At 36.1% G+C, this 72,089-nt stretch overlaps 5 protein-coding genes, 1 long non-coding RNA gene and 2 other non-coding genes across 9 annotated transcripts; 5 read left to right on the top strand and 3 right to left on the bottom strand.

The window, feature by feature from the left end:
* Positions 1-13,470: 13,470 nt before the first annotated feature.
* LOC145104825 (heat shock 70 kDa protein 1-like) lies at positions 13,471-15,846 on the top strand. The gene is made up of 2 exons (XM_079041997.1): positions 13,471-13,690; positions 14,153-15,846. Exons 1-2 carry the CDS (start codon positions 13,471-13,473, stop codon positions 15,757-15,759), a joined length of 1,827 nt encoding a protein of 608 aa, XP_078898123.1. The 3' UTR covers positions 15,760-15,846.
* Positions 15,847-34,789: 18,943 nt separating this feature from the next.
* On the top strand, positions 34,790-35,963 carry LOC145106686 (nudix hydrolase 11-like). Its single transcript, XM_079043627.1, has 4 exons — positions 34,790-35,141; positions 35,219-35,361; positions 35,430-35,549; positions 35,638-35,963. Exons 1-4 carry the CDS (start codon positions 34,910-34,912, stop codon positions 35,845-35,847), a joined length of 705 nt encoding a protein of 234 aa, XP_078899753.1. The 5' UTR covers positions 34,790-34,909; the 3' UTR covers positions 35,848-35,963.
* A 2,370-nt stretch (positions 35,964-38,333) lies between these two features.
* Positions 38,334-39,716, top strand: LOC145109939 (nudix hydrolase 11-like). Its single transcript, XM_079047042.1, has 4 exons — positions 38,334-38,684; positions 38,762-38,904; positions 39,118-39,237; positions 39,374-39,716. Exons 1-4 carry the CDS (start codon positions 38,453-38,455, stop codon positions 39,590-39,592), a joined length of 714 nt encoding a protein of 237 aa, XP_078903168.1. The 5' UTR covers positions 38,334-38,452; the 3' UTR covers positions 39,593-39,716.
* A 1,092-nt stretch (positions 39,717-40,808) lies between these two features.
* On the bottom strand, positions 40,809-41,022 carry LOC145110564 (small nucleolar RNA U3). The gene has a single exon (XR_013709941.1). It is a non-coding gene; the product is annotated as a small nucleolar RNA U3 (small nucleolar RNA).
* Positions 41,023-48,316: 7,294 nt separating this feature from the next.
* On the top strand, positions 48,317-50,169 carry LOC145109938 (uncharacterized). Its single transcript, XR_013709347.1, has 3 exons — positions 48,317-48,516; positions 49,304-49,384; positions 49,983-50,169. It is a non-coding gene; the product is annotated as an uncharacterized LOC145109938 (long non-coding RNA).
* Positions 50,170-56,150: 5,981 nt separating this feature from the next.
* Positions 56,151-57,576, top strand: LOC145106681 (nudix hydrolase 11-like). 2 transcript variants are annotated; one of them, XM_079043625.1, is made up of 4 exons: positions 56,151-56,452; positions 56,532-56,674; positions 56,882-56,998; positions 57,133-57,576. In XM_079043625.1, exons 1-4 carry the CDS (start codon positions 56,230-56,232, stop codon positions 57,379-57,381), a joined length of 732 nt encoding a protein of 243 aa, XP_078899751.1. In that variant the 5' UTR covers positions 56,151-56,229; the 3' UTR covers positions 57,382-57,576. The 2 variants fall into 2 exon arrangements, with proteins under 2 accessions (XP_078899751.1, XP_078899750.1); XM_079043624.1 differs by having other exon boundaries at positions 56,153-56,452; positions 56,879-56,998.
* Positions 57,577-58,302: 726 nt separating this feature from the next.
* On the bottom strand, positions 58,303-58,516 carry LOC145110563 (small nucleolar RNA U3). Its single transcript, XR_013709940.1, has one exon. It is a non-coding gene; the product is annotated as a small nucleolar RNA U3 (small nucleolar RNA).
* Positions 58,517-59,455: 939 nt separating this feature from the next.
* Positions 59,456-61,849, bottom strand: LOC145106680 (magnesium-chelatase subunit ChlI, chloroplastic-like). Its single transcript, XM_079043623.1, has 3 exons — positions 61,609-61,849; positions 60,914-61,026; positions 59,456-60,636 (listed from the first exon to the last, which is right to left on the bottom strand). Exons 1-3 carry the CDS (start codon positions 61,715-61,717, stop codon positions 59,587-59,589), a joined length of 1,272 nt encoding a protein of 423 aa, XP_078899749.1. The 5' UTR covers positions 61,718-61,849; the 3' UTR covers positions 59,456-59,586.
* Positions 61,850-72,089: the final 10,240 nt, after the last annotated feature.

Genomic DNA, 72,089 nt, shown 5'->3' with positions numbered 1-72,089 from the left:
TGGAACTTTTCCAAGTAATTGCCCCTCTATTTAGGATAAAGACTCAGCCTGACTGAGAGCGGAAATTATCCCTATCAGTCTGGAAGCTAGCATCGCTATATCCTTCCACTCTCAAGTCATCACTGCCTCCGAGAGTAAGGACCCAATCCTTAGTCCTCCGCAGATACTTGAGAATGTTCTTTACCGTTGTCCAGTGTGCCTTGCCAGGGTTCCCTTGATATCTACTGACCATGCTCAAAACAAAGGCCACATCAGGGCGAGTACAAGTCATAGCATACATGATCGAGCCCACAGCGGAAGCATATGGTATATGACTCATTTCAGCTATCTCAACCTCTGTACTCGGACTCTGAGTCTTACTCAGCTTGGCATTACTCTGGATTGGTAATTCTCCTTTCTTGGATTCTTGCATGCTGAACCTCTTCAGCACCTTATCCAAGTAAGTACTTTGACTAAGTCCAATTAGTCTCTTACTCCTATCTCTCAATATCCTTATCCCTAGGATATAGGCAGCTTCTCCAAGGTCCTTCATAGCGAAACACTTCCCAAGCCAGGACTTAACCTCCTGCAAGGTTGGGACGTCGTTTCCTATGAGAAGTATGTCATCCACATACAACACCAAGAAGCTAACTATGCTCCCACTAGCCCTGATATATACACAAGACTCATCCTCACTCCTAGAAAAGCCAAACTCTTTGACTTTCTCATCAAAGCAAAGATTCCATCTGCGAGATGCTTGTTTCAATCCATAAATGGATTTATCAAGCTTACACACTATATTAGGGTATCTTGTATCAACAAAACCCTCTGGTTGAGCCATGTAAACATCCTCAGCCAACTTTCCATTAAGGAAAGCGGTTTTGACATCCATTTGCCATATTTCATAATCATGAAATGTAGCTATGGCTAACAATACTCTAATAGACTTAATCTTAGCTACTGGTGAGAAGGTCTCATCATAGTCAACTCCCGGAGTTTGAGTAAAGCCCTTCGCAACCAGTCGCGCTTTGTAAGTATGTACCTTCCCATCCATGTCGGTCTTCTTCTTGAAGATCCATTTGCACCCAACTGTCTTACGACCTGGTACATTGTCAACCAAGTTCCAAACTTGATTGTCATACATGGACTGAATCTCGCTGTCCATAGCCTCCTTCCATTTAGCAGACTCAGGGCCTGCCATGGCTTCCCTGTAATTATTAGATTCATCCAAATCTATTAGTGTACTATCAGTAATAAATGTATCACCTTCAGTGGTGATGTGATAACCATAATAAAAATCAGGTGTGTTCCTCACCCTAGTGGAACGTCTTGGAGGTACAGACTCATCTATCGGATCAACAGGAGTGTCCTCCTCAGGTTGGTCGATAGCATTTGAGGTTCCTTCACCACTTGACTCTTGAAGCTCTTCAAGGTCAATTTGCCTCCCACTGTCCCCTTGGCTTATGAATTCTCTCTCACGAAAGACTCCTCTTCTTGCTACAAAGACCACATTATCACTGGGTCTGTAGAAGAGGTAACCAAAGGATCTCTGTGGGTAGCCGATGAAAATACACCTCTCACTTCGAGGTTCAAGCTTATCATGAGTCTCACGCCTCACGAAAGCTTCACAACCCCAAATCTTGATGTGGTCCAAATTGGGAACTTTCCCAGTCCACATCTCGTGAGATGTTTTGGCAACCTTTTTAGTAGGGACTAGATTAAGGATATGGGCGGCAGTCTCTAAGGCATACCCCCAGAAAGAGATTGGTAACGAAGCTCGACTCATCATGGAACGAACCATATCCAGCAAGGTTCGATTGCGCCTTTCAGCTACACCATTCAACTGTGGTGTTCTGGGAGGTGTCAATTGTGAGACAATCCCACATTCCTTAAGATAGTCAAGGAACTCAATGCTAAGATACTCTCCTCCCCGATCGGAACGGAGCATCTTGATGTTCCTGCCCAATTGATTCTCCACTTCCTGCTTAAACTCTTTGAACTTTTCAAAGGTTTCTGACTTATGCTTGATTAAGTAAATATATCCTTATCTACTGTAATCATCAGTAAAAGTCACATAATAGCGATTAGCATCCCTTGTAGCAACTCTGAAGGGCCCACACACATCCGTGTGTACAAGGTCCAACAAACCTTCACCCTTATCACAAGTACTTGTGAAGGGTGACTTTGTCATTTTTCCAAGTAAACAAGACTCGCAACTATCATCTGACTTCAGGTCAAATGATTCCAAGACTCCAGCCTTTTGGAGTTGGCCTATGCGCTTCTTGTTAACATGTCCAAGACGACAATGCCACAAGGATGCTTTATCCAAGCTATCTGAAGAATCAATATACAACACATTATTTCCTAGATTGTCTACAACATTCACAGCTTCATATACACCATCACAAGGTAATGCTTTAAAGTAAAATACATCATTGTAATAAACATTAATAGCACCATTTTTATTATCAAATGAAAATGAAAAACCTTGTTTGTACAAGCCATGAAAAGAAATAATATTTCTCGCCATTTCGGGTGAGTAACAACACTTATTCAAATCTAACATTAACCCATTATTAAGCAATAAAGAATAAACTCCTATCTTGGTAACAGGTGATGCTTTCCTGTTGCTCATGACTAAGTTTATCTTCCCGTGCTCCACTTGCTCACTTCTTCTTAGTGCCTGCAAATCAGTACAAATGTGAATACCACAACCTGTATTAAGCACCCAAGAATTAGCATTAGATGAGTTATTAGACAATATTGTGTAAATACCTGCATGGGTGGGTTTAACCTTCCCATCCTTTACATCTTGCTGATATTTAGGGCAGCTTCGCTTGAAGTGTCCCTTATCCTGGCAATAGAAGCACTGTGCTTCCTTTGGATTTGAAGAAGGAGTAATGGGACCTTTCTTTGTCCCACTTGAAGAGGAACCATCAAGAGTCTTACCCTTGGTACCCTTCGAAGGGCTTTTCCTCTTCTTACCCTTTCCCTGCCCAATAGCCAGAACAGGGGTTGTTGAAGGAGTAGAAGTAGCAACCGCTTTACCCTTAAGGCCATTCTCAGCTGTCCTTAAGAGTCCTTGAAGTTTGTGGTGGTTGTCGAGGCCAACAAAAATAAATAACCCTAAATCTTTTACACTAAAATAGTGTATAGTGGTAAAGGGGTCGATCCACGGAGATTGGTTCAATTTATAACTCTATGGAAAATCTTTTTGCAACAGTACTTCTAAAATGACAATAAAATAAAAATGGGGGTTTTGATATTTTTGAAATACTTAAACTAAAACTAGAATTAAACTAGAACTTAAATGAATAATTTGGCAAAAATAAGAATTTGATGTGAAATCAATAAGAGAAAGATGGTTGACTTAAGGTTTCCTCACTTTGACTTTTGATGAACATATCATTAGAATCCAATGGTGCAATACTTGATTTAAATCCTTAATTTGGCTATAGTAATCCAAGAAGCTTGAGATTACCTAGACTTTTCTTAGTTGTTAAAATGGTTAGAGAAGCTCATAACAATTTCCTTAGTCAAAGTCACAATTTCCATTAAGCATGTAATTAGTGAAAGTCAACTAGCATTAAGAACCAAAAAGTCACCAAATCCAAGAGGGGTCAAATGCTTTCACCACCATGTTGGAGGAAATGTTTTTATGATTGTGCGAAGCAAAAACAACACAAAAATCATTTGTTGCTTGCTAATTTGAAGATCCTTTACTTAATCAAGAAATTAGCCAACTAATCACCACAAACACATTTAAACTCATGAACTAAAACATGCAAGTAGTGATAAGATGTTAAAACACAAAACATTCCCATAAAGATTTAAGAACATGTTCATGGATTCTTCAACATTCAACAAAAGTTCAAAGGATTCAACAAAATTCAACCAAGATTAGTTTAGCCAAGCATGGCTAAACTCAAAGAAATAAAGTTAGAGAAGATTGTACCAAACATTTAGCAAGAATTAAGAGATGAAATGGTGAAGTTCTTGAGGGTTCTTGGCCTTCAAAATGCTCCCAAACTCCAGAGAGAAAGCATCCAAATCGGATCTCAAAGATTAGGCTGAAGAGGCACACCAACCTTCCCAATATAGAGCTCTAGACAAAATCCCGAATTTGCCCTTGTCAGGATTCCATGCGGGCCGCGGGGAATCTTACGCGGGCCGCGTGACTATGTCGGAGTTTTTGGGCTTCTTCAAGTTTTGGGCCCCCACAGCTATTCAATTGGCCCAGTTCGAGTCCGATCAGCTTCTAGCCCATTTTTCTTCAAGTTCTCTTCAATTTGAGCCCAATTTGACTTTTCCAAATCCTCCAAAGCTCTTGTAATCGCCCGATCATCAGCCTCCGCACACCTCCCGCGCCTTGCAAATTTAAAGTTCAAATCTTCCAAGCCTTCAAGCAATTGACAAGCCCACTCCATGAATCACCTCCATAGCCATCAAGCATGAAATCCCCATTTCCCTTCAAGCCCAATTGCCTCCCAAGAGTCCCGCTCCGCTAGTCTTCAAAAAATCTGCAATAATGCTCAAGAAACTAGAAAATACCCGAAATGGTCATAAAAATAACAAAAAGGAAAATATGCATGGAAATTAACTAAAATGCGAATGAAATGTGCTAAAAAAACTATAAAAAGAAGTAAATAAAATGGAGCTATCAGTTTGCTAAGTGTGACTTCCTCCTTGTTCATATGATAAGTCATACGAAACTGATCATAACTTGGAGGTAAGGAATGGAGAATGATGTCAATCGCCATTTCCTCAGGAAAGTCAACATTTAGCTTCAGCAACCAGTCAACGAACCTTTGCATCTTCTGCAAGTGACCGGTGATGGGTTCACCATCCTTCATCCTTGCGGTTATCATGGAGGAGATGATTTCATACCTCTCCTGACGCGCGCTCTGATGGTACCTTTCCATCAGATCCAGGTGCATCTCATAGGGGTAGAAATCTTCATACGATTTTTGAAGTTCAGGAGTCATGGTGGCCATCATGATGCATGCTACTTTAGTAGCATCCTTTTCATGTGCAACAAACTCCGCAAACTCTTCAGGAGTAGCAGTGGCTTCATTCACAACCTTAAGCTCCCTATCGAGGACATATTCTTTGTCCTCATAGCGGGTAATCATTCTGATGTTTCTGATCCACTCATTGAAATTGGATCCATCAAAGATGACCTTACCACACAAGTTCATAAGGGAAAAGGAGCCTGTTGGGTTTGAGCCAGAAGCATTGTTGGAAGACATCTGAAAGGAAAGAAAGACAAGTTTCATTAGATTAGGAATCCTTAATAATTCACCCAAATGAAATATTAAGGCTAGGATCCAACAAACTATTTATAGTTGGAAGAGGGATGCCGTAATCCATACTATAAAATATTTGAAGGTAGGTAAATGACGATTTACCAATTTCCACCATAAGAACGAAATATTTTATTATTAGGTTTTATTGGTTTTGAAACTCCTAGATCTTTTGAGATACATTGAACTTTTCAATGGCATGTTTGAATCTCGATTGTGCCCTCTCAAGTTTGTGACTGGGATGTCGAGGATCACAAACAAGGTGTGAATAACCATACAAATTGACTTGGTACCCTCAACAATATTACCTAATCGATGTGCCGGTTAACCACACACGCTCCATCGATCTATAATAAAGTCAAGTTACCCTTTGCCACTCTTACTAGTCCATGTTAGTGTGCCGGTTAACCACACACGCTCCACTAACGACTTGGTAAGGTACAAAGTGTAATTTTATGGGCTAGCACCAATTTCACATTTTCCTAAAGTAACTAAGATTGGGAATTTATAATGTATAGTTACTTTATAATTCATTATACTTTTAACGAGTATTTAAAGTCGTATCCTACCCGTTCGGCTAACGACCCTCCACCAATCAAGGAAGCGGTGGGTGAGAGTGGACACCCATTAAGTCACCATTTTATAGGCAACAACCTTATACCCCCCCTTATAGACCGGCTTCGTGAATGAGGCCTACTAACGGTAAGAATGACATATTCTTATACATATCTATATAATAAAATTATAATAATAGTATAAGTGTTGATTTTTAAACTTTTTAAAAATCTAAGGTTTAATTTGGAATTAAAGTATTAAAGTGTAAGACTTTTCAAATTCCAAAACTTGAGGGCAAGATTTGAAACTATTCCAAGTCTCTTCAATTTGTAACTTATGAGTTTTAATGGTTCATAAAAATGAAGACTCTTCATTTTATGAAACCTCTTTAGTTCTTTAATCACAATTTAAAGAAGTGACTTTTGGTTATCCATAACTTGAGGACAAGTTATGGACACCATCATTGCCATTAAGATCATGAATTAAACACACATGGAGGTTACACATAATTCCTATGATCTTCTAAACTCATATGAACACAAATTCATGTCAAGCAATTTCAAGAAAATCATATAAACATATACAATACTTGAAAATTGATAAAAGTCATGTAAAATGGGTTAACATAATCATTATCATTTTGAAAAACAGATTTTACAAGTCCAAAATAGATTGGGATAATGATCTTAATCCATTTCCAGCAACAAAACTCGAAAAAACTGCCCAGCACGCTCCTACTCGCCGAGTGCATTATTCTACTCGTCGAGTAGGATGAATTTGTTCATGGACTCGGCGAGTCCTCCCCATGGACTCGGCGAGTCCAGTCGTCAGAGTGCAGAATTTTCGATTTTTAAGCAGTTTTGCAACAAGTATACAGAAAACAATCCTAGGCTCTGAGACCACTGATGGGTTTTTGAGCATTCTAACACTTCCTAAGTGTACATGCAACCCTAATAACCTTGAATCTATGTTTTCTCTATATACATGCAAATTTCTTTTTCAAGGTTATTTCCTAACTAGCATGGTATGGGGATTACATAGAACATAAAACTAGTAGAAATACATACCTTGTTGTTGCTTGGATTCCTTCAAGACTTTGTGAGCCTAGCACCCCAAATGTTGTGCCTCAAATGCTTCACACAACACCACAAGACTTGGAATAACTTGAGAGAATACTTCTAGCACTCAAAATCGGTTATGCCCTCTCTAGTAACACTAGGTCATCTAGGTCATCTAGTTCCACTAGTTCACCATTTTGCTAGCCATAGGGTTCCTTTTATAGTGTTGTCACAATTAGGGTTTACACATGAATGCCCTTAATTGTCATGACCCTTGATTTCTCATGACCCATGGGTTTGTAACTCCCATAGACTATCCATGGAGCTCCATATGGTTATAACCAAACCCATAAACCATGGATCATTAATCCACCATAAAAGAATTGATGATTGTCATAATCAACCCTATATATTTAATTAGTCTCACTTTGATCACCAAATTAATCCTAGATTAATACTTGATCAATACTAATTAAATAATACTATTATTAATATATTAGAACTTATAATATATTAATAATCATAAGTGCCTTATTCTCTCATTTAGTCTATCCAAGTATTGCAATGTCATGCAACCCAAATGGACCATGCCGGGTCGGGTCAAGTACATACCAAATAAAGTTATGGACTTAGACACTATATCCAACAATTACTTATTAGGTTTTAATTAGATTTGAAATTCCTAGATTCTTTTGAGATTCATTGAACTTTCAATGGCATGTTTAAATCTCAATTGTGCCCTCTCAAGTTTGTGACTGGGATGCCGAGGATCACAAACAAGGTGTGAATAACCATGCAAATATACTTGGTACTCTTAATGTTACAAATCACCTAATCAATGTGCCGGTTAACCATACACGCTCCATTGATCCATGATTAACATTAAGCTACCATTTGTCACTCTTTATTGGTCCCATATTAGTGTGCCGGTTAACCACACACGCTCCACTAACGACTTAATAAAGTGCAATCTGTAATTTCATGGATTAGCACATTTTCACATTTTTCCTAAAGTAACTAAGATTGGGAATTTAATAGTTTGTTTAGTTACTTTATAATTTCATTATACTTTTAACGAGAATTAATGTCCTATCCTACCCGTTCGGCTAACGACCCTCCACCAGTCAAGGAAGCGGAGGGTGAGAATGGACACCCATTAAACTGCCATTTTATAGGCAATAACCTTATACCCCCCTTATAGACTGGTTTCGTGAATGAGGCCCACTAACGGTAAGATTGACTTTTCTTACATATATATATATATATATATATATATATATATATATATATATATATATATATATATATATATATATATATATATATATATAAGTATTAACATTTAATATTATAATAGTATAAGGGTAGAATTTTAATGTTTTAAAACTCTAGGGTTTTGGAATTAATTGTCATATTAATGTGAATTTACAAATTTCAAAACTTGAGGGCAACTTTTGAAACTTTTCAAGACTTCTCATATTCATAACTTATGAACCATTATGAGTTTAATGTTCATGAATGTGTCTTTTCATATAACTTGAGGACAAGTTACAATAACACACAATATGAACAATTATATCAAGTTTTTGGATCAAACACAATTATTATATAACTTTTATATTGATCTAAACTAACTCATAATAAGACAATTCATATCAAATACTACATATAATAACTTTATTATCTAAACATTTGACAATTGCCTTTTAAATGGACGAAGGTTATCATTACCAATTCAGAAAATACAATTTTTATGATTACAAAACAGTTTGTGGTGATGATTCTATCCATTTCTGGCCAAGAACTCGAGTTTTCTGCACACAGGGGCATCAACTCGTCGAGTTCCATGATTGGACTCGTCGAGTTGACTCATTTCTGAGTGGACGCGTCGAGTCTGTTCATGGACTCTGCGAGTTCATCTGTCAGAATGCAGAAAAGTTGATTTTCCAGCTTTGAAAAACAAATTTGCATCAAATATAACATAAAGAAATCCTAGGCTCTGATACCACCGTTGGGTTTTGAGCACTATAACACTTCCTAAGTGCACATGCAACCCTAAATGCTTTGGATATAAGTTTTCTCTAATTATACATGCATTTCTTTTTCCAAAGCATTCACCCTAGACAGCATACAATTGTAGCTACATACATAATCAAAACATAGTTTGGATACATACCTTTTGAGTAGGGTAGAGTTCTTGACCTTTGAAAGCTTTAGCACCTCATGTGTGATGCCTCTAATGGTTCACAAACACCAATATGCAAAAGGTGGTCTTAAGAGAATATGTTACTTGTTTCCATGAAGGTGCAACCGATTTTGAGCATGGAGGAGGCTTTTTATACTTGTGGTAAGTGCTAGGGTTACACTTGGTAAACCGTAATAACCCATGACTTTCCACATTCCTATGATTCATGGGTTTAACCTCCATGGACTATCCATGGGTTATGTCATTGGTTTAGCCCACTTACATTATCATGGATCAATTAGCCCACACAATAAGTATGATTGATTTGCATAATCAATCCCTCTATATTTAATTAGTTTCTTTTGACCACAAAATTAATTCCAAATTAATTTTTGGACAATACTAATTAAATAATCATATTAATATATTATACTTCTAATATATTAATTAATCGTAATAACCTTATTCTCATAAAACCATCCTATCAAATTGCACTGGTGAAGGCAACCCAAAATGACCATGCTACAATCGGGTCAAGTACATACCAGATATAGTTATGGGCTTAGACACTAAATCCAACACTAGACACCTAATCCAACAAGATCATGAACTAGAATTTGAGTTAATGATGAATCTAGACTAATAATTAGTGACAATAAATATTAGACTAAAACTTAGTAATAATAATACACATAGATATGAACTATTTAGTATAAATTACGAATCGTCACTTTTAACAAGCGAGTGCATAGTTACTTTCATCTTACACATAGATATGAAGTATTTAGTATAAATTACATGCTTTATGTGCATATTATCCGTGTTCTTGATATCTATGTTGGATGAACAATTTATACACGTTTTATTTCATTTAAACTATATATGTATTTTATACTTATAAGTATGTTGGGTAAAGATGGGTAGATGAAAGGTGAAATAGATGATGAAAGATGAAATAAATGATGAGAGGCCTTGACATTAAAGCTGATTCAACCATCTAGCGGAGTATAGATGACGACCACAGACTATTCTAGACAGTACAATGGAACGCTGGCAGGCTCGCAACCTGTAGGTGTTTTTGAACGACGTGTTCACCAGGTGTACTCCATCCCCCTCATGGTTGCCTTACTGACATATATTGATGAGAAATCCCCTAAACATTATTGCCAATCCCGAAGATAATCCTTAGGCTAGGTCCCTTAAATTAGATGTTTTAGGGACAGAAAATGAGGAAAACGGGAACGAGTAATCGGGTTGAATGATTTAATAAAAAGAAAGAACTTAATTATTGTCAGTTAAAAACCTTATGTGCTCACCAGGCTCCCAAGCCTAACCCAATCAATTTCTTGTATTACAGGTAGAGTCACAAGATCACCGATGTGATGAACATATGAGAGACTTATGGATTATAGGTCAGTAAAATAATAGATGTTGTAAGGCCTATGTTATTTTCCGTTTATGCTTATGTACTGTATTGACGATGACATCCAAACGTTTTTAATATAATTAAAATACATTTCTTCGGAAATGCTTTGATAATATTTTTATCATATTTTGGGAACAAATTCCACAATATTATTCTTCAAAAAAATACTTTGATTTTCAAATAAAGCATATACAAATCCGTCTTTTTTGGCCGTGAAATTGAGGATGTCACACTTGGGGTATGTTTGTATGGTTTCTTTTCAGTGTGGTGATGAGTACTCATGGAGGAGGTTCTGGTTCTGGTTCAGGTTCAGGCTCTGGTGCTGAGCCAATTAATGAGAGGATTCGCGAGTTCGTTTCGTCGAAGCTCACCTGTGGTATTTTGGATGCGACTCCTGTGATGTTGGTAGTATTAAGGAGAGGATCATGGAGCTACTGGATGAGCGGCTTCGAGATTTCCGTGTTGAGATTGCGGTGGGTCAGTTGGGGGCTCGAACTCTATCTTTTTGGGGGTTCAAGTCTTGTGGATCCCCAAAGTTCTTCAAGAAGAAGGACCCTATTGCTAGTAGGCAGTGGATTGCTGACATGGAGAATGCTCAGCAGACTAGTTTTTTCCCTGGGAGATCGAATGTGGCAGCCATGTCTTGGACAATATTGCTAGTAGTTTTTTTACCTTCTGAGGGATGGAGCCCGCGACTGATGGGAGGAGCTTGGTCACTCCTTCGGAGCAGAAGTTGTGGCAGCCATGTCTTAGGATCAGTTTGTGACAAGGTTTAGGGTATATTTTGCACATGTTGTTGAGGTGCAGCAATTGGAGAGGGAGTTTTGGGACCTTCGCCAGATGACAGAGACCGTGGCAGAGATCACCACCAAGTTTAGGGAGAGAACTTTGTTGGTCTCGCAGTACGCTGCAGATAAGGAGATGAAGAAGACGAGGTACCATGATATGCTTGTTGGATTAAGGTGTCTAAGTTCATAACTACATTGATATATACTTGTAATTAAAAACAAAGTCCTTTTTGGGTTTCCCTCATGACCAGAAACAACTAGAAATGATATTAGGAGAGATAAGGACAATTTATTAGATTATTATATTATTAATAAACTAATTTAAAACTATGGGCAAATAATTTGTTAATATATTATATGATTAATATATTAATTGAAAATAGATACTTGATTTGTTGATTTATTATTTGATTAATAAATTAATATGGGATCAAGTCTCATGAGAGACATAGGTAGAGATTTAGGAGCAGTTTAGGAGTAGAATAGATTTGTTGTTCAAAAAAAATTGTTAAATTATTGATTTGTTAATTTATTTGATTAATCAATTAATATTGAATCAATTAGAATTGATTAATTATTAATCAGAATTATTTTGGAATTAATTCAGTATTAATTAGAATTAATTAAAGGTACAATGAACGAATTATAATTGTGCAATAGTTGAACAAAAGAAGCAATTCTAGAACCCTCCTTGGTATGGACGGTTTTGGAGGTTTCCTAGGGTTTCTGGAAGCCTCCTGGTTGTATAAAAGGAAATTATTTGAATTATGATTAAATATGTTATTTAATTCATTCAAATCTTGTTTTGCTTACAAGTTACTTAAGCTTTAAATAGTACCCCTTGGCTTGCAAATTTCGTTCATGACATTACCTATACGCACATGAACAAAATTTCTCTCATATCTCATCTCTCATCCTCATTCTAAGGATTCTGGTTTTGGGTGTGAGCCATTAGAGGCATCATTCTTTTAGTGCTAGTTTTCCAAGACCAACAAACATAGGGGATTAAAATGATTTATTTGCTATAATAAATTTAAAGGTATGTAAACCCTAATTCAAGAATTTAGATTTTCATAGAGTTCCTTTAGGGTTTTTGAAATTCATAGTATGTTGTTATCAATTAGAGAAAACATAGATCCTTTATAGGTTGTATGTGTACTTAAGGGTTAAGATTTTCCGCTTTACATGTTTTTTGATAACCTATAAAAATCATCAATAGTATCAACGCCATTGTTTTCAATTTGACTAGTGCATGAGATGAATTGGTCTTGATTAGGGTTTATCGAAAATAAACCATTGCTATTGCAAATTTCGACCTTAGCTTAGGTTTCTCGAAACATAGCCTCCTTCCCTTTGCTTTCGAAAATTGCCTTAGGGTTTCCTTAGGGTTTATAGTTTCCTTAATTATTATTTTAATTGTCTTAAAAATTGAATAGATAAAACTTGGTAACCCTTAATCCTAATTTTGAAAATTAGAAGGTAGGGATGATGTTCCGAGTTGATATGCACTAGGGGCATTCAATTCTCTTCCCGAACCTTTCCTTCAAATCGTCCCATATATCTTTAGTGGTGATAGCATATTTTACACTATTCTTGATTTCCTTCTCCGTTGCGCTAACGAGCCAACCTCGAACCATTGCATTGCATCGTTTCCAATTCATGGTGTCTTTTGATCCTTCTTCCGATATGAGGATCCTACCCTCAACGAATCCGATTTTATTTGAAGCAAATAATTGTTGGTCATCTCGTTCACTCAGTCGCTATAGTTGCCGTCGTTTAGCAGTTACCGCCAACGAAGTTGAGCTCGGGGTGATCCGCCAATGTGTGTAAATATGGTGAAGATATGTCGATTGCTTTTTCTCCGGTTGGTGGCGGAGGATTGCTGCCAGATTTATTTTAATTTCGATTTCTTATTATGAGCCTTGCCTGATACCATAATAATTTTGAAACTTGATAATAATCTTATTGCCAACTGAAACAACCACTACATAAATACGAGAAAAACAAAAGTAAATAAGGAAACTATCTAGCTACGAAACTTAGGCTGCATGATGAAGTAAATAAGGAAAGTAAATATGGAATATAATACTATACGTATACGAATTCTAACAGTATATAGATAAGTCATGGTGTCAGGTTAAAGCAAACAATTGATTTATTTAGAATTTTGGGAGAAATGGAGAAAAGGGGAGTCGACGACGTACCGGCCATCGGCATTGACCTCGGAACAACCTACTCATGTGTCGCCGTTTGGAAGCATGATCGCATCGAAATCATTCCCAATAATCAAGGCAATAGAACGACACCGTCTTGTGTTGCTTTCGTTGATGAAGCACGTTTCATTGGCGATGGCGCCAAGAACCAAGCGGCTATGAACCCTGCTAACACCATATTTGGTGAGTTTTTTTTTTTTTTTTTTTGGAAACTCTATATTTAAGAAACAGTCCGCTAGATCAGAATCATCAACAGTGGACTCTAATACATTTAAGTCCACCAAAGTCTTGATCCTTGTTATAAACTAATCTTTTGAGTTTTGAAGCAATGTTACGTACCCCAATTGTTCCATTATAAAGTTCATCAAGGGTTTTTTAAACACTACACTGCTTTTTTGTTTGAGAATGGTGGAAAGTCTTAATTACATTAATTTAGTGCATGTGAGCACAATTATAGTATATTTTCATTCTGTCGTGGACTGGCATCTCTTTCTTTGCATATTCTTTTACATATTACTTTGGTTTTTAAATATCAACCAAGAAATCTACTCCTAGATCGCCGGTTTAGGGTCTTAAAATCTGATATAGTTGATTTCCATAATTTCACTTTGCTAATGGCTGTATTAATTAACTGCGTATGTTCAGATGCCAAGAGGTTGATTGGACGGAGGTTCAGTGATTCCAAAGTGCAGGATGACATGAAATTGTGGCCTTTTAAGGTCGTAGAAGGTCCAGCCGACACACCAAAGATAGTTATCTCCTACAAAGGAAAAACGAAGGAATTTTTGGCTGAAGAAATTTCATCCATGATTCTTGGGAAGATGAAAGAAACTGCTGAGTCATACCTTGGAAAAGTTGTAAGAGATGCTGTGATAACGGTTCCGGCTTACTTTAATGATTCACAACGTCAAGCAACAAAGGATGCTGGAGCCATTGCTGGACTCAACATCATTAGCATGATCAATGAGCCTACAGCAGCTGCAATTGCTTATGGTCTAGAGCTCTTCAAAACTAAAGAGAGAAAGAAGAATGTTCTTGTGTTTGATCTTGGTGGTGGGACTTTTGATGTCTCTATATTGACCATACTGGAAGGGGGTACGTTTGAGGTGAAAGCCGTTGCTGGTGACACACATTTGGGAGGCGAGGATTTTGATAACCGCATGGTGGATCACTGTGTTCGGGAATTCAAAAGGAAATGGGAAAAAGACTTGACAGGGAACAAAAAAGCATTAGGGAGACTTAGATGTGCTTGTGAGAAAGCAAAAAGGATTCTCTCATGTGATACACAGACTTCAATCGAGCTAGATTGCTTACATGAGGGGATTGATTTCTCTATGAAATTCAGTCGAGCTAAATTTGAAGAGCTCAACATGGATTATTTTGATCAGTGCATGAAGACTCTAGAGACATGTTTAAGTGATGCAAAGATGGAGATTTCATGGGTAAGCGATGTGATTCTTGTTGGTGGTTCAACTAGAATACCAAAGATCCAATCTATGTTGCAGAAACTTTTCTACTGGAAGGAGTTATACAAGAGCCTAAACCCCGATGAGGCTGTTGCATATGGCGCAGCAGTTTTGGGTGCAAAGTTAAGTAGTAACAGTGATAAAAGGTGTAGAGATTTAGTGTTATTAGATGTCACTCCTTTGTCCCTTGGTGTAGAAACACAAGGGGAAAGATTTGATGTGGTGATCCCACGGAACACTCAGATACCTATGAAGAAATCAAAAATTTATGTTACATGCGCTGACAACCAAACTTTCGAGGATATGAAAGTGTATCAAGGTGAAAGAGCTAGATCTAAAGATAACCATTTATTGGGGATGTTGAAAGTTTCCGGAATACCACCGGCTCCAAAAGGAGTTGCAAAACTCCATGTGTGCCTTGAAATAGATGCAAATGGTATCATCACAGTCACAGTGGAGATATTATCAACCGGTAAGATGAGTAAACTCAGGATTACCAACGAAAATGGAAGACTCTCCAAGGAAGAGATTGAGAAGATGATTAAAGATGCTGAGAAGTACAAACACAAGGATGAAGAATACAATAAGAAAGTTAGTGCATTCAATGCTTTAGAGGATTGCATATACAACATGAAGACGAAGATCAAAAATATGGCGTATGGTGTGAGGTTGAATGAAATGGAGCACGTGATTGCTGACACGACCAAGTGGATCGAGAACCACCAAGATGCATCTGTTGATAAGGTTCAGGCAATGAAGGAATATCTAGAGTCTATATGCATGTGAGAATTTTAGTTGTCAAATCATGGTCCTTAATTCAACTAGGGTAACTTATAAGGTGGTCTTTCTTTCATTGGTTTATGTTAAACATGTTGTGCAACTCATGAATTTTGGAATGGTATTTCGATCTGCTGCTCATGCAAGTGTTAGTTTTAAGTGTTAGTTTTCTGTTACAATTAGTTACAAGGGTAGTTTAGTCTTTTATTACTCAAGTTTGTTAGAAGTTAGTTTTGATCAATTTCTTCTTTCTACTGATGTGTGTGTGTGTATATATATATATATATATATATATATATATATATATATATATATATATATATACTAGTTGTTACCCGCGCAAAGCGGCGGCGACGAATAATTTCTGAACAGTGATTAATTAATTTCGATGAATAGTTTGCTTATATAGAGAGGGGTGAAGAATAGTTTCTTATTATAGTTTACCTTTAGACCATTGTAATTTGAAGTGCATAAATAGTTGATTGTCTATCACAGTTAATACATTTGAAATCGAGAGTACATAGTGATAAAATGCGACGAATAATTATTTTTTTCTCGTGAAAATTTCCCTTTGGCCATCATTTTGTTTTTGAAATACTCTAAAGATCATATAATTAACTCAATTATTTTTTTATCGTGAAATTTTCCCTTTGGCCATCATTTTGTTTTTGAAATACTCTAACGATTATAAAATTAACTCAAAAATATAAGTTACAATTAATATATATTTTTAATGTATGTTATTCTTTTTGTTTTAGATTCGAAAATTTAAAATATAAAAAATGCAACCCCTCTGTTTTTAGTTTCAACAGAAAACAATAATATAGCTATATTTTTAACTCACAACATAAAAACTTATATTAATTTTAAAATAAAGTTATTAATTTATATTCGACATTATTATTTTATTAGTATTTTTTATCTATTGTCGTAACAAACTGTTGTTATTTGTATAATTTGTTTGATGTGCTTGATTATATTACTATTTAAAAAAGGATAGATTTTTTAGTTAAGCTTTTGAAGATATTGCAATTAACATTAATGTCATTATCTATAACTTCAAAGATTTTTTTATTATAAATATATGGCTTATATTTTATATGTAAAAACTATTTTTTTATTTGAATCTATTTTATTTAAAATGTAAAACGGAATACAAAAGAAAATAATTGTTTAGTTAATGAATAATTGAATCGATTTACTTTTAAGAGGTTAATGTAATAAATTGATTTATTTATTTCCATTAGTTAATTATATTAATTAACAAGAATGTTAAGACATGGAATGCTTATCACCATATAAGGCATTTTACTACAACTTAAAGCAATTAAACAATATCATATACCACATTACTCTTAGGCTTAACCCTTTTGATCTACGACAACTGAAAAACCAAAAAACATTGAAAAAACTTTGAAAAATCATGGAACATCAATGTTTATTGCATTAATTGACTTAATTTATTTAATGTGCTTAATATGTTACTCAAAAGGTTAAAGTTCGGAATGGGGATGAATGTACATTGTTATTTCCTTCAAAAATATAAACAAATATAGCTTCCATCATATCCTATTCCATAGCCTCTTGGATCAGCAAACACATTTTCCAGTAGCTAGCACCTAGATGAATCAGAGATTTTATTTCCACCATATATGGTATATTTTATTCTCTATTGCCTTCAACATTGGTTCACCTGCTAGTTTGGAAAGAGATCATGTCATAAAATATAAGTTTATTAACTTGCTTGCTTGTATTGCTTTACCTCTTACTTTGACCATTATACCCTCCATATATATCATAATAATAGCACCAATAAACACAGATTTCTTAAAAATTAAAAAAAAAACGCAAACTTGTAAGTAACAGTAAGTTATATTTTTGGGATTTCTGGCATATTATAGATGCTAACATGCAAGTTACTACATTGCTTATATTGCAGGGTGTATTATTAAAAAGAATTAAAGAGCAAGGCACCTTTGTATCAAAGTCGTGTTATAGTGCATCCGTTAAAAGCGATTAAAAGAAGAAATTAAAAACAACACATCATCTAAAAATGTACTTATATTCATATTTGGGTCTAGTATATTGGTTTTTCGAATCCACGCAAACAACCATTTTATTTTTTTCTAACTAAACTATATGCTTTAACTTTATTTTCTCATTAAATCGTTGTATTTTAATTATGTACTTAGAAAAACATTACACTTTAAATTAATTATTTCCGGTTAATGTAATTTAGAAAAACATACATCATCAAGCCCTTCACTAAACCCGGAACAGACTTGATTTTGGAAGTGCAATGCCTTAACTCAAAAAAACTGAAGTTCAATTCCTCAATATAAGGAAACAGATTGAAACAAGATACCCCTATCCATGTCAAGAACATTGACGAAATGAAAAGATTTATGAGAAAACCTGACCAAAATCTAAATGTGATCCCATAATAGCAGAGAGGAAAACTTCTCTTATAGAAATATCATGAGGTCAAAAAACACCATAGATATCGGGGTCAGAAATGCTACCTGAGGTTAGAGCTTTGAAATTTGAAATGGAGGTCAAATGATAAGAGAACATGGGCATATGCTAGAGGACTTTGTTGTTAAGGAGAGATTGTGGTGGTGAACGATGATGGTTAGAAGAAGTGATATGTGGTGTAGAAATAGAAGGCAAAATATTTGGCGTGGTGATCCCACGGAACACTCTGATACCTACAAAGAAATCCAAAATTGTTTCTCCAGGGTATGATAACCAAATTTTCGCAGATATCATTGTGTATGAAGGTGAAAGAGCAAGATCTAAAGATAACCATTTGTTGGGGGAGTTTAAAGTTTCTGGAATACTACCGGCTCCAAAAGGAGTTGCAAAACTCGATGTGTGCCTTGAAATAGATGCAAATGGTATCCTCACAGTCACAATGCAGATATTATCAACAGGTAAGATGAGTAAACTCAGGATTACCAACGAAAATGGAAGACTCACCAAGGAAGAGATTGAGAAAATGATAAAAGATGCTGAGAATTACAAACGCGAGGATGAAGAATACAAGAAGAAAGTAAATGCATTCAATGCTTTAGAGGATTGCATATACAACATGAAGAAGAAGATCAAAAATATGGCGTATGGTGTGAGGCTGAATGAACTGGAGCACGTGATTGCAGACACGACCAAGTGGATGGAGAACCACCAAGATACATCAGTTGATAAGGTTCAGGCAATGAAGGAATATCTAGAGTCTATATGCATGCGAGAATTTTTGTTCTCAGAGTTGTTAATTAAACTTTGGTATCTTATGAAGTGGTCATTCATTTATTAATTAGTTTATGTTAAAAAGTGAAACTCGTGAATTTTGTGATGTTATTCCGATCTGCTGCTCATGCAAGGCATGTGTTTTTGATACGTTATGGGTTTGGAGAAATTTGCAGACCATTATTATATATATATTAAATTTGTGGAGAAAAGGAACAGTTAAATTGACATAGTTTGTCCAGATTTCGTCCCTTGATTTACATATCCGGTCCCTCTATAATTGGTTGTGTCACTTCTTTAATTTATTGATGTCATTTTGTTTGTGTTCCATTCCATTACTTTAAAGTTCCTAAGATGTTGGCATAAATGGTCCCTGAACTATAAACATACGTTTGTCATAGTTTTTAGGTGATTTACAGTTTCGTCCCTCGCTCCCCTAACATCCGACCGCTTTTTACTTCCCGATTCTTCACCTCTCAGACGTTTCTAGAGGTTTAGTGTTGATGATCCATCGCTTCAACATTACTCATCTTCAGTCCTTCTCTGCCCTCTATGTTCTTCCACCGCCATTGCATCTAGATAGAGCTTTCCCACCGCTTCTGTTTTCTTTTACATCCCAAAAACGTCGGATTCGTCTTCTCCATGGTCGGTCGCAGCGCAGCCTCATCTTTCGAATGGAACTGCACAGGATCTTCCACCATCTGCCATCTGCTTTTGATATCTTCTTTGAATTCATCGTTACAAAACATATCGGTCCACCACCGTCGCACCTTACCGTCATCGGTACCCTAATTTCATTATTCCAGGTCGGATTTGGAGCAGCGAAGGGGTACGTTTCTTTGTAGACCCACCCAAATAGAAGAGGTATGAACGAAGGTTAGTGATTGAATCCATTCCCTTTTTTTATTATTTAGGTATGTCAAATTCTTTCTTCTTCACTTTTCCACCATCCCATCTGATCCATCTTTCTCCGGTGAAATCACAAGATTCTTATGAACAGTACCTCACCGTGGTCCGTCCGATCGAACAACCGTCAAACGTTTCTTCGGGTCCGTCCGATCGTTTCCGGTGAAGTCGGGAACTCGATGATGATATACACCGCTATCACCGCTGCTCTGGCCAACATCTCTCTTCATCTCTCGATTGATTTGCATAAAGAAATCGACGAATCTCAGTTGTTTATTTTTATTTAGTGGTCTGATAAAACTGCCAATTCGCAAGACCCTTTGGCCACAAGCAAACCGGAAAAGGTAGGTATATATTATATAATTTATGTTAAATATTATGTGATTGTAATTCTTTGAACGATCTTTGCTTTATACAATTTTCATGGGTTTTATATGAAACAACGTCATGCTGACCATAGACCATTTGTCAACACCTGTTAATCTGTTATATGATACTGATGGCTTACAATGAAATTGGGTTCAAGAAAGTTTTTTGTCTTTAACTTGCAGGAAATGAGAACCAGAAAATGTAAAGTTTATTTCCAGATTCTCCATCTCGCCTTCTCTGCTCAAAGGTTTTTGTCATTTTCCCATTTATGTTATTGTAAAGTGTTTTAGAAATTACAACTCATTATACACAACATCAACAATATTTGATAGTTGCTTTAGTTAGGCAAGTGAACTTTCTGCTTCTTGGTTGTTTTCAGTTGCAAATTCTTAGTATTTTTATCATCTCTCATGGTTGTCTTTCTTCTTTTACTTTGATTGTAATTCTGAATACAAGTAAAAGGGCAATTTGGTACTTAATACCTTTCTTAGACTAAATGATATACTTTTTGTAGCAACTGATGTGACTGGAACTGCCCTTGAGGTACATGACAAATATCTTGGAAAGTGAATTGCATTTGATCAAGATCTACTTACTAAGTTTGTCTTACAATCAAAGATACTAAAGTGATTATTGTGAGGTTATAGTAAAGTTATGTTCGTGTTTTGGTAAAAGTAATAATGATTATACTCTATGCTATTTTTAGGGTCATGATAATCAGATTTATAAAAGGAGATGAAAAGTTAATGTAAGAAAACTAATGATTGAGATAAATGTAATACATATAACTATTTATAGGTTCAATAGACTAATTATTTGATTTGCTTTCTTCAACTTGAAAGAATCACTTTCAAAATGCACATCCCCAAACATGTTTGCTGCAAAATCACAACTAAAGCATTGTTGACAAATCATAATCTCATAGATTTTAGTTTGATTTCAGATTTTGAAGCTTGAAATAGTATAAGAAAAGACGATGAGAGAGGAAAGAGTCGGCAACCACCCAGTTGGAAGTTTATTTACATTGCTAAGGAGGTGACTCCTACAGGTATTGTTGATTTTTTTTATGTTGCGAGAAATAGCAATATGCTTAATCTTTATGCTTTACTTTTTACCCATAACAACTTACTTACAATTTTCAGTCGGTAATAATTTAAGAAAAATGAATTGTCTTAAAAACATCATGCATAAAATAAATAATAAATCGATAAGTTAAATCAAATTGCTCTTATGATTAAGATTTAAAAACACTAAACTTAAAAATTTCCTACAATGACGACCTTGGATTTCTTTTGTTAACTAATAATTCTTTTCACTTTTGTGGGAGATGTTTCAATGCTTACAAGGACTATAGAGGATTTAGGAGGCCATATGAACCTCATTATTTTTGTTCCCAGTATAGATGCAGGTTAGCTTCTCATATTTCACTTTAACAAATAGCAACCTACTTTCACACATTTGTTTTTTTTGTTTCATTTCCTCCTATTACAACAATGTATCAATTATAACATTTGCTCAATTTTTTGGTAATTACCTTTTTTTTCAATTTGTTTCCTTCTATTTGGTTATTTTTTTATGCTTATATTTGTTTTATAATGTGACCGTCATAAAATTGATATTGCATCCTGTTTCAGGTGTTTTGTTTATTTGAAGGTGAAACAAACGTCAATAGACAACGACTGATAAAGACAAACTTGGTTACTGGAACCAAATGGAACAACTCGCACGCCACTGGGATCAAAGATGAAATTTTAGTTTGAGAACATGATAATAGGACAATCTATACTTTTCAATTTTATTCCACACATTGGCAACCATGTATGTTGTAAACTGTAGGAAACTTGCTTTTAAAAAATATCCAACCCGTGCAACGCACGGAAATCTTTTCTAGTTTTTAATTATAAGTTGGTTGTTGTTTAATTTATTATATTTTTACATAACACGCTTGGTTAGGACTTTAAAGGGTCGTGTTTGAGTAAGGTGCATAAATCATAAATGGAATATATATATATATATATATATATATATATATATATATATATATATATATATATATATATATATATATATATATATGCTTGAGAGTTGAGACTATGCCTAGAATGCTTTATAAGGCCACCATTTATAAATTATAATGAAGTAGGTTATAACCCGTATATACGATTGATAAATTTAAATAATATAAAAACGTAAAAAAAACATAATCATTAATAATAGTTTTATAAACAATTGTTTATATAAAACAATAGATGTTTTTTAACATGCTTTATGATTTTCAAAATTGAGTGATATTATTGACGTTGAAACAACAATAACCAATATTGAATGCATTTTAAAGTGTTCAAATAAATTATTTATTCATTTTAAATTTTATTGTTTTAATTATTCACATTATTAGTAGTTCGTTTATTTTGTACTTTCATAGTTTTAGTAACTTACTTTCATTGCTTTAAAATTGAAAAAAAAAAAAACATAGTATATAGATATGTTTTGTCCAAAATATGAAAAGGTTGTCAATTATATGCAAAACACTATAAAATCCATAAATTGTCCCTTATTTCATAAATGACCATATGGTTCTTGTATATTACAGAAAGTGAATTGAAAGTGCATAAATACTCGATTATTTCATAAATGAACATAAATGGTTCTTTTTAAAAAAATTAAACAGAATTTTTTCATGTTTTAAAAATTAGAAATTAAATGATAACAATCCATCGGAAAGAAACTTTTTGGGTTTAGGTTTTATAATAACTCGGAGCGTTTGGAAGCGTATGAGAGCTTCTAGTTTTTATCGTTTGACAAAATGCTTCGTTTTGAACAAAAATCTCGTTTGGCACTACAACGTTTGGTTTAAACAAAAGCTCTAAATCCAAAAGCTACCTCATGTAGCGTTTAACAAAACGTTATATCATCATTTCAACATTTACGACGTGTTTGGCAAAAGTAGCTGTTAGCTGGAAACGAGTAACGGTTAGTTGGTAGCGGGTAGCTGGTAGCTGGTAGAGGGAAGTTGTAGGTTTTATTTGTTATATGAGTGTTTGGCAAAAGTAGCTAGACGCTTTTGAAATATATAAAATTACATAAAAGGACAACTGATTAAAAATAAATAAATATATAAATATATTTTTAAGGGTAATTTTAGAAATTGATTTCAAAAGCTCAGTAGCGTTTTTTTAAATGCTACATGAAGTAGCTTTTAGATTTGAAGCGTTTTGTTTAAACTAAAAACTAAACGCCCGTACTGCCAAACGAAATTTTTTGTTTAAACTAGAGCGTTTTGTCAAAAGCTAAAAGCTAGAAGCTCCCAAACGCTTCCAAAAGCTCCGTGTCAAACACGCCCTTAAGCACATTATATCACTAGCATGTATGGTCCTAAACATCATAGACAAATATTTCCAAGAAATCATGACATGCATACACATATAATTTATACAAACATTCTTTAATTTTATCATGGACCTAATGCATCTCTCATATCAAAAATAACAATCTAACATATATGCATCCTTAATTCTCATACACACTAAGGAGTTTAGCAGTACCAATAGCAAATCTTATATAATAGGGGTACATGCAACCTATACAATCTAGGTTAATTCCAATTCGTCTAAGATATGAAATTCTCTAACAAAGTACTTAAATTCCACAAAGATTAACTCACATTTGTCAAAAAGCACCCTTTCCACACTTCAAATCATGTAAGTACTTGAGGTATCATGATCTCCCCTAATACAACACAAAAAATTATATTATTAGATGCTTTCAAGGTTAAAAGTGCTTATTCTATATCCCAAACATGCTCGCCTCCATAACTACATTGCTCTGTGCTCCATATTGCCTGCAAATTAAATCAAAAGATAGTGAAGTACCAAGCATTCTGAATAAGACATGTAAGTGCCCAAATAGTTAACTAAATGCAAGAATTAGGAAGTAAAATGAAATGAAAATACAGGAATAGACGTGCATAATAGGTGCACATAATGTTGGGTTTTGAGCATTCTAACACTCCTATGGTGTACATGCAACCCTAGAAACCTTGGATCTATGTTTTCTCTATTATACATGCAAATATTGATTTTTCCAAGGTTTCATCCTATCTAGCATATCATGAGGTATATGGAATATAAAAACTAGTAGAATGACATACCTTTTCTTGTAGCTTGGATTTCTTAAGACTTTGTGAGCCTAGCACCCCAAATGTGATGCCTCAAATGCTTCACACAACACCACAACTCTTGGAATAACTTGAGATAAGAACACTTGTGCGCAAATTCGGCTAGCCCTCACCCGTATGTCTTAGTGGCCAATTTTGCTTGCCAAGGGTTGCATGCCACGTGTAGGGTTACACCATGTAAACCCTAATGTGCATGGCTTTTCATTTCCTCCATGATCCATGGGTTTTAACCTCCATGGAGCACCCTATGGGTTTTAGCCGAATCTAATGAATCATGGATCATAAGCCCACTATATAAGAATGAATGATTTACACAATCAATCCCCATATATTTAATTAGTCTCTTTTGATCACAAAATTAATTCCAAATTAATTCTTGATCAATACTAATTAAATAATATGATTTCATATTAATATATTAGAACTTATAATATATTAACAAATCATAAGTGTCCTTTTTCTCATTATGTCTATCCAATTGTTGTGATGCCATGCAACCCAAATGGACCATGCCAAGTCGGGTCAAGTACATACCAAATATAGTTATGGACTTAGACACCTTATCCAACACATAATGCACCTAACACTTGGGTTAGTAGGTTATTATCGGAGGTCCATTCGGTATTTCTTCAAGATTTTTGTGCCTTTAACCCGATTAACAAAGAAGAATGTTACTTTTTGGTGGGGGCCTGAGCAGGGGCGGAATTTGAGACTTTGAGACAGATATTGTGTGAGGCTCTGATATTGACCCTTCCCGAGGGCGTGGATTATTTTATAGTTTATTGTGATATGTCGATTATAGGTTTGGGTACAATGCTTATGCAGAGAGGTCATGTGATTGCTTACGCTCCAAATGCAGTCGAAGCCTCACGAGGCGAATTATCCTACTTATGATCTAGAGCTAGGGGTTGTGGTTTTCACCCTCAAGATTTGGCAGCATTATTTGTATGGGGTCCGTTGTACCATGTATATAGATCACAAGAGTTTAATATATTTGATGGATCAGCCGAATCTAAATATGAGGTAGCACAGATGGCTGGATGTCGTGAAGGATTATGACTACGAGATTTTGTCTTCCTTGGAAGGCCAATGTAGTATTTGATGCCTTGAGCCACAAGGCGATGAGTAATCCTATCAGAGACCTATGCTTGAGGATGATTATTACTTCACCGTTTTTGTATTTGATAAAGGAGGCATATATTGAGGGGTTGAAGGAAGAGAATTGAAAGAAGTAGAATATTAGGGGTCAGATTCCTTTATTTGTCAAGGATATTCGTGGTTTGTTGACTTAATACGACCGAGTATGGGTTCCTATTTTTAGTTGAGTGAGGCAGACACGATTGAAGGAGGCACACAAGTCAAAGTTTTTGAGTCATCCTGGCGCTACAAAGATTTTTAGGGATCTGAGACTTAACTATTGGTAGCCCTGCATGAAGAGATAAATAGCTTGGTACGTGGAGAGATGTTTGACTTGCCAGAAATTCAAGGTCGGACATCAAATACCCTATGCCAAGATACATCCTTTACCCATTCCCATATGGAAATGGGAGGAGATCACCACGGATTTCATCACGAGGTTTCCCAGGACAACACGTATGGTTGATTCTATCTGGGTCATTGTCGATAGGTTAACCAAGAGTTCCCACTTTATCCCAATTCGGGAGAGTTCATCCGCTGAGAAGTTAGTCAATATCTACATCAAGTAGGTGGTTACATGGCAAGGAGTACCAGTTTCAATTGTTTCCAATCTTTACATCTGTTTTACTTCCAGGTTATCGAAGAAGTTTCACGAGGAGTTGGTACTCAGTTGCTCTTTAGTACCACTTACCACCCGTAGACTGATGGTTAAAGTGAGTGGACCATTCAGACACTTGAGGATATGTTGTGTGCATGTGTGTTAGATTTTGGTGGGAGCTAGGATACTTAACTTTTGTTAGCTGAGTTCTCCTACAACAACAACTTTCACACCAGCATTGATATGCCTCGAGCTACTATGTTAGAGGAAATGTCATACCTCGGTTTTCTAGGGTGAGGTCGGTTAGTAGGTGATGGGGAGCACTGAGGTAGTGGTCAAGACCATAAAGTTGATACAACAGGTGCGCGGTAGGTTGCAGACCACACAGAGCAGACATAAGAGTTATGTTGATCGACGTCGTTTCTACCTTAAGTTTCAGGTTGAGGATCTCGTGCTTCTGAAGGTGTCACCTTAGAAATGTGTCATCTGGTTTGGAAGGGGGCAAGTTGGGACCTATATACATCGGAACTTTTAGGGTTGTCATCCGAGTGAGAAAGGTTGCTTATCGTTTGGATCTACCCGCCGAGCTTAGCCCGATCTACAACATGTTTCATGCCTCTCAGTAGTAGAAGTGTTTGGTTAGTGATTCCAAAGTGGTTTCCTTGGATGACATTTAGGTTCATGAGCGTCTGAATTATGTGGAGAGAACTATTAAGATTCTTAACAAGAAGACGAAGACCTTACGCAACAAGGTAGTGGGTCAGGTAAAGGTGCAATGGTAGCATCGGAGGGGTTTCGAGTGAACTTGGGAACCCGAAGAAAAGATGAGGGAGCATTATCTTGAGTTATTTACAACATCTAATATCGAGGATGAAATCTGAATTAAGATAGGGAGAGTTGTAACATTTGTTTCCTGGTATGGTTCTTCCGAATTTAATCTCATTAAATATAAGTTTTGGGATTTTGGTTTGGCCATGACGTAGTGATGGAATAACCACGACGTGGCAACCCGGTTAAAAAACCATGGATCCGTGAACCTCCACGACATGGAAAGTCCTTAGCCACGACGTGGTGGCGGTAGGGGTTCAAAACCCTAGATTCGGGGATTATATCCCTATTTAAAGGTACTACTCCTAGATTTGCCTCATTTGGAAGCCTCCATCCTCTAAAATCGATCCCCACCCAAAACCTAACCTATTTGTGAATTTGAAGCCATCTTTATGAAGCTTGAAGAAAGAAGGAGTCCATCTTGTGGTTTGTAAGCTTGTTTCAACCTTAGATCCAACATCTTCATCTCATTTCAGACGTTGTGGAGGTATAAAGTCTCAACATTGTCATTACAACTAAAGATATTGTCTTAGGTCATTTTTTGAGCTTTTTGGTCCTAAATTTCTTAGAGTTTGAGTGAATTCCTAAGCCTTTGAGTGAATTATTTATCTTCTAGACCATGTTTTTGGTTGGAAAGTTGTGTTACATGACATAGTTTAGTGTCCATGCAATTGGAGCAACCATTAGGAGCTTAGTGTAACGCCCGCAGATTCGAGCTAGTCAATTTAGAGACAATAAGCGTGAAAATATGACTTTTTGATGGAAGATTATTTAGAATGAATAATCTTAACCAAGTTATAGTATTTGTTACAAGGTTCTGAACATATAAAGAACGTCGAAATCCGAGTTATAACGAAGAAGTTATGGTCTGTCGAAATTTCGCGACAGAACCGGCACGACACTGCGTGACGTAAATAGTGAATTTACGATAGAAGACTTTTTAGAATTAGCGATCTAAACAAAAGTCGTAGTATACATTAAACCGAGAGTGTGCATAAAAAGAATGCCCAAATCTGACTTCGTATGAGGAAGTTATGATTTTTCTAAGATTTGGCATAGCAGTGTACAGCCCGAAATTCGAATTTTAGATCGATCGATTTTTGGCCAACGCAAACTAAATGAGAATTGAAGATCTCATTAATAGGAACTCAACGATAAAAAGACAGACAAAAACGGAGTCCGTATGTAGAAGTTATGAATTTTACGTAATCATTTAACAGTATAATCTTCTCATACTATTAAACTTAAAATCGGTCGAGAATTAGCCGACATAGTCAAAATGAAAGTTGTAGATCTTGTTTTTACCTATGCGTGGATATAAATAACGTCAAAAACGGAGTTTGTATGCGAAAGTTATGAATTTTTAAAGATTGGCTGTTTTACCTGCGTCCTGCGCCACGTGTCAGCACCAGACTTCACCTTGGAGCCTACGCAAGGCTCACGACGTGAGCACCCTTTTTCACGACGTGAATCGGCCCAGACAGCCTATAAATAGAGGCGTAAATCACCCCCAAAACTCACACCTTTCATACTCTTTCTCTCCCATTACCCCCCAAACCTCTCTTCCCTTCCCTAGCAACTTCTAAGTGCTAGAGGCGAGTCCCGGAGTGCCAGAAGGCTCCTAGAAACCTTTCATACTCTTTCTCTCCCATTACCCCCCAAACCTCTCTTCCCTTCCCTAGAAACTTCTAAGTGCTAGAGGCGAGTCCCGGAGTGCCAGAAGGCTCCGAGAAGAAGAGCTTTCGGCTCGGAAGTTCTGCCCCTGCAGAGCCCGACTCCTAGCCAAACCCCCGGTAAGTGAGATATACTTACCCTACCTTAAGTATAGCTTATGTTTAAATATATTAATGTTATTAGGACCTTATAATAAATATTTGGGCTATTATTTTGAGTTATATAAGTGTCATTATAATATCTTTTTAACCACTCGCGGTACGGGGAATCCGGTTTGAAGGGCCGCTTGGCTTGTTGGATTTCAGAACGGCTTAAATGCTAAAATGGTTCTACCCTCCGGTGTTTCATGTATGGCCCCTGTCTGTACATAGTGGGTGAAAAGTATTGTTTTAACGCTTATATAATTGTAATAATACTAAGACTACTAATTAGTCTCGATGAACATTAGACTAAACTCTAGTGGTAATGATACTAGGTTTTGTCAACAGAAATTGTTTTAAGTAAACGAAGCATTGTCCGAGTACAGAGTCACCATCTTATCAGGTGAGTGCATAGTTACTTTCATCTTACACATAGATATGAAGTATTTTATATAAATTACGTGCTATGTGTGCATATTATCTGTATACTTGCTATCTATGTTGGATGAACAATTTTATACATGTTTTAAATGATTGAAATTGTATATGTATTTTATATCTACAAAATGTGTTGGGTAAAACATGGGTAGATGTAATAGTTGTTGTGTGATAAAATAAAATAATGAGAGCCCTCGATGTTGTTGTTGATCCAGTCATCTAGCGGAATATAGATGACGACCACAGACTTTTCTAGACAGTCCAGTAGAACGCTAGCAGGCTCGCAACCTGTAGGTGTTTATTAGAACTCAGTGTTCGCCAGCAGTACTCCATCCCCCACATGGTTGCCTTATTTGACATAAATTGTTGAGGAACCCCCGAAGCAGTGTTGTCGCCCCAATGAAAATCCTTAGGCTAGGTCCCTTGTATTAGATGTTTTAGGGACGTAAAGTGAGGATAACGGGAACGGGTGATCAGGTTTGTTTGGTTGATGAAAATAATAAATTTATTTATTGTGGGTTGAAAACCTTATGTGCTCACCAGGCTCCCAAGTTTGACCCACTCAGTTTCATGTATTACAGGTAGTGGAACGAGAGCATAGTCGGATGAATTGATGAGGGATAAGGGATTATAGGCCTGTAGATATGAATAAATGTTGTAAGGCTTATATTGTACTGTTTATGCTTTTGATCTGTATCAAACTTGACATCCCGACGTTTTAGTATAATGAAACACATTTCTTCGGAAATGCTTTGATAAATCTCTATCATATTTTATTTTGGGAACAAATTCCGCAACATTTTTATTAAAAGGGGTACTCTGATTTTTATAAATCATAAACAAAATTGGTCTTTTCTGGCCGTGAAAATGGGGATGTCACACTTAGGATTTGAGATTTTGACTTATTGGGATGTCTTAAAGGATAAAGTTTGAAATTTTATTTATTAAGACCTTGAGGAGATTTAGATATGAGCTTTGGAACTTTGGGTAAAAGGGTAAGAGCTTAATCCGTTAAGTTCTTTATGTTTGTTTGTCATGACATGGTGGCATGCTTGCCATGACGTGGTGGCTGGTCTGGTCATGCCTGCTTTGTCGTGAAGCTGCCACGACGTGGACAATGGGTGGCCATGACGTGGAGGTCGGCTGGGGTGACTTTGATCGTTGACTTTTGATCAAATGGCTAGCTTAGAGTACAGACTAAGGGATAACCTTGATTATTTCGATAGGTAGGTTGTAGCACAAGTCTCTTGTCAGTTCGAGTTGTGGTTGATCTGATCCGAGTGTGAGGTGATTTTGCTCGCTATACTATGTAGGATGTTAGATTGTATTTGTGACTCTTGCATGTGTGTTGGGTGGGGACCACTATTTGGGCGATGTTCGTTATGTGGGTGGGGCCCGTTAGTCTGATCAGTGGGGCCCGATGTTATGTATGGTATGTGGTATTTTGGAGAACTCATTAAGCTTTATGCTTGCGGTTTTATGTTTAAAATGTCTTAGGTACTTTTGGTTTGAAAGGGAAGGGTCCGACTTGATAGCACTACATCCCCCAGAGATTTATTTTGCACTATCTATTGATTTACTCTGTTGTTTGAGAATAATTTATACATTGATTGGCTTAGAACAATTGATTGTATGGTTTTTGGTGGTTTAAAAATGAATTTTTTATTTATTATTTTTAGGATGTTACATGTTGCAAAATAAGTCCTTGTTGTTTTTGTACACGTTCAGCACTTATGACTGATTTCTTTAGGTTTTTCTCATGTTATCTTACGTGGGACAATCATTAATGAGGTGTGTGGGGTTTTTGATGTTTATGTTCATCGTGGCATCGGCTACTTGGTTGCTTAGGTCTTGTGGTTTGGCTTAGGTGTTGTGTTTGACCGCCATAACTTCTTCATACGATCTCGGATTTTAACGATTTTTATGTCCACACATTTGTATTTGAGCTTACTACAACTTTCGTTAAGATTACTCTCGTTAAAAGGGAATATATTTTTACTTACGGTTTTATAATAAAAACGTTCAAGTCAAAAGTAGTTAGATAGGGTTGTAGAGCTCCTCAATACTTTTTCGTGGATATAAAGATCATCGAAAACGTAGTTGGAACGAAGAAGTTATGACCAATAGAAATTAGGAAGGTTTTGGACTTAGTCTAGTATGTTGGGTGTACAAGATGTACGCTGGGCGTACCAGGAGTACACTCGGCGTACGCGATCAGTGCCAAAACCCTGTTTGTGTGGTTTAAGCCCTATTTAAGGTCCTTAACTTCCCCAAACCTATTCCATTCTTAGCCTCTACATCTCCAACACCCTCCCTTGAAAACCCTAACCCTAGTTTGATCCTTTTGAGCAAAATAAGGTGTTCTTGAGTGCTTTGGAGTGTTCTTGGTGCATCTTGGAGAAGAATGAGCTCTTTGGAGAAGTCTTGGTTGCATTTGAGCTTGTAAATCCAGATTTTTTTTCACCTTGATCTTTCTTCTAGAGGTATAAAGCTTGAACCTTGATGATGCATTTGTTTGATCTAGCTAGTTTTGGGTGTTGTTAGCTTTTGGTCACTTTAGTGCATAAAGTTTAGATCTTGAAAGTTTGTGACCTTGTTATGGATAAAATTGGAAACTTTATCCATCTAAACATCATATTGATTAAAATTTAAAGGTTGGAGACTTTGACTTAATGGATTAAGTTGAAAAAGATGCACTTTTGTTCCATTTAAGACTTAAAGACTAGATCTTGGTTGTTTGAATCATTCTAATGGATAAAGTTGGGAACTTTATCCATTATGGAGTTGTTAGGAACCATAAAAGTTTAATCTTGGACCTTAGGTTCCTTCCATGCATGAGCTAGAATGTCTTAAAGAGTTAAGAAGTTAGGATATTTGGTATTGAGCACTTAATATCCATGCAGGATCATAAAGTTTGAAACTTTATGATTGAGAACATCATTTGAGGGCTAGATCTGTATTTTTGGATGAAAGAGCTTAAGGATTAAGCTCTTAATGGGAAGAAAGGGTGGCAGTCGCGTACGCTGTGCGTACCAAAGGGTACGTTGCGCGTACGTGGTCAGCCGGTCGACTCTAGTCAAACGTGTTGTACGCCCTAGATACTTGTTGAGTACACCCATCGTACTCATCGAGTTGACACGGTTGACTTTGACTTTGACCAGGAGTTTAACCTAGGGGTATTTTGGGTATATTGATTGTAAGTTAAGATTGGCCATGTTCCAATGAATAGGTGACCAGTAGAGCTGATATTCAGAGCAGTGTCCTATTCAACGATTTTTCCAATTGAGAGGTGAGTCTCCTTACTGTGCTTGTGGTACGATGGTACCAATGCCGACCCACTTGATTATGTTGTAGGATAGTAACGGTCTTTCTGACACTTACCGATATGCTTTTATGTGCATGTTGTCTTTGTGAATCTTGCTGATATGACTACATATTTTATGTATGTGGGGTTGATACGGACCAGACACGGCTATGTGGTGTTATATAGTCATTATGGAATCGGGGTTGATACGGACCTGACATAGTTACTTGATGTCATATTGTTTGATATGGACCCGACACAATTACATGTTGTCATGTGGGGTTGATACAGACCTGACACAACCACGTACTGTTATATGTGGTACTTTGGGGAACTTATAAAGCTTCGTGCTTACAGTTTATGCTTATGGTTTCAAGTACTTTCATTTTCAAAAGGAAGGGCTCGGTTTGTTCGCACTGTATCCCCTGGAGTTTTATTCTGCATTGAATGTTTACAAATTTCTCTAATGTTTTGAGAATACTTTGACTCTAATCCTCTTTTGGAACAATGAATGAATGGCTTTAACGTATTTAAAATGAAATTTTTACTCGGTATTTTTGGGACGTTACACAAGTAGCCGAGATCGAGGTGGCCATAAGCATCATTAGCTCCAAAAATCTCATTAATGATTGTCATATGTAGGATGTCGTGAGAAAACCTAAAAAAAATCGGTCATAAGTCAATGTGTACAAAAACAATAAAGATTTATTTTGCAACAAAAAATATTAAGGACTAAATATGCAAACAAATATTAATGACCAAATGTGTACAAATTAAGAAATATGTTACCCTATGAAGTCATTTTTCCAACTTACCTGCAGTAGTTGGTCATAAGAATTGAATGTGTATGGTTTAACAAGTTGTAGGGATAAATATGAACAAAAAAAAACTCATTGACCAAATATATAAAAATCAAAAAATATATTACTTTTTAAAATCATTATCCCAAAATAAATTATCCAACATGACCATTCCATTAGCCTAAAAAACTTGCCACAAAACCAAAGAGGTGTACAAAGAATTTGAATTTGGTACCTAGGGAAAATGACTTGCCATGATAATTACTTTTTCGTTTTGTTCATGTTTAGGCATTTTTTTGTACACATTTGATTATTTCACTTTTAAATGTGTTCACATATTATCATAGTCACTTGGTATAACAGGTAATAATGGTAATATGTGAACACATCTAACAAGTTAAATGGTCAAATGTATACAAAAAAAAGTTGCCAAAATATGAACATTTTTTTATTTTTTATTTTTTTTTTATAAATTTCTTAAGAATTTTTTTAATTTCTTACAATATTTTTATGATATTTTTTTACTATAGGTTTATCTAATACAATGTTTTAAACTTTTCTAAATTTTTAAATTTTTTCTTACAAGTTTTTAACTTTTTTTTTTACATTTTCATACAACTTTTTTATAAATTTCATATAATTATTTCTAAACTTCTTTTACAACATTTTTAAAGTGTTTCATATATTTTGTATGATAATTTAATATTTTTTTATTACATTTTAAATATTTTCGTTAAATACTAGTTTAAAATAACATATTAAAAAATTAAAATTTTATAAGCTTCTTATTAAAAAGTATTAAAAGTTGTAATAGTTTTAAAACATTTACATTATATAGATTTGTTTTTTATTTGCTACGTAATATTTTTTTATTTTTTTAAAAGATCCTCCACATTTATTGTTACATATTTAATTTATTTAATTTTATTGTTAGATACTATTTATTTTAAAAATATTATATATGCTTAAAAAAGTAAAAAATAAAATATAGGAGGCTATATAAAATATGTCACAAAACAAAAATATATTTTTAATTAAAAAAGTAAAGTTTAGAATTGATCAATATTTAATTAATATTGAAGGCATTATGGATACTTTAAAAATAATTTTTGAAAAAAATAATACAGACAAATATAAAAAATAAAATCACTATTAAAAGTGAGGAAAATAACTTGTCGGAGTATTTAATTTTTCGTTTTGTTTATATTTAGATAATTTTTTTTTTTTTTTTTATTTTGTACATATTTAATCATTTAACTTGTTTACATGTTTGAGATAGTCAATGACAATGTTTAATATATAAACATATATAATAAGTTAAATAATTGAATTTATAAAAAAATATACCTTAATACGAATAAAACAACGAAGATCGATAGGCTTATAAATCATTTTTCCATTTTCCGGGACACTGAGAATTTCCTTTCTTTTATTGTGACTTTGTCATCCATATTTCAACGTTGACCAATCCATTAGCCAAAAAAAACTCGCCACCAAAGAGAACGAGAGGATCATTTTTCACTATTTGGGTAGATCTTGTTCATGGATTCCAATAATTTTATAAGATCACAGAAGCTATTGGAGTTGTCACAACGATTTCGTGAAACGAAGTCCGTTTTCCAACTTTCAGTTGACTCCTCAAGCAATCAATCAACCCAATCTGAACGACTGAAAAGACCCAGCCGAGCTGCAGTTCTAATCTGCCTATTTGAGGAAGGAGACGATATCTATGTTATTCTAACCCAACGATCGTCGACCCTGTCGTCTCACTCTGGTAAAGAAAGTCGTGCACTTTAGGTGTTTGATGAAATGCCCAAATGAAATGAAGGTCGTTCTCCTTTGTTTTTGCAGGGGAAGTGTCTTTGCCTGGAGGAAGAAGAGACGAAAACGATACAGATGATATTAGAACCGCGTTGAGGGAGGCTGAGGAGGAAATTGGATTGGATCCTGCCCTTGTTGATGTTGTAACTGTTCTTGAACCCTTTGGAAGCAAGGTAAAAAATTTATTCCAATATGAATTTCTTCGAAGCATTAAATTGACTATTTGATTTATTAATGTCAGGGTAATGTTAGTGTGGTTCCAGTGATTGGAATACTATGGGATAAACAAGCATTCAATCCACTTCCAAATCCTGAAGAAGTAGAATCAATCTTTTATGCTCCTTTGGAAATGTTTCTCAAGGTTTGTAATTCATTCCTTTTTCTATTTAAGTCAAAAAAGTAGCAGCGACATGTTCTTGAAAATGGGATTTTGAATTTTGGTGATTCAGAATGAAAATAGACGAGAGAAGGAGATAGAACACAGGGGAGAGAAATTCTTGCATCACTATTTCTATCACAAAACGAACGACAGGGTATATGTGATATGGGCTCTAACAGCCGGAATCTTGATAGACACCGCCTCCCTGGTGTTCCGGCGACCACCGGATTTTCAACCAAGGATGCCTAAATTTTGGAACAGAAACCACGGCAAATTATAATGTGGGTCCCCCAATCAGTATCAACATAAATCATTTGTTGTAGGTAAGTATTTAATCGACAAATTGATATAATTTTGTGAGGATAATATTGTAACTTTGTAGTTATCAAAAGATTAAATTGTAACTTCATTGTATGGAATAATTTTTTTGTCTTTCTTATATTTGTAAATGTGAATACACTAGAAATCGTGTCCCACCCTGATCATTTAAGAGATTTGTTGAAAAGTACACATTGCACTAATAAATTTCATTGTGTCTATTTGTTTGATCAACGTCCATATGTATTTTCAAAAAGTCATAATAGCAAAATAACTTTCGATTTGTCCTATTTATTTCAACTTTTTTTTTCGTACAATGTGTAGTAGGTCACGTGATTAAATCAACAAGTTAATGAATGAATTAAGTGGAGCTTTGTGTTGCTGAAGTGACTTGGTATTTATGAAAAAGAATTAGATGACTTAGAAATATAAATAAAGAAAATGTTATCCTTTGACTTTAGTTGCACGACAAAATGACAAAAGTTTGTTGCACATTATATTGTAATGCATCTAGATACAACTGCTTTGAAGATCATAGGAGAAGTTCTTGACACATTAATTCGATACTTGTCGACCACTTCAAGTAGTTGTGGTTTGGGTTTTTATGATCAGACCACAATCACCATTTCGCCGCCAATTCAAGTGGAGATTTTCACATTAATAATTAATTGGCCACTTGACTAGTAGTAGTCGCGAAGTAGATATTTGGGTTGTTTTTCATTTAAGTGTTGAATTTTACAAAATTTTAGGGCTAGTTCTTTTAGTTTGTATGTAAGATGATTTTGTCAATTTTTCTTGCTTTTGATTATCCAATGTACACCTAGTAAGTGTTGTAATCCCTCTTTGATTGTGCAATATATATGATGTCGTTTCTCTTGTGGATGTGCCTCTTTGGTTATGGAACCACATTAAATCTCTTATCTCTCCTATTGTTGTTTGTTTGTTTATTAAACATTGTTATCTTAGTATATTTCTGCATCCTACCGTTTGGTTTTTGTGTTAACCCACCTTCTAGGATCCAAGTTTTTAGGTATTTGGTCATTCTATAAACCCGAAATCATTAGCAGTTTACCTTATTTTTAATCACAAATTATTATATTTTTCTTTTAGACATTTTTTTTTCTTTTTTACCATTTGGAATATACATAACTAGTTAAAACTTTAATTCTAAACAATGAGGGTCCACCTTTATATCCTTTCATATCTTTGACATATTACTTAGGAAAACCCCGAAAAAACCCTATGTATTATAGGTTAGTGCTTTAAAAAACCCCTTCAATTATTTTTTTGTACTATTTAACCATTATTTTGTCTGAACTTTATTATTTTAATGTTTTGTTACCGGATGCTCTTAATCAACCGGTCATTTAGTAAATTCATGCATAGTGATATCCCCATTTTACCCTCCTTTTCAAGACTGTCACAGAAACAGGAAAAATTCCTATAATGCCCCTAATCTAGAAATGATTACAGGTTTACAGGAAAGGAAAAAAAACAAAAACACGAAAGGAATACTCTTTTCTAAACATGATAAAATGGAACAAAACAAGTTATCTCACTGGAAAGAAAAAACTAAACCTGACAAAACTCCAATGAATGTTATGACATCACATCTTAGACCATGGCTTACCAAGGAAAAGAGATTCTGAAAGATGGGCAAGACCATGCATTACGTACCCACATATGATTGTTGTCCAAACTAAACTTGACAAAACTCCAATGGAGAACCGACCAATCCAGCATCTACAACTTATATCATTGTCTATGTACATTAGAGTATTAATACAATTGAAACCATATGTAGAAGTAAATGTATGTTAAACCATTTCCAACATACAAATCTACAACACAAGTTTTCCTAAAATTTGTTATTTGAAAAATGTCGGACGTCATCTCGTATATTTTTAAGTATTTCTAAGCATTCAAAGGTAGTGGATGTATAAATACAACAATGAACTCAAAGAGAAAGATTTGTATAATACTCACTTATTAACTAATTTTACATAAATGGTCCATGAAGTTTAGAACTGCTTTCAATTATTAACTAATATTTATTATTATTGGAAAAAAAATTAATATCAATAATAATTTCAATTAGTAACTAATATTTATTATTATTGGAAAAAAAATTAATATCAATAATAATTTGAACGTCTGTCAATTATTCAGCGACTGAATATATTTGAATGACCGTATAAATTTAACATTTTTTTGTGCAACATAAAAGAATATTATTGAAAAAAGTTAATAATAATAATATAAATAATAATAAATAAATAAAATCAAAAATCAAAATCTTTTTTTAATGCTATTGATATTAAAGAAATATGGGAGCAATTAACAGTCATAACAGGTGTTACATATTATAACACCTACTTTATTAACAAAGAAAAAAGATCGAACACATCTACTTTATCAAATTTTCTTTGTTACGTATAACACCTACATTATTATTTATTACCAAAGAAAAAATATACATCTACTTTGCGTCACCACACAACAACGTTGCCCATTAACCCATATAACTTACCAGTTACCATCACAAGTAATTGGGTTGAATCTTGATCATGGAATCCAACAACTTTACAAGATCACCGAAGCTACTTGACTTGTCTCAACGATTTCGTCAATTGAAGTCCGTTTCCCCTCTTCCGGATGACCCCTCAATTGGTCAATCCAACCAATCCGAAAGATCCAAAAGACCCAACCGAGCTGCAGTTCTAATATGTCTATTCGAGGAAGGAGATGATATCTATGTTATTTTAACCCAACGATCATCGAAGCTGTCATCTCACTCTGGTAAAGAAAGTCGTGCACTTTAGGAGTTCGATGAAATCGAAACCTTGAAATGAATTCGTTTTGGTTTCGTTTTTCAGGGGAAGTGTCATTGCCCGGAGGTAGAACGGACGAAGAGGATACAGATGATATTCGAACCGCATTGAGGGAAGCTGAAGAGGAAATTGGCTTGGATCCCACCCTTGTAGATGTTATTACTGTTCTTGAACCGTTTGTAACCAAGGTAAGATTATTTTCTCCAGTTTTTATTTCGATATGAAATAGATGTTGAATTTTATTTGGAAATTGTGCAAATAGGAGCTTAATGTGTTTACTTTAAATGAACTTTTGTTATCTGTTTTGTCTTGAAATAACGTTTTGTAAGAATCCCAATAACTTTTATGGCATCTACACTTGACTAAGGCCTCTATTGACAACTATTTGATTGTAATGGCAGAAGAATGTTACAGTAGTTCCAGTGATGGGCATACTATGGGATAAACAAGCATTTAATCCGATTCCAAATGCTGGAGAAGTGGAATCTATATTCTATGCCCCTTTAGAAATGTTTCTCAAGGTTAATATCCCTGCTTTTCTCTTCTATTAAGTTTTTTTTTTTTTTTTTCAATGTCAAAAACAAAACATTCATATATAACTATTGGAATAAGTAATGTTCTCATTAAGTCAATTAAGTCAAAAGATTACTGATTCAGGATGAAAACAGACGACATGAAGAGAGAGAACATGGAGGAGACAAATATTGGCTTCAATATTTTTACTATGAAACAAATAACAGGGTGTATGTGATATGGGCTCTAACCGCCGGAATCTTGATAGCTGCCGCCTCCCTCATATTCCGGCGACCACCGGATTTTCAAGAAAGGCCGCCTAAATTCTGGCACAAAACCACAGCAAGTTCTAATGTTCCTTGAATCACTCAACCTAAATATATATAAAAATGTAACAGAAGTCGAATCAAAGATGAAATTGTAACTTTATTTGTATCAAACGATTCTTTTGTTTGTAGCATATATAAAAATGTTTTATTTTATGTTATTGAGTATTCTTTTTTTTTTTCTTCCATAAATACATATACACATTGGATTTGAACTCTACACAAGTATAAAACTTGTGTCAATAGTGAGTACACTTCATATATAACAAGAATCCAACCATGTTGTTTGATTATAAGTTATAACAAAGTAAACAAAAGCACATACATTATTGTATACCAAAACTAACATATAATTCTTGTTAAAAAAATCTACATTTTGTCAATTTATCATATTTACCATGAAACAAAGGTCTCAAAGCACATTTACAAAATTTAAATTTCACCCCATAGTCCATCCATGTTTCAATTTCGCACCAAGTTTTGATATCTTTAACATGAAGATCATTATCAATTTGCAGTTTTGCCTAAAAGAAATCTAAACATTTCTTGGTAAACCCATCAATCATAAGATAGCCCAGCAGCATACAGAGAGTATCCTTTCTATAAAAATTAGCTTCCTAAATGAGTCATGATCTAAGTAAACATAAAACATACGGACATAACATAAAATAAAGTAATTTTCTTGAGGCATTTCATCAAACAATTTCTCTGCATCTCTAATTTGACCACATTTTCATATAACTCCACAACGTATAATATCCAGTAATAAGACCTAAGCCACGCCTCTTTCCTTTTCTTTTTGGAAAATGAAGTCAAGCCTCTTTCCTTTTGGGTTCAATAACACCATTTGTCCATTTCCAATTAATGCACAAAATCTTTCACAATATATTAGTGCTGTGATTTGCACCAAAGAATTCCCCACCCATTGTAAGACAAACCCATCAATCATAAAATAGAACAGCAGCATACAGAGTATCTTTTGCACAAAAATGTTTAGACATCAGCCTTTTAGCTTTCCTGTAAGAGTCATGATCAAAGTGAGTATCTTTAGCTTGAAAGTCATGATCAAAGTGAGTATCTTTAGCTTTTGTTCAGGCATGTCATCGAACAGTTGCTATGCATCTCGAATTTCGCCAAAAAGAAACAAATTGTGCGTGGGACAACATGTAACCTGCCAGAAACAATCAAGGCATTTCATCAAACACTTCATCTTCAATTTGGCTACAGTTTCCATATACCAAAAAGATTGATATTGTCTGTCAGACAACCATGTAACCATGCCAGGATCCATTAGATGGATTGGCAACGATCATCTACTGAGCCATGGCCTGAACCATGAAGATCGGTTAATCACGCTCTGGTTACATTGGTCGTGGTTCATCAACCAGACATGGGTTTCTGTCTTCTTAGGAATCAAGAATACAGAGGTACGAGCCTATAGAACAGATCCTGTTCAAGTAAGGTCGTGCTTTTTCCTCCCTCTCTGCTCCATTTATACTGGCTTTCTTTTGCACTTCGCATCCGTGTGGGACGAAATGAAAGAGTTAAGACCTAACCCCCCTCTCTTTCTTTTGGGTTTAATATCACTATTTCCAACTATTTTGGTTTTATGAATAATACAATTTCAAATAAATTAATATACTATTATATATATATATATATATATATATATATATATATTAAAGTTATGAAAAGTTTTAAGGCATTTTTTTTGTCAATTTTGGTCCTCCAACTTACAACATTGACCCTTCATTTTTATGCTTCTGTTCACAAACAACCCTTTCACTTTGGTTTGAATTTTTCATAACCCTCGTCTTTTATTACATATTATTAGTATTTAGTCTTTTGGCAGAAATGGTCCCTCATCATTATTATTATTATTGTTAGACAATGTTTGAATTTTTCATAACCCTCGTCTTTTATTACATATTATTAGTATTTAGTCTTTTGGCATAAATGGTCCCTCATCATTATTATTATTATTGTTAGACAAAATTACACGATTGGTCCATGTGGTTTACTAGATTTAACATTCTCTTTTTGGTTTTAAATTAATATTTTATTTATTAGAAAATATTCACCCAATACCATAAACCCACCCACCATCTGCCATCACCACCACCACCACCACCGCCAAAATTACATAAATGGTCCATATGGTTTACCCATGGTGACAAATTCAGTCCCTACTACCTGAAAAGACCAAATTACCCTCACATTAACGGCAAAAAAGCAACCAACATGCTACTTTACTTTACAAAGCAATACCTTCCGACCCCGGCAACGCCGGGGAATCTTTTCTAGTTAGTTATTAACTTATAACTATTTTTTGTTATTGATATATAGTTTTCATATTTAAAATTTATGTAGATTTACTTTATTTTATTGTATAATGGCATTTTAAAAAATTATAAGTATTAAAAGCTTTAATAGTTTATTTTAATGTATTCAGTTTGTTTAAAACAATTTTCTTTTTTGAAATTTAATAATTGAATGTCATATAACATGTATATTTCAATACAAAAATATTACTAAGTGGAAGTTAAAATGTTATAGAAAAAAAAAGATATAACAGGAGAGAATCACCAAGAACCAAACAGATTCTATATTACACTTCAGGAATTTTGCAATACAAAAAAAATGGAAATAGTGATTGATAGTTAATAGTAGCTATTCAAGACGCTACAGATCTCCAGGGAATAGAAACTTCTAAGAAAAAATGATGTCCTGAGCTAAGGTTGTATTCTCTGTTATATAGACATGAATGACAGCTGATACTCCAAATTCCCATTTTGCCCCTGCTCTTCCACTACGTCTGCAGGGCTGCTAGGATTGGTAGTGGTCCTTCCTTCATTTGGAATCTTTTTCTGCTTCTTCCTTTTGTATGTAAACTTGAGTGGTGGTTGCACAACAATACTCCTCCCCCAAAGATCAACCTTGTCCTCAAGGTTAAATTCAGGAAAGGACTGTGAGATGGTGGTAAAGTCTTCCCAAGTAGCTTCAAACTCCGGAACTCCCTTCCACTTAATCAGCACTTTCGTGTTCTGTCCTTGTTCCCCCGACTGCACGCGTACCCCTAAGACCAATTCTGGAGTCCAGTCAAGCTTAAGTTCTTCCGTCAATTGAGTTGGAAGGGTGGGGTTTACAATCTAATTTCCAATTGCCTTCTTGAGTTGAGAGACGTGAAAAACGGAATGGATTTTAGCCGTCTCGGGCAATTGAAGTTTGTAGGCTACTTTTCCCACTTTTTGCAGAATCAAGAAGTGTCCATAGAACCTGGCTGCCAGCTTTTGAAAAGGTTTATGGGCCAGAGATCGCTGCATGTAAGGCTGTAACTTGAGATATACCCATTCACCTTCCAGAAAGTTGACATCTTTTCTTTTCTTGTCCGCAGTTCTTTTCATTTTCTATTGAGCTTGCAGTAAGTGTGCCTTCAAATCATCTAGAATTGCATCCCTCTCCATCAGTTGGTCCTCCACGGTCGAGACAGTCGTGTCCCCCTTATGGGCCTTGACTATGCGTGGTGGATCACGTCCATATAAGGCCTTAAAAGGCGTGGTTTTCCCTACTGTATGGTAAGCCGTGTTGTGACAAAATTCAGCCCATGATAGCCACTTGATCCATGTCTTTGGTTTCCCTTGTATGAAACAACGAAGGTACATTTCAACCGCCTTGTTCACTATCTCTGTCTGGCCATCCGTGTGTGGGTGGTACGCGGTGCTCCTGAGCAGTTGTGTGCCCGCAATTTGAAAAGTTCCTTCCATAAAAGACTCATGAAAACCTTATCTCTGTCCGACACGATGGTAGTGGGAAACCCGTGTAGTCTCACTATTTCCTTGATGAATGTGGAAGTTACCGTGATGGCTGTATAAGGGTGTTTGAGGGCTATGAAATGAGAATATTTAGCGAGTCTATCTACTACCACCAAGATTGAGTTGTACCCTTCTGATTTGGGAAGTCCTTCAATGAAATCCATTGAAACTTCATCCCATACTTGATCATGAATGGGTAAGGGTTGTAGCAGTCCTGCAGGATGGGTATTCAAGGATTTTTGCGTTTGACACACGGTACAGCCCTGAACATACTTTTGAATGCTTTTCCTCATGCCCACCCAGAACCATTCTACAGCCAACCTTTGATAGGTTCTGAATTCCCCAGCATGCCCTCCAATCACAGAGTCATGGAACTCTTTGAGCAATCTTTCAACAAAACTTGATTTTTGCGGAATCACTATCCTTCCCTTGTACAGTAATCTTCCTTTCTCTAATGTATACCCCTTATGTTTTCCTTCACCTGCTGTGATATCTGCTCGAATTTGTTGAATGAACGAGTCATTAGCTATTTCTTTATCCAATTCGTTCATTGGCAAAGACCAAGACGATTGCAGTGATTGTAGTTCCATAGCCCTTGGGTTTGTTCGTGAGAGAGCATCCGCCACCTTGTTGGTCGGACCTGGTTTGTATTGGATTTTGAAATCATACCCGAGTATTTTGTACATCCACTTTTGATATTCTGGTCCCACTTCTCGTTGTTCCATCAAGAATTTTAGACTCCGTTGATCAGTTCTAATGATGAAACGTCTTCCCAGAAGATAATGCCTCCACTTTCTTACAGCCAAGACTATGGCCATTAACTCCTTCTCGTAGACGGATTTGAGCCTATTCTTTACTCCCAATACTTGGCTGTAGTAGGCTATTGGGTGTCCGTCTTGGGTCAGCACTGCTCCTAGACCGGCCCCTGAAGCATCAGTCTCCACTATGAACAACTTGTCAAAGTTTGGCAAAGCCAGGATAGGTGTGTGGACAAGGGCTGATTTTAAGGTCTGAAAGGCTTTATTGGCAGCTGCATTCCATCCAAAACCATCCTTCCGCAACTGATCTGTCAAGGGAGCCGCGATACTAGCGTAACCATTGATGAATTTTTTGTAATATCCTGCTAGGCCTAAGAACCCCTGGAGTTCCTTCAAGGTGGAAGGAATCGGCCAAGCCTCCACCGTCTTGATCTTTTCGTTATCCACTGCTACCCCTTGATTTGAAATAACATGCCCCAGATATGCTATTTGCAGCTTTCCCACTTCACACTTGCTCGGATTTGCGAAGAATTTGTGAGTTCTTAGAGTTTTCAGTACGATTCCCAGGTGAGATTTGTGTTGATTCTCATCTTGACTGTATATCAAGATGTCGTCAAAGAATACTAAGACGAAATTGCGCAGATAGGGCTTAAACACTTCATTCATCACTGATTGAAAGGTAGCGGGGGCATTCGTGAGGTCGAAAGGCATTACGATGAACTCATAATGGCCTTTGTGGGATCGGAAGGCTGATTTTTGAATATCTTCTTCTTTCATTCTAATTTGGTGATAACCCGATTCCTCGACCCTTGCAATTCGTCCAATAACTCTTCTATGATAGGTATCAGAAACTTGTTCTTAACAGTTACCTTGTTGAGACTGCGGTCACAAAACCTCCACGACCCATCTTTTTTTTAACCAAGAGAACAGGGCTTGAAAAAGGGCTCTTGGAAGGTTGAATGATCCCAGATTGGAGCATCTCCTGTAGCAACTTCTCCATTTCTTTTTTTGTGCATGTGTGTATCTATAAGGTCGGAAAGACACCGGTTCTGTTCCATCCTTCAACTGTATAGCATGTTGTTGGTTCCTTTGTGGTGGTAATCCCCCTTCCCATGATAACACATGAGCATATTGGTGTAGCAATGGCTCCAAATATGTAGGACAAGAGGGAATGGACAGACTTGGAAGATGTTTCTCTACGAGGCTCAGCTGAATCAAATACCCACCTCCCATTATTCCCAAAGTTCTGACCATGGTTTTTAGTGATATTTTGGCTCGTTCAAGAGATGGGTCGCTTCTTAATGTCACCCACTGCCCTCCTATCTGGAACTTCATTAGCTGCGTTTTCCAATTTGTGGTTACAGGCCCCAATGTCTCCAACCATTGTACCCCTAGTATAACATCTGAATTTCCCAAGGTAAGGGGTAGAAAATCTTCCCGGATGCAAAGGCCCTGTAATTGCAGTAGTACCCCTTCACACTTTCCACTTCCGGTGACTGCCTTCCCGGTGCCCAGAGATACTCCAAACCCCACGATGGGAGTTATTGGAAGGTTGAGTTGTTGTATCGCTTCTAGAGACAATAAATTATGTGTTGCCCCGGGGTCAGTGAGGACCACGGCCTCAGATCCAGCCAATTTCCCTGTTAACTTGAGTGTTTTTGGGTTGTTCGTTCCGATGACTGAGTTTAAACAAATTTCCGATAAGACAGTCTCTTCCGGGGTCTCTATTGCGGGCTCCGACTCCGACTCCAAAGTTGGTTCTGTTTCTGGTTCATCATCTTCATGGGTGATCAAAACACTTAGCTCCTTCTTTTTGCAACGATGCCCTGGATTCCATTTTTCATCACATCAGTAACAAATCCCCTTTTCTCGTTTCTGTTGCAATTCTTGATCTGTGAGCCTTCGAACTTCATTGGTTCGGTTAATTGGATGTTGGCTGGAGCTATTTCTGTATCCATGGTTAGCGGAGTAAATGGTGGTCTTAATGGGGGTGATGAGTGGCGCCGTTTTCTGGGTAAGAGAGGAGGGGGGTTTGATTTTCGAGGGTTGGGGAATCACAGCTTTCCTTCCACCTTGATTGCGATTGACATTGCGTGGTCAATTGATCTGGGCTCAAAAAGTTGGACTTCAATCCTAATTTCCTCTTTGAGTCTGTTAATAAATTGACCCATGATAAAGTCGTTCGAGATGTTTCTAAGTGGGGCAAGTAATTCGATAAACGCACGTTGGTACTCATGGACCGACCCGCTTTGACCTAGGGATAACCACTGTTGATAGAGCGTACCTGCGTATATCGGACGAAACTGTCAAAGGAGGAGTAATTTCAATTCATTCCATCGCGTGACCGGTCGTCTTCCATGCTCCCATTGAAACCAGAGTAGGGCGTCTCCTTCGAGAGCCACCACTGCCGCCTCCATCTTGTCACTCTCGGATAGTCTGTAAAAGTTAAAATATCGCTCCGTTCTCAAGATCCACCCATCGGGGTTTTCCCCGTCAAACAAAGGCATATCCAGCTTCCGATATCTCCAATTGGTTCCACCGGTGTGGCCTTCGCCCCCCCCATTTCCGCTTCTTGTTCCTCATGTATCACTATGCGACGCTCCGCTGTAGACCCTGGGCGTTTCTTCGACGGAAAGAATCGGTGTGCTGTTAGGTTGTCCTTCCTCGGTAGTCTTCCCATGGTTGATTGTTGTTCGATTTTTGGACGAGGCACGCAAGATTTCCTCCATCTTTTGGTCCATCTTCAACTGATGTTGGTCCATCTTCAACTGAATTGAAGCTATGGAGTCAGCTTGGTGTTGAATCTGATTCCCTTGGTTCTCCAGTCGATCATACAAGGTTCACAGCTCCAGCTCCAACGATTCCACCCTTTTAAGATGGGCTCCTCCCGTCTCTTTTTCTCCAGCCATAGTCCCAGGGACTGCTCTGATACCAATTTGTTATAGAAAAAAAAAGATATAACAGGAGAGAATCACCAAGAACCAAACAGATTCCGTATTACACTTCAGGAATCTTGCAATACAAATATGGAAATAGTGATTGATAGTTAATAGTAGCTATTCGAGACGCTACAAATCTCCAGGGAATAGAGACTTCTAAGAAAAAATGATGTCCTGAGCTAAGGTTGTATTCTCTGTTAAATAGACATGAATGACAACTGGTACTCCAAATTCCCATTTTGCCTCTGCTCTTCCACTACGTCTGTAGGGCTGCTAGGATTGGTAGTGGTTCTTCCTTCATTTGGAATCTTTTTCTGCTTCTTCCGTTTGTATGTAAACTTGAGTGGTGGTTGCACAACATAAAACTACATGTTATCCATCAAAATTAAAAGACACACAACCTACTATAGCTAGTATATAACTTATATTATAATATAACTTATCAAGTTACTATAAAAATATGAAAGATGTGGATATATTTTGTAATTTATTAAGCTATTGTACAAATATGAAAGATGTGGATATGTTTTGTTAAGTTGAGAAATAACAAATAAGTGAATAATAATAAGTTAAACATTTTCTCAACCCCAACATTGTAGTATCCTCAAACGATTCAAGATATAATAGACAACTTTTCTATCTTGCTAAACCCCATTATATATCCCATTCCATGCGGATATCTTTAAAATAACTTAGTTTCTTACTTGAAACTCCAACAGGTTACATTCAAATTCAATAATGATACATCATGCTTAGACATGGTCCTAATTATACAAACATATACATCATGAATTGTATAGTTCAATACATATCGATTGAAGACAAACGGGCAACAAGCTGCGCCGCTAGCCCTTTCTGGATATCAAAACCAATTATTTTGAAAACTACATTTGTGGATCTAGGAGATATGACATTAGAATGCATGACCCGTTGGACTCTATTGAGGAGCTCCACCGCCTCTAGTGCAAGAAAACCAAATTGTTAATGTATTTATACATTCATCAAAAATGGTTTCATCAATAGTTTTTTTCAAGAACACTCGCTACAAACAAAACCACATTTAGTGGCACAAACTTTTAGTGGCATAATTACTTTTGTGACACTTTATTATGTTTTTAGTGGCACAAATTTTGTCTGTGCCACTGTACATCCAAAATTCTAATTTCATGTTGCCCGCTCCTATTTCCCCCCAATGTTAAAAGCATTTCGCGCACCCTAAATTTAAAAAAAATCATATTGAAAAAGATCGGGCTCGATCATTCCCTAATCTCTAGCTCCTTTAGATATTTTATCCTTGGTTCTGTATTCTATAACCTAATCTCCACTTCTCAAGTTGATGCCTCTTATGTTAGACACGAATCACGCTTCACAAGCTCATAGTCAACAACCACACCATCACCGGCGTCAGACCATCCAAACGCAATGTAGCAGACCATACCATCATAACAGAAGGTATGATTTTTGTATATTGATTACAGCTATTGATTTTGATTTCAGTTTCCAAACGAAAAAAAATCATACCATCGCATCATAAGGTGTTTGTAGAAATGCAGAAGCGAGAATAGAAGTGAGTATGAGCACTGCACAATCTTTATTTATGCAGTATATTTTTAAAGAAATTTGTTGTTTCTGTCTGTTTATGAGTTCTCATTTTTGTGCATACATAACTTATTATGCTTTAAATTAATTAGATTAGATGTTCATGTTCTAAATCATATAGAACATAATTAAATTAGGCTGACTTAAAATATACTGATTTTGGAAAAGGGGATATTCTCTCTTCATGTATATAGAGGTGATTTTGTTCTAAATGAATTAGATTAGTTGTTCACAGACTATAATTTGGGAATTTGTTATCTTTCCTTAAATTGATGTTGTTGAGGCTGAAGCTTTAAAAGAAGTTGTGTACTATCATAATCATGAACATGATTATGAGTACTATTTATATATATTTATATATGTATACCAATCATATTTGGTTAGTATAAGTTTTAAAAAAAATTCTAAATTTATTTAGATTTTTTTATGGTGTAATCATATTTTCCATGCCAATGCATTTCAAGATTTAGTGAAGCCCACAACTGAATGGTCTTTTATCTAGTAGCTCTTTCTCTTTTGTATCTAATCAATTCATCCATTTCATAACACGAAAAGAAGATTCCAGAAATGGTTATGGAAGTCCAAATCTATATTGAGCTATATCTGGTGCAAATTTTTTTCTTATGATTATGTTTTGAAGGTTTCCACGAACCTGTGACAGAATATCAAGTGATATTGTTTATGAGTTCAGTTGTAGTCACTTACAAACCATAACCATCAGGTATGGACTCATTATTTTGGTTTATTAATACCATATCTACAAAGTACATGATTATGTTGCTGTTTTGAAAAAAAAAATTATGTTTTAATGACGCCATCATTTTGAAAAACAATGCTATTGTACAATTCTAATTATAATAACCTTTGATTATGTGATATGTCTCTGTTTTGAAAAACATATGTTGACTATTGATAATACAATGTTGTTAAAGAGACCAAGATATTGTTTTGTAACATCAATTAGAATGGTCCTTTTGACAGTAAATTGTTATAGAAATGGTCCCAGTGACAATAGATTTATGTTTTCATATTCGTATGGCATACCATATAGACACACATATCATGAAACAACTACCAAAAACTATGTTGATGTGGGAGTTTTGGCAAGGATATACTACTAGTATGTTGTACTTGGGTGTTTGATTCTTCAAATCAACTATATATTGACGGTAAATGACTGTAATTTACTTATTTTTAGATTAAGTTGACTATAGCCTACTAGTTTTAGATTATAATGGCTATAACGTACTTAATTTTAGATTATCATTTTATAATTGCTAGAATAGTTAAGGTATCACTAAACTTGTTTTGTTTTATAGGCTTTCTTACAAGTCGAAGTGACTCTACAAACATACAAGGGACCGAAGACGATTATTGAAGACGTTTGTATTTTAAATATTTTGGGAATATTATTTTTAGACTTATTTAAGTTTTTTGAAGACGTTTGTATTTTGAATATATTGAGAAGATTACTTTTAGACAAGTTTGAAGTTTGAATTAATGTGATGATATTGTGTTTCTATTTATTATTTTAACTGTTTTATTTTTATTTTATATTCCATTTAAAATAAAATAAAAATCGGACCAATTTATTAATATATTTTTTTTGTTAAAAATATGTTATTAAAAGTATAAAAATAATATTTATTTTTGCAGTTAAATAGTGTCATTAAAACATACAAATGTTTTAGTGGTATAATCGAAAAGTGTCACTAAAACCCAATAAGGCTGCAACCACACAATCAAAAAGTGCCACTAAAGGCCTTTAGTGGCAGCGCTTCTAGTGACATTTTTTTTTGTGCCGCTGATTGCCCAGGGGTCTTTAGTGGGGTTTTTTCTATGCCACTAAATGTCATTTTATTTGTAGTGACTGTTTTTCTTTAGGTAATATTTGGATCTTTCACTTTGTTGTCAACTGTTCATGTGTATTTCTTGGGTTCCTCAATGACAACAGTTGATTGGAATTTCTTCTAAAATCACACTTTCTTTCCATCAACACCATAAGTTATAATGAATTTGAACAATATCATACATTATAACATATACATAAGTTATAATGGATGGAGTGTGTTGACACGACACTAGCTGATTTTACCGAGCAGATATGACGGATCGGCATTACAGCTGGCAACACTTATAGTGTTGCCACTCGTCAGCTGTACCAGCAGGAGTACTATGCAGATGTTGCATACAGACAGAGTCGTGTCCAGCATGACCTGATGGACATTGATCAGCCACAATATCGATATCAAACTCCAGCTCCGGTTTTCTACCGATCCGGGGATCCGAGCAACTATCCACCGTCATCCGAGTATGAGCATCATCAGCTACCACCGGTTACAGAAGACTCTACTCGCTTTAATGATTTAGCTGGCTCGATCTTTGGGTATCCTCCACTATACCCACGATATCCTCCACAGCCGCCCCCGCAGTGAACTTTGGTGAGATCCTCTTTTGATTTTGATTTTTATGGTTTGTTAAAGACTTTTTTTTTTAATTTTCCTTTTGATTTTTATGTCTTTTATTTGGATGAATGTACTGCTATCTTAAACTCATTATTATTATTCTTTCTTGGGTTGGTTCTATGAAATTTGTGATGAGTTAGTAGTTTCTCTATATCTTGAATGTAACTCATCAAGATGGGAAATGATAGGAGTTTCGTACATCGAGTCATAATATATATTTAATATTGATTTTGTGGGTTGCTCAGCCGGTTTGGAAATATCTATATTTATTTAAAAATTGTTATGTGAAATACCCAAGTGTTTGAAAAATGAAGGTTTTTGGCTCGAGCCTACGATCTTTCAATTGAGGTCCCAACCGAACAATATGTGTCATCATGCTCTGCGTACTTAGTCTTACTTACTCATGCGCCTTTGGGGTTGGGAGGGGACTATTATTGTTTTCACACAACCAAAAAGCATCATAAGACGTTGAAGAACTTCCAAGTATATATATTCAAGCTCAAGTCAAATACAAAGATGATCAAATCCGATGAAGCCATCAAAGAACTTGAAGAATGCACAATCAAGATAAATATGAAGAAAAGTTCAAGTTGAAGACATTGTGTGAAACAATATGCGACACCTCGATAGCGGGAGTGTATGGGTTGGTCCATTAAGTGTTACCGACCACGCTAACTATGTTAGTGAACCTTGAAAACGGGACTTTGGCAATGAGCTCAACTGATTACTCATGAGGTTAATCTTCATCAATTCTTTATTTTCTAGAAATTATTTCTTCTTCCCTAAGGTTTAACTGTTCTATACTTTGATAATCATTAGGCTACATTGTTTAATGATTCTAATTTTGTTTATGGATTTTATTAATCATTTCATTTATCTCATTCAAGTAATTTGTTTAATGAAGTCAATGGAAGGCTAAACCATTAGGGTTACTTCCAGGGATGTTTAGGACTTTTGGAGGAACACACTTGATTAACTAGAATATGTCGACATACTCACAGGTAGGGGTGAGCATAATAACCGGGTACCCGCTTTCAGAACCGGAACCGCCACGGAACTGCCGGTTCCGGAACCGAAACCGCCTTATGCGGTTCCGATTCCGGTTCTTAAAGTTTAGGAACCGCCTTAAGCGGTTCCGGTTCTTATTTTTTTGGAACCGTTACCCGCTGGGTACCCGTCGGAACCGGTTTTTGTGTGTGTATATATGTATATATAATTCAAGTACTCAATAACAGTTTATACGTTGACCTATGCATGAATCATATTTTAGGTTGTTTTATATTTAACAAAGGATTGTATTTATTTTTTGTTAATACCTTCAGTTGTGAACATTGTTTAGTGAAAAAATATAACATTGGCCTTTATCGTAACATTTCTTTATCATTTTGTGATACCTACTTTGAATGATAATGACGCTCACATTTTTTTAAACTTAGATATGAAGTTGTTTTACTTTTAATTCTTTATAGTGGAAATGGAAGAATGCAATAGAAATCGTGAATAAGACTTGAAAATATGAGATAACACAAATATAGGAAAGTAAAAGGGGTAGCTGAGAACTGAAAGTGTAGGATATAATATCCCATATCGCTTGACGCAACAATGCTTGAATATTGTTTAACTTATAAAAGGAGAAGGCGGCTTATTTATTTCCCACTACAACAATAAGGCTTGAACTGAAAACTTTACATGGGTTGGAGTATTTAAGCCTGTTGTTAACATAAACGAGTTTTAAAATTTTCAAAACAATGAGTGTGAGGTCTCAAAATAAGGTCATAAGTTAAGAATCTCATTGCCTTTAGCTTAAAATAGTTTAAAAGTTTTTAGCAAGCGAGTACCTGGAACAGGAATCGGTTCCGGTGGTTCCGGTTCCAATAAATTTGTCCGGGTACCCGCCTATGCTCACCCCTACTCACAGGGCCTACAACCTATCTAGACCGCCTGGGTGTCTTGGCCTTCATCACAAAGCAAGACGGCCTCAACCCAACCACAATATGTCGACATATGTAACAGATAAACATAAACATAGAACCAACAAATACATATAATTATACAGATCTACTAATCAGTCATATACTAGCATAGTACTATCTTATAACCAGGATACATAATCTAGTGGGTCGGCATTGGTGCCTTCGACCCACGGGTACAGTGAGGAAAACTCATCCCTCAGTCCGACGAGTAGCATAAAAGTACACAACACCGAGTATAACTCCAACACCAACTCTACTGATCACCTAAACGAAACTAGTGACCTTAAGCTTAGTTAATAATCCCAAAAGACCTAAAATACCCAAACTGCGTTTTTTATATTTCAGCATTTTTTTGTTTTTTTGAATCTGTCACATTTTTTTAAATGAGCATAACTCATTCATATAACGTCGGAATTACTTAATTTTTTTTCCAGTATGTAATTTGGTGTTTGTAGTTCATTTTAGACTATAAAAACACATATTTTGGTTAGATATTGAATCAGTTATAGACCTCGAAAGACAACATATCAATGCTGCGTATTTTCTGTTTCAACATTTTTTTTTGAAATTTGTCCCACTTTTAAAATGCGCATAACTCACTCATATGAAGTCGGAATTACTTGATTCTTTTTTCATCATGTAATTTAGTGTTTGTACTTCAATTTAGAATGTAACCGAAAAACCGGTTCTAGTTTGAAAAATAACCGAAAAACCGGGACCGGAACCGGAACCGACGCTAGAACCGGCGATCCGGTTCCCGGTTCTTATAATATAGGAAAACCGGTTCCGGTTCCGAACCGGTCCGGTTCTAAAGCTCATCCTTAATTTTTATGGTTCCTAATAACTCCATAATGAATAAAGTTTCCAACTTTATCCATTAGAATGGCCCAACCAACCAAGATCTAGTCTTTAAGTCTCAAAGGGACCAAAAGTGCATATTTTCCAACTTAATCCATTAAGTCCAAGTCTCAACCTTTAGATCTGAACAATATGATGTTTAGATGGATAAAATTTCCAACTTTATCCATAACAAGGTCACAAATTTTCAAGATCTAAACTTTATGCACTAAAGTGACCAAAAGCTTATAACACCCAAGACTAGCTAGATCTATCAAATGAATCATCAAGATTCAAACTTTATACCTCTAGAAGAAATATAAAGGTGAACAAAGTCTGGATCTACAAGCTCCAATGCAACCAACACTTCTCCAAAGAGCTCCTTCTTCTCCAAGATGCTCCAAGAACACTCCAAAGCACTCAAGCACACATTTTTTTGCTCAAAAGCCTCAAACTAGGGTTAGGGTTTTCAAGGGAGGGTGTTGGAGAGGTGGAGGTTGAGAATGGAATGGGTTTGGGAAGTTAAGGAGCTTAAATAGGGCTCAAACCACGAAAATAGGGTTTGGGCACTGATCGCATACGCCCAACGTACTCCTGGTACGCCCAGTGTACTCAGGGATGCCCTAGTATGCCCAACGTACTTCCCCGTACGCCCAGCGTACGCGACTTAACCCAAAACTGCCTAACTTCAAACAGTCATAATTTCTTCGTTTTAACTCCGATTTCGATGATCTTTATATCCACAAAAATGTGTTGAGGAGCCCCACAATATTATCTAAATATCATGGACTAAAAACTTCTCGAACAAAAATTCATATTTCATGCAAGAAGTCTGAAACATCATTTTTCCCGTTTTGCCCCTTTGACTCCAACACAACCCATGGGATTGGATCGCGTGACGAATATTATCAACATCCAATAGGGTCTAAACCCTATTCCTTTGAAGCCCAAGGCCTTTACTTGATCCATTTATTGTCCAAAATTCCGAAATAAGAAACTTTTCGAAACAGGATGTTACACAAATCTCCTGGGGTACAAAACCCGTTATGGGTGTCCCTTCCCCTTTTCACTTTAAGGAACTCCATTTGCGATCTTTGTAGAAAAGCAAGCTCAATAAAGAAAAAAATCCAGAGCATACAGGAAAATGGTGATATCAAATAATGAAGAACCCACAACTTGACAAAAGACTGATCAGATAAAGGTGTAATACTAAACACATAGATCGATTTAGAAGAGAAGAAACAATGAGAAATGTTTGGTAAAGTAGATTTGCTGCGATACATACCTGAAATCAGCAACATGAAATCCAACGAACCACCATCGTCATAGCATCCATTATCAGCCTTATTTTCACATCAAAACATAGGCGCCCTCGACAACTGGAACTCAAAAATGGCTCACAGAAGGCTACTTCGAATTTAGGAGAATTCAAAAAATAATAATAAGGGTTTATTTTTTCTGATGGTGCGTGTAGGTGAGAAACAAGAAGAAAAATAAGAAGAAGAAGATGATGATGATGATAGGGTGGGGGAATTGAATGGGTGTTTCTTTTTTCAGAGAGAGAGAGAGAGAGAGAGAGAGAGAGAGAGAGAGAGAGAGAGAGAGAGAGAGAGAGAGAGAGAGAGAGAGAGAGAGAGAGAGAGAGAGAGAGAGAGAGAGAGAGAGAGAGAGAGAGTCTAATTCTTTTATTTTTATTTTTAATTAACAAATTATTAAAGAAAATATAAAAATATAAAAAAGAAGTTAAAAGGGCATAACCGTCATTTCAGGTTTTTCAAGGATCAAAACCACGAAAATTTCTTAATTTTATGATAAAAAACATGAAATATTTTTTGTTTTGGACTTTTCATGCAAGTCCGAAACGTTTTGGACTCTATCCATAGTTTTTTGCGAATCACACGGATCAAATTTGCAGAACAATAAATAAGATCTGGCAGTTGACTATTAAGTATTAACCCATACCAAATTTCCGTTTTTTTAACAATAAATAAGTTGTTAAATAAGATCTGGCAGTTGACCGTTAACACATACCAAATTTGCGTTTTTTTTAACAATAAATAAGTTGTTAAATAAGCAGTTGACTATTAACCCATACGAAATTTGCGTTTTTTTTAACAATAAATAAGTTGTTAAATAAGATCTGGCAGTTGACTATTAACCCATACCAAATTTGCGTTCTTTTTTAAACAATAAATAAGATCTGGTATCTATTTTAAATTACACCAACGTTGACCATTAACCCATATATGATCTAACTTACCAGCACACGGTAATTGGATTGAATATTGTTCATGGATTCCAATAACTTTACAAGATCACAGAAGCTATTAGACTTGTCTCAACGATTTCGTCAATCGAAGTCTGTTTTCCCAATTTCAGATGACCCCTCAATTGGTCAAACCGAAAGATCCAAAAGACCCAACCGAGCTGCTGTTCTGATATGTTTATTCGAGGAAGAAGATGACATCTATGTTATTTTAACCGAACGATCATCAAAGCTGTCGTCTTACTCTGGTAAAGAAAGTCGTGCACTTTAGGTATTCGATGAAATGCCTGAATGAAATTAAAACCTTGAAATGTGTTCGTTTTGCAGGGGAAGTGTCGTTGCCGGGAGGTAGAACGGACAAAGAGGATACAGATGATATTCGTACCGCATTGAGGGAAGCTGAAGAGGAAATTGGCTTGGATCCCACCCTTGTAGATGTTATTACTGTTCTTGAACCGTTTGTAACCAAGGTAAGATTATTTTCTCCGGTTTTTATTTCAATATGAATTAGATGTTGAATTTAATTTGGAAATTGTGCAAATAGGAGCTAAATGTGCTTACTTTAAATGAACTTTTGTTATCTGTTTTGTCATGAAATAACGATTTGTAAGAATCCCAATAGCTTTTATGTAGTCGTTTTTAACATGTAGTCAACTATTTGATTGTAATGGCAGAAGAATGTTACAGTAGTTCCAGTGATGGGTATCCTATGGGATAAACAAGCATTTAATCCGATTCCAAATCCTGGAGAAGTGGAATCCATATTCTATGCACCTTTGGAAATGTTTCTCAAGGTTAATATTCATGCTTTTTCTCTTCTATTAAGTTGTTTTTTATGTATTATGTAAAAAACAAACATTCATATGTAACTTTACGGAATAAGTCGTTTTTTCATTAAGTCCATTAAGTCAAAAGATTATTGATTCAGGATGAAAACAGACGACATGAAGAGAGAGAACATGGGGGAGACAAATACTTGCTTCACTATTTTTCTCATAAAACAAATAACAGGGTGTATGTGATATGGGCTCTAACCGCCGGAATCTTGATAGCTGCCGCCTCCCTCGTTTTCCGGCGACCACCGGAATTTCAAGAAAGGGCGTCTAAACTCTGGCACAAAAACCACTCAAGTTCTAATGTTTCTGGAATCATTCAGCCAAAATATATAGAAATGTGATAGAAGTCGAATCAAAGATAAAATTGTAAGCTTATTTGTATCAAATAAATTTTTTGTCTGTGGCATATGTAAAAATGTTTTATTTTATGTTATGTATTTTTTTATGCACATCATATGTCAATTAACTTGGAAATAGTGTTCCAACCTGATCATTTATGAGATTATTGGTACCTGACTACCTGATTTGAATTTTCACATGTTGTAAAATAATAAAAATAGCAACGATATTGAGTTATTGACCATGAAACAAAGCTGTCAAAAGAATCACAAACACATTTACAAAATTTAAATATCACCCCACAATCCATCCACGTTTCAATTTCGCACCAACTTTTGATATCTTAACATGAAGATCATGATCAACTTGCAGTTTTGCACCAAAGAACTCTACTATTTTTGATAAACCCATCAATCCTAAAATAGCCCAGCGGCATACAGAGAGTATCCTTTGTACAAAAATGTTTAGACACAACCCTTTCATCAAACATAAGTATATAACCTTGATGAAAGTAACATAAAACATAAGTATATAACCTTGACAGAAGAATAAAATAAAGTAATTTCGTTCAGGCATTTCATCAAACACATGTTATGTATCTCTAATTGGCCACATTTTCTATATAACTCCACAACATTTCATATTCCACTAATCAGACACAAACCCATCAATCATAAAATAGAACAGCAGCATATAAAGTAAGTGTCTTTTGCACAAAAATGTTCAGACATCATCAGCCTTTTTAGCTTACCTCTAACAGTCATGATGAAAGTAACATAAATCTTAACCTGGCACTGGCACGGCAGGTAGAATAGAATGGCATTAATCTCTTTCAGGGCATTTCATCGAACTTGCTCTGCATCTCCAATTTGGCCAAACAGAATTTCGTCAAACAGTTTCACCAGACCAAAAAAGATTGATATTGTCTGTCAGACAACCATGTAACCATGCCAGGATCCATTAGATGGATTGGCAACGATCATCTACTGAGCCATGGCCTGAACCATGAAGATCGGTTAATCACGCTCTGGTTACATTGGTCGTGGTTCATCAACCAGACATGGGTTTCTGTCTTCTTAGGAATCAAGAATACAGAGGTACGAGCCTATAGAACAGATCCTGTTCAAGTAAGGTCGTGCTTCTTCTTCTCTCTCTGTTGTATTTATACTGGCTTTCTTTTTCACTTCGCATCCATGTGGGACGAAACAAAAGAGTACAGACCTAACCCCGGTCCCCGGCCCTCTTTCTTTTTGGGTTTAATACCAACTATTTTGGTTTTATGAATAACACAATTTCAAATTTAATGTGACATTATTATTTATAAACTTATAACTGTTTTTTGTTATTGATAGATGGTTTTCATATTTAAAATTTATGTGATTTTACTTTATGTTATAGTATAATGTGACATTTTTAAAATTTAAAAATTTAAAAGCGTTAAGAGTTTTTTTTAGTGTAAGTATTCAGTTTATTAATTAAAACGGTTTTCTTTGTCGAAATTTAAAAATTAAATGCCATACATGTATATTTCAATACGAAAATATTATAAAGAGGAAGTTAAAAAGACATGATATCCATGAAAATAAAATAAAAAAACACACAACCTACTATAGTATATAATTTATAAAAATATGAAAGATGTGGATATGTTTTGTAATTTATTAAGCTGTTGAAAAAATATGAAAGATGTGGATATGTTCTGTTAAGAAATATATAAGTGAATAATAATATGTTAAACATTTTCTCAACTCCAACACATGTGTATTTCTTGTAGCATCCTCAAACGCTTCAAGATATAATAGACAATTTTTCTATCTTGCTAAACCCCATTATATATATCCCATTCCATGCAGATATCTTGAAAATAATTTAGTTTCTTACTTGAAACTCCAACAGGTTTCATTCAAATTCAATAATGGTACATCCATCTTGTGTGGACGTGGTCTATTCCTTATTTGTAGTGTATGTATTTGTATGTATTACTTGAATCAACATATACATATATGAAGTAACCTCACGCTTTGTAATTGGCAAGTTATAATGAATTTGAACAACAATAGCATACATTATATCTCATATCAAAAGTTGGAACTAGTAGATAACTCTCATTAAACGAATCTACATTTATCAAAACGTACCATATAGAGTCGAATCACATGTAAACCAAAAAGAATCAATCACAAATACACATACAAAACTCATCTCCTTCAACTAAAAACCTCATAAAACTTCTCAATAACAAGCAACCCCGAATCAATCGACTCCAACGGATCCTTCCTCAACCTGTGTCTCAAACAATTCGGAATCACAACCGCAATATCCTCCGACGTCACCGTATCCCGCCCCTTCAACGCCGCCAAAGCTTTCGCCGCCCTATTCGTCACAATATCACCACGCAATCCATCAACATTCAACTCCGCACACACTTTCGAAATCTTAACCCTAAGTTCATGATCAATCACCACCTTCGATAAACAACTCCTCGCAGCCGTTATCTGCTCTTGAAGCTTCTCTTGATCCGCTTTATACGTTTCCCTAAACTCCTTAGGGTTTTTATCAAATCGCGCTCTCTCCTCCACAATTTTAACCCTAAGTTCCGCGTCACGAACCGTTCCCACTTGCGCGTGCATCCCAAATCGATCGAGAAGTTGCGGTCGGAGTTCACCTTCTTCGGGGTTTCCCGATCCGATAAGGATGAAACGCGCGGGATGCGAAATCGATATTCCTTCACGTTCGACTGTGTTCCACCCTGAAGCCGCGGAATCGAGAAGCACGTCGACTAAATGATCATCCAAAAGATTTACTTCATCAACGTATAAAATCCCGCGGTTGGCTTTCGCGAGAAGACCGGGTTCGAATGCTTTGACTCCTTCGGTGAGGGCTTTCTCGATGTCGATAGTGCCACATACGCGGTCTTCGGTGGCTCCTAAAGGAAGGTCAACCATGTTGATTTTGACTTTTAGGGTTGGGAGTTGTTCGCCTTTGATTAGTTTTTCGCGGACTTCCATGCCCATTGATTCGGGGTCTTCTGGGTCGGAGTTGAAGGGGTCGGCGGCGACGACGGTGATTTCGGGGAGGAGATCGACGAGTGATCGGACGGTTGTGGATTTTCCGGTTCCTCTGTCTCCCATGATCATGACTCCGCCGATTTTTGGGTCGATTACGTTTAATAGAAGGCAGAGTTTCATCTCGTCTTGTCCGACTATTGCTGCAAAGGGGTATACTGGTCTTTGGTTTTCCTTTGAGAGCTTTTGTGCCTGTGCCTTGTATTCATTAGTATAAAAAAAAAAAATACATATGCAAGATTCAAAGACATTTCATCGAACACCTAAACTGCATTCAGCATTCCTGTTGGCACTAAAGGTCTGGTGATTAGGTTTATACCGATTCAAAGTATATATTCTAAATCAGATGAAATTGTACGAATTCCATTTAAAATACAATAGAATGGAAAATGAACTACTTCGTTTCTATGGTTAACAAAGACAGATAACCCACTAATTGCGATAAAATGGAAGTGGGAAACAGTTGTACCTGTTCTTGGGCTGGGCTGATTTCAGTGGCAACATTTGAGATTGAAAAATGAGACCTTCCTTTCTTCGATGGGAGTCCAATACCTCCATAAAACCTTCTGCCTTGAGTATGACCTGCCATAACATGAATGCTCGAGCATTAGGTTTTGGTTTTATAATACCTCATATAACACACACAAATACTATCGTGAAGATCCAAACATAGAAGACATCGAGGTTTAAAACCGAAAATCTGAGATCCAGCTCAACATTCCAAGGATATCTCTAAATTCACAACTCAGTCTTCTCTAACCGATGGAAAAATCATCATGAACAATCGTTCTGATTCATGAAAAATCTTTCAAATTCCAAAGAAAAACGGATGAGAGTGAAGTATGAAGAGCAAAGATTTCACTCCATAGCAGAGTAAATGTTTTGCGAAACTGTAAAGCTACACTGGTAGATTTTACTATATGTTTCTCTAAAATTATTGAGCCAGTCACCCCATTTCATTCATAAACCCTCAAAATTCCATACACAGAACTCCTAATTTCACGGAAACCCCCAAAATTAGAAACAACTGATGAAACGCAATTGAAGAATCGTTACCAACAGAATGCCAAAATGAAAATTCCATTACAGTTCTCTTAACGTACCCCCCACATTTTGATTGAATGACACTAACTTGAATGAAATACAAAAAGTTTTCATAAAAACCTGGATTAAAGGATAGAGCACGAATTGACGCCTTTGGCGAAGAAGAAGAAGAAATAGAGGGAGAGCTCAGTAGTGCTGCTGCAGAAGAAGTTCCTAGTAATCCGGCCATGGTTGCTTACGAATATGTTGAAGCCTGAAGGTTTAGACGAGTAGGAATAGCATTGGTGGATTGATCAGTGTGTTAGTCTACTGGTCTCTAGGGTTCTATATGGATAAGAGGATAGATATCATTTCATTGGCTTGTAACGTGATGCATTTTTTTTTAATTGGCTTCGTGGCTCCATATTGTGCTGTAATCATGCGGATTGTACATACGGAAAATTTTCATTTCTAGCTGTTGGATGATGGTTTTTTTCTAGAAAAAATACCTCTATTTATTTATTTATTTTAAATATTTCTCGATTTTTTTCTACAAAGACACCTCTAACTTTTTTAAAATGCATAATACTTTTAATTCGAGGATTGTTGTTGGGGAAGAAATTTAGATTTTGTTTAGTTACGGAAATATAGTTGTTTTTTAGTAACAAAATCTTAAGAAAAGTTTTTATATTTTGGTTGTATAAATGATTTAGTTTTATATTTTATTTATCCAAGTCATAAAAACAGGTTATTGTATCTATTTTGATATTATTATCCTGTATACCGGTCACCAACAAAATATGATGATTTTTTCATATGATCAAAATATAAAGATTTTTTAAGTATGTTATTTTTAATATTATATTATTATCTTAATATAATCTTAATGTAATAGTTTTGGTTTTCGGTTTGACAATCTCCCTTAAACGGTTTGGGGAAAAAATTTTGGGTTCAACAAATAAATTGATTAAGAAAAAAATATATTCCAAACCATGTTTTTCATTGCGGTTTGAAACGGACGATTTATGCGCATTTTAATGATTTCAACTTTATCATTTTCACTCATTTATAAATTTCTCGTTAATCACAAAAGTTTTAAACAAGCATAGCGGATAAACGAGCAAAAAGTTGTGCTGCAACCCTTTTTTGGATTCCAAAACTTATTCTTTTAAAACGACACTCATAGATCTTGGGGTCATAACATTAATATGCATGACACGTTGGACTCTATTGAGGAGCTCTACAACATCTGGCATAAGGAAACCGAAAGTATCAAATGCAAAAAGTATAAACATATGTTGATTTTCCATGCACGCTTTCTCATTTTTTTGCTACTTTGCATGAGATGACTTTTAAAACAGCTTACCTCATAGTAAAAACCCTACTCCCAAGCTTACAAGAAGGGAAACCCATGTTAGATCCATACATACATGCTTCCCTCCGGTCCATCCAAAAACTATAACATCAGTTGGTCTAAGTGTTGATCTTCATTCCAACGGGCCAATCAGAAAGTTCACATGTCTCTTTCTTAGCAGAAACCTCATCACGCCTAAATATGTCGAAAAGAACATCCCTAACCAGATCGGGTCGGTACTTGAAACATGTGAGCTCTCTACAATGAACTGCATGCTTCCCAAAGAGTCCAAGCATGCCTTGCGACAAACATGACATGTTTCATCAACTGGAAATAAAATGATCAGATCACGATTCTTAAGGATAGCACGATATTCCACTGGTGACATATATTGGCCAAGACCGTCAATATGAATAAATATAAGAAAATCCTGAGCATGTTGTACCCTTAGACACTCAAAAACTACTTTCTACCAAATATTCATGTTGAAGTAAACTTCCATGTCTTGAAAATCTTACTAAAAATAGCTTCTGCCAATGAATGTTGGGCTTTTGGAGGGACGGTGTCCTTATTAGTAAAACCGATCAAGCCAAAACCCGAAATCATATTACGAAGACAGAACAAAACACAAACATAATCAGAATCCATACTACATAATTTTTGTTTATGATCTTTAAATTTAAAACTTTTAATTTTTGTTTATGATCTTTAAATTTAAAACTTTTAATTTTTGTTTATGATCTTTAAATTTAAAACTTTTAACATCCAATCAAGGATGTATTAGGGGTGTGCATAAAAACCGCAAAACCGAAAAACCGAGTCGATCCGGCCAATCCGAAACCGAAAAAACCGAAACCGAAACAAATCGAAACCGAAAAAAAACCGAAACCGAAAAAACCGGGTACCTACGGGTCGGTTTCGGTTTTGATATTAAGATATCCGCGGATACCCGAACCGAACAATCATATATATATATATATATATATATATATATATATATATATATATATATATATATATATATAAATGAATTTTGTTCGATGTCTAATTTCAAACTGATATGTCAAGAAAACAAGGAAACAATTAAAGATGCGTTCCAATGCATATACAAAACACACGGAAATTAGGATCATAACTGGCATGACGCTATCATTAAATTATTAACTATAAACTATAAAGTGTGTATATATGTTTTTTTTTATCAACATTATCATATTTATCAACTTATCACAAGTATGTTTTATATCTGTCTATTTAATTTTCAGAAAGCATGGCTAAAATGGACTTTATAGCTTTGATTGACTTTTATTTTTTTGTATTTAGTGGGTATCCGTGAACCGAACCGTGGTTACCCGCCTTTACACGGTTCGGTTCGGTTCGGGTTTTTTATAATTTCTGTTCGGTTTCGGTTAGTGCATGTAAGGTACCCGCCCCGTGGTCACGGTTCACAATTTTATTACTATCCGAAACGAACCGCCCCGTGAACACCCCTAAGATGTATGCTAATGTAATCTGTTTGCCACTTTACACCCACGTTGCTCTCATTCCCCATGTCTTTTCCTTTGGCAGTTTGTTTGTTGTAATACTATCACCAGCATGCACTGAAACATAATCGTTAAGAAGTAATTATCATATTTAAAAAATGCCAAATTGATTAAAACAACTGTTGCAACAATTTCCAAAACAGGCGAGACAATAATGGATGAAACAAATGATGCAATAATCAATTAACTAATAGTGAAATCTCAACCAGTATTTTTATAGAGTAGTTTGATTTACTATATCGCATAAGGTTTATTGTATACAATCAATTAACTAATATTTCTATATGGTACGGTACGGTTTGAACCACAATTTTATAATTAAAAACCGCAAACCGCAAGGTTTGACAAAGTTACAAACCGCAAATCACACCACAAAAGTTTTAAATCGCGTTATGTGGTATGATGCGGGCGGTTTGTACGGTTTGATAAACACCTTTACTAGTCGATGTAAATATATATAAAAAGTTAACCCTATATGAAAAATGGAATTAGCAGATTAAGTGAGTGAACTATGTAAAAAAATACAAAAAATCTTTATTTGGTGTAACCAAACCGAACCAATTAATCCAAAGATAATATTAAAAAAATAAAAACATAATATTAAAAAAATCCTTATATTTTGATCATATCTGCGAAAAAGTCCACATATTCTGTTGGTGACCTGACCAGTTTACATGGTAAAACGGTCAAAATGCAAATAATTGTCAGTTTTTGGGGCTTAATTGAATAAAAGAAATATGAAGATTAAATTGATTATAAGACAAACATAAGGTCTTTCTTGAAGATTTCCCTTTACAGAAAAATGAAATAAGTTCTTATTTTCAGTTTTCATTAGAAACTTTGGAAAACGTGTTTAGTTAAAACTTATTCATTTTTCATTTTCGGTTTTAGAAAATTATAAAACATGTTTAGATGTGTACTTGAAACATCCCAAAAATACGGTCCAAAAATTCCGTTTTAAATTATTAAATAAACCATAGTTATCAAAATCATTTCACCCAAAAACATAAGTCATCGCATCAAATCATAGTATCATATCAAAACACATGTCCACATATCAGAGTAAAACATCCTAGGCTAAACAAAATGATGTGTGCACTGTAGTCATCCCGAGCTCTTCCCCTTGCTATCGGAAGTACCTAAAACCAAAACTGAAAACTGTCAACACGAAGCTTAGTAATTCTCCTCAAACTACCACATACCACACATAATCACATAATCACATAACTTGGGCCTTGCTCGCTACATCGGCCCCTGCCCGACATCGTACCGAAGTCCGGCATCGGGCCCCGCCCGACATCGGACCGAAATCCGACATCGGGCCCCGCTCGGCATTAAGCAAAGCTTGGTATACATATAACATATCAACAAATACATAAACAATCACATAACATAAACATATAAACATTCCTCGGGCTTTCCCCGACATCGGACTGAAGTCCGGAACATATAAAACATCACATGCAAGAATCACGAAGACATCAAGCATACAAACATTCCTCGGGCTTGCCCCGACATCAGACCGAAGTCCGGAAACATATAAATCTACATCGGGCACTGCCCGACTTTGGACCTTAGTCCATAATTTACTATCACACATAAACGGACCGACATTGGTGCCTTAGACCCGTTCCTATAGGAGAAAACTCACCTCACAAAGTTGATTGCTGAATCTCACAGTAAGGAATCTCTAACGGCTGCTCCCGCGACTCCCCGACTATCATTAGCACAATAACACTTAGTCAAAATTCAATAATCCTTCTTAGGGTAAAATGACCATTTTACCCCTGGTCTAATTTGGACCATATCCAAGGCCCAATTCCATCTAATCTTTCCAAGTCCACTAATGTCCCACTAAAGGCCCACTAATGGCCCAATTTTCTAAATTGAGCCCAACTTCTCACGGGAATATCCAACAGCTGCATCTTGCCGTGAGGTCGCTGCGTTCGGCATTGACTTTCCGGCAAGTCAAGCACCGCTCTACGTACCATGCTACGTCCCGCTTCATGCAACACTACCAATAATCAGGGCGAAGATCCCGATACATCTTCGTCGCCCCGGGATGGATGGAGTATCTGGACTTGTGAGCCTCATCCATTAGAATCTGGCGTACACCTCCCCAGTACGGAACCCAGACCCTCCCATGCAGGGTCAACAACCCATGAATGTCATAATCAAATGAGGCCACCTGTCCTATGATCCGCTCACACTTCCGGCGCTCCTCCTTCATACCCTCGATCTGCGCCTCCTGGATCTACTCCAGCAACGGAGTAACTACTGTCATCCTCAGGCATATGTCTCGAATCGTAGCCGCCACTGCCTTGCAGCTAAGAGCATCAGCCACCACATTGACCTCCCCTGGGTAATAAAGGATCTCACAGTCGTAGTCCTTCACCACATCTAACCACCGACACTGTCTCATGTTTAGATTCGGCTGATCCATAAGGTACCTCAAGCTCTTGTGGTCCGTGTAAATGGTATAAAGAACCCCATAGAGGTAATGTCGCCAAATCTTGAGGGCGAAAACCACATCCCCTACAAGTTTCCTCACATACTACATCAGGATTTTTGAGTACGGATCCTTCACCACAAAGAACCCCATAGAGGTAATACACCATAACAAACATCAGGATTCTCATCATAACTCGAGGGATCTCACATACTACAAGTTTCCTGGGTTTATCTCAGCCTTCCTTCATTTGAGTACGAATCCTTTACTTTCAGTAGTACGAGCCCATACTACCTTCCACATCTATCTGTACTTTCCTCAGAACTGCCTTGACTCCACCAAGTCCCTTCTACTACTACTTTTCTTTGCTATTCTCATCCTAGGCTTGCCCTAGGGTAACCTCCGATCCACTCTCCTCCATCAGCTGCATAAGAAGTCCCTGCTACCTTTCCCTAACTAGCTCGCGAATACCATTACATATTACTAAAACCAGATAATTCTTCGAATGAGAGGTCTCTTCCTACAACGGTTGGACTCAGATAAGAGCTGCGAAATGGGACTAAACCTAACCTTCTGAAATTATTTAGTCCTTGTAATATGTAAATTAACGTATTCGTTCACTGGTTAGCTAAAGACAACTAGAACTCCTAAAAGCACAAAGCAAGCAACATTCGAGCATTAAGTAACCATAATCAAGCATATCCTACTCAGGCCATCATATTGCTGACTAATCAGTACTAGCATACAGTTCAATAAGCTCATACAGCAGGCATATAAGGCATCCTTTCTAGATCCTCAGCCCTAAACTAGCATGCAGTTCTCATACACATATAACAGGCATACATGACATCATTCCTAGATCCTTAGCCCTAATCTAACATGCAGTTCTCATACTCACATCATAACATAAACTTGTATGAGTAATTTGGGAGTACTTACTTGAGCTCGGCTGATTGCATGCACCACACCCTTTTTCTCTTTTCAAAATCCCTTTTGTAAAAATGGTTTTTCTTTTAAAAATTTATACCAAGTCCTCAGTTTGAGTTCAAAATCCCTTTTGTAAAAATGGTTTTTCTTCACAAGCCCACTTCATCCAAGTCTTTAGCTTTTTAAGCCCAAATCTCCTTTGATGGATCCGCAAAGCCCAATAATGCCTCGAAAGCCCACAAAGCCCATTTCCAAGCTAATCCATAACCGCAACAAGCTCCAAAACCCTGCAAAATACCTCATGCAAAATAGAAAGTCCCCGATACGATCTATAATAAAGAAAATAAATAAAATACAATGCAATACTAATAAAAATACCTAAAAAAACTAAAATAAACTAATAAAAAGAAGTAAATAAAATAAACTATCAAAGAGGATGAAGATGTACCCAATACCCTTGGACGACCATTACTTAATACAACACGAGCTTTTGTGGATGTTTGTGAGTCAAATGTTACTTTACAAGTAGGATAAGAAGAGATGACATTCGGGGTTGAATAAGGATTCAAGAGGTCTAAGAATCAGGATGAAGTGTTCTTTATGGATGAATATAATGAGCTTGAAGAGTTATAGGAGTTAATGGAAGAAGAGGTCCAAACAATGAAAAAACCAAAAGAAGAAATCAAGCTTACTAGCGAAGAGACTGGATTCCAATGATATTTGAAGTCTTCGCCTTTACTATACCACAAGTCCAAGTTGAGGAGGCTAGTGAAATTAAAGATTTTAGTTCAAGCGATGAAGGGGATGATCACAAAAGCATAGATACCAAGCTTGATAAGATGGAAATGGACAAGAAGGAGTTAGCTGAAAACAAAGTGAAGAGCTCGAATGATGAAAAATCCCAAGGAGTTAAAAGAAAGCGTGAGGCGTGCGACAATCAAATGGAGAAAGAAAATTCAAAGAAAGCGTACGTAAGACGAGTTCAAGCTTACAAAACGAGGTGGAAGGAACAAAAGGAAAAGAGGGAGATTCCGCTCCCAACTGACACAACATAGAGCGGGAAGGAGTCCGACTCACGACTTCATCAAAAAAAGCGTTTCTATGGAGGCAACCCAAGCTCGGTTTGTATTTTCTTTTCTTTTTTCATTTTATTTAGTTTTGCATTTCTTTTAATTTGATTTTTAGGATAGTCATTCAGTCATCTTCTATTTAAAAAATCAAATGTGGGATTCGAATTGTGAGTGGTAAAGTTTATTAAGGAAAAATTAAATGGTTTTTGGTAAAATTTAAAACTCACGGCGTAAGCTTAGACATGACGACGTGGGGAATCAAAGAAGCCCCAATATATTTGCATTCATGTAAAACTCGTGAGAGTAAGATCTCATGATGTGAGCTTTGGAGGGAACCAATACCTTATTTCTTCAAACTTAAACCATTCGACCTTTATTTCTTTCACACCGCTCACGACGTAAGATATCGCCCAAGGTCCCACTTCGTTTTTTAGCTAATTTCATTCGATTCTTCTTGGTTTCGAGTTCCAACTTAAATTAAGGTATGATATCCGTACTCTAAACTCGTTTATTTTACTGATTTTGAACATTTGGAGTCTTAGGGTTCGTTTTAGGGTTTCGTGTGCGAAATTGGTCCCATTTTTTGAGAAATTTTTGTTGCATGTTTGATTTAAGGACTTAGATTAACTATTTGAAGAAACCTCTAGTGATATTTGGGTTCGATTTGGCCAAGAAACTACCTGATGTTCATGTCACTGCCGAACTAAACTCATGACGTGAGGATTGATCCTCACGATGTGAAATCTTTGCTCACAAACTATTTGTTTCCTGTTTTATCTTATTTGATGTATTTTGTTTTTGGTTTGTTGTTTCTTCAATTTTTGCAGAATCTATGGGACCAAAAAGAGCAGTCCCCCAAGATCAAGAGTATGTGGATGTCTCAAGTCTCCACCCACTTTATCATTTCCCTCAACATATTTCACAAGCTATATTGAATAACAACACCAACCGTTTAGGGTGGTTGTACAATCAGGAGTTCGCTATCGCCCCTGTCACTGATTAGTCTTAGTTATGATGGGTTGAAAATTTAGAAGAAGTGGAAAAATATTGGCAAAAAAGATAAATTGGCAATGGGTACGATTTTACATGCAATGGTTGGCACAATCTTTTCACAATCCAAGAGCCGGTATATCGTGAACTTTTCTGTCGATTTATTTTCTACGGTTAGATTTGAAGAATCCATGGTTGATCCTACTTAAAACCGGGCACTCACATTTTGATTGGGTGGAGCATATAAAGAGTGTAGTTTGGTAGAATTTGCATGGAGAATGGGGTTATATTTGGAGGATGAAACACGCTCGCCACATTTCGCCTTATTTTTTCTAACTTGTGTTAAATATTTTACCACTGGGATGATTGATGTGGAATTTTGGAGGATCATAGCAAATTACGAGTATAGCTCACGGGATTCTAGAGAAGGCCACATTTGGTCGTCAATTCACCGTTTCTTACATCGCCTAATCACTTTCACTATCAGTCACAAGCTCATTGTGATAAAGTGCCCTCCAAAAACATCTTTTACCTTTGGAGCCTTATTACACTGGGAGTATATATTCTGCGATATTCCATATATATTGGCGAGGTTTTTCGGGAGGAAAACCTATCAATTCTAAAGCCAATAGTCCTATTATGGGGGGCCATTTTGTTACACACTTGGTAGATCTTATAGAATTATAGGTCCAGGTTTTGTTTGTAATCTAACATGTTTTAAAGATACTTAGCTCACCACTTAATTTATGGGACTTATGTGTGTTGTAGTAAACTTGGGTGGCAGATATGGCATACCCGCCAAAGATAAATTGGTACCATTAGAATAACCCTAAGAACAACTGAGGCCACGAGGATAAAGAAACGTGAGAGGGAAGCCGTAACAGTTCCACGACATACCAGTTGGTGGTGTACCAACCGACCCATTCCAAAATCGGGTTGGATATTATTTGGATAATATTAGAGGGGTTATATACTATCAAAACCAAGCCATCGATGGAATCTATTCTCATTTCAGATATAGCGCCAACCCAACATGCCACTACAAGCGCCACGTATTCTAACTTTGGGAAGAAAATTGGGCCTCATAAAATTTCGGGGCGGGGTCGAGTGGAGCGCAAGGAGATGGAGACGACAAATGACTTATCCTTTTATTTTTAGTTTTATTGAGTTTTTATTCATGGTTGTTTTTGTTATTGTAACATCCATAAAAATATGTCAATTTAAAACTTTTTAAATCATTTAAAAAACCAATAATTATTACAAATCTGTTTTCAAAATGATTTCATGTTAGAGTATCCCATAATCAAATCATAAAAACATAAGGTGGTGCACAATCATGCCTTTGCCTTTCCACGATCATCAGAAGTACCTGAAACAATAATCGATAAATGTAAGCTCGAAGGCTTAGCGAGTTACCCTCAAAATACCAACGCCATACAAATATAATCATATCATAACAAACAACATGCATACAGAGTCTACAGAATGACTGGACCGCCCACACCGGGCCTTCAGTCTATCTGGACCACTCTCAGAACCTTCAGCATGTCTGGTCTGCCCTTACCGGGCTTACAACCTGTCTGGACCGTTCTCCGGGCCTTCGGCCTGACTAGTCCACTAACATCGGGCCTTCAGTCTATCCGGGCCGCCCTGGGTCTATTAGCCTTCAACACAAAGCAATACTGCCTTAACCCAACCACAATCCCACAATCAACACATAGATATCAAAAGCTTACTAGCATGCACAAGCAGTCATACAGATTTAACAGATCACCAATCATGGCATCATCTTATACCCTAGGATACAGATCTAACAGATCAATAAGCACAATACTATCCTATCTACCAGGATGCAGGTCTAACAGATCAATAAGCATAACACCATCCTATCTACCAGGATGCAGATCTAACAGATCAATAAGCATATCATGCAACAAACCCGGATACAAATCCGAAAAGGGACCGACCTTGATGTCGTAGACCCTGTTGGTATAGTGAGGATAACTCACCTCACAGTAGCTCAGGATGATAATGCCAAACTCCCCAAATACAACTCCAAACTCAATCACCTACATCCACCAATGATCCACTTCCATAAATTTCCAAATTACTAAAATGCCCCAAAAGTCAAACTCGTCAACCCTTGGTCAAAGTCAAAGTCAAAGTCAACGGTCAAGGTCAACAGTCCATGTTGACTCAACTCGTTGAGTGTAACCTACTGACTCGTTGAGTTCTTTCAGAACTCGAGAAACCGTGAAAACCCTAGTTGACTCGCCGAGTTTCCAGAC

The sequence above is a fragment of the Lactuca virosa genome, chromosome 4, assembly GCF_052849685.1.
Source record: "Lactuca virosa cultivar CGN04683 chromosome 4, Lactuca_virosa_CGN04683_v6, whole genome shotgun sequence".
Taxonomy (NCBI): Eukaryota; Viridiplantae; Streptophyta; class Magnoliopsida; order Asterales; family Asteraceae; genus Lactuca; species Lactuca virosa.
Note: the sequence above shows the minus strand (reverse complement) of the source record. Positions and strands in the feature narration are given on the sequence as shown.

Coding starts and splice junctions, on each gene's coding strand:
- LOC145106686 (XM_079043627.1), top strand. CDS start 34,910: ATGGATTCCAATAATTTTATAAGATCACAGAAGCTATTGGAGTTGTCA. Junction 35,362..35,429: donor TTGAACCCTTTGGAAGCAAG/GTAAAAAATTTA, acceptor TATTAATGTCAG/GGTAATGTTAGTGTGGTTCC. Junction 35,550..35,637: donor CTTTGGAAATGTTTCTCAAG/GTTTGTAATTCA, acceptor TTGGTGATTCAG/AATGAAAATAGACGAGAGAA.
- LOC145109939 (XM_079047042.1), top strand. CDS start 38,453: ATGGAATCCAACAACTTTACAAGATCACCGAAGCTACTTGACTTGTCT. Junction 38,905..39,117: donor TTGAACCGTTTGTAACCAAG/GTAAGATTATTT, acceptor TTGTAATGGCAG/AAGAATGTTACAGTAGTTCC. Junction 39,238..39,373: donor CTTTAGAAATGTTTCTCAAG/GTTAATATCCCT, acceptor TTACTGATTCAG/GATGAAAACAGACGACATGA.
- LOC145106681 (XM_079043624.1), top strand. CDS start 56,230: ATGGATTCCAATAACTTTACAAGATCACAGAAGCTATTAGACTTGTCT. Junction 56,675..56,878: donor TTGAACCGTTTGTAACCAAG/GTAAGATTATTT, acceptor TTGTAATGGCAG/AAGAATGTTACAGTAGTTCC. Junction 56,999..57,132: donor CTTTGGAAATGTTTCTCAAG/GTTAATATTCAT, acceptor TTATTGATTCAG/GATGAAAACAGACGACATGA.
- LOC145106680 (XM_079043623.1), bottom strand. CDS start 61,717: ATGGCCGGATTACTAGGAACTTCTTCTGCAGCAGCACTACTGAGCTCT. Junction 61,027..61,608: donor TGCTCTATCCTTTAATCCAG/GTTTTTATGAAA, acceptor ATGTTATGGCAG/GTCATACTCAAGGCAGAAGG. Junction 60,637..60,913: donor TCAGCCCAGCCCAAGAACAG/GTACAACTGTTT, acceptor TACAAGGCACAG/GCACAAAAGCTCTCAAAGGA.
- LOC145104825 (XM_079041997.1), top strand. CDS start 13,471: ATGGAGAAAAGGGGAGTCGACGACGTACCGGCCATCGGCATTGACCTC. Junction 13,691..14,152: donor CCCTGCTAACACCATATTTG/GTGAGTTTTTTT, acceptor GCGTATGTTCAG/ATGCCAAGAGGTTGATTGGA.